This window comes from Tenrec ecaudatus, chromosome 3 (assembly GCF_050624435.1).
Source record: "Tenrec ecaudatus isolate mTenEca1 chromosome 3, mTenEca1.hap1, whole genome shotgun sequence".
Lineage (NCBI taxonomy): Eukaryota > Metazoa > Chordata > Mammalia > Afrosoricida > Tenrecidae > Tenrec > Tenrec ecaudatus.
This window is the reverse complement of record NC_134532.1, coordinates 82,177,418-82,249,506: the sequence shown is the minus strand read 5'-3', so window position 1 is coordinate 82,249,506 and position 72,089 is coordinate 82,177,418. Positions and strand designations below refer to the sequence as shown.

At 37.8% G+C, this 72,089-nt stretch overlaps 1 pseudogene; it reads left to right on the top strand.

The window, feature by feature from the left end:
- Positions 1 to 32,653: 32,653 nt before the first annotated feature.
- On the top strand, positions 32,654 to 53,674 carry LOC142442298 (etoposide-induced protein 2.4 homolog pseudogene; annotated as a pseudogene).
- The last annotated feature ends 18,415 nt before the right edge of the window (positions 53,675 to 72,089 follow it).

The window sequence follows — 72,089 nt, the reverse complement described above, 5'->3', positions numbered from 1 at the left end:
TCACAAAGCTACCTGCAGGTGAGGATGCTGATGTTTTCTTTCATCTACTTTGTACATAGCAAGAGCCCTTGTAGCAAGTGGTTGATACATAGGGCTACAACCACTGGGTCAACAGTTAGAAACCACAAGCTACTGAGCAGAAGAAAGGTGAGGTTTGCTACTCTAGGAAAAGGGTTACCACTTCAGAGCCTACAGGGTCGTTTTTATCTCAACTTGAGGGCTGTTATGAGTCATAACTGACTTTGTGGTAGTGAGGTTTTATTTGGACATATTCTCTACCGGATCCTATGCCTAGAAAAAAGCGCCATACTGGGTTAAGTGAAATGTCAAGAGGAAAGAACATATCCAATGAGATGTGGTGACACCGTTACTGCAGTAATGGGTACACACACATGAGGAGGTACCCCCTCCCCAAAATGGAATTTTTTCAAAGCAATGTATTTATTCTTTTTTCCAAAACAAACTTATTACCTTCAAAGTACCCTGTATTGCACTCAACAAATTTGTCAAACTTGCAGTTCCATTCTCGGAAACATTTTTTCAAACTCATCTGTTTAGATCACTGGCAGCACGGCCCTCATTTACTTCTTCACGTCTTCCATATCATCAAAATGCTGTTCCTTCTTTCCCTCAGCATTTGCAAAAACAAAAAGAAGTAGCACTGAGTGAGGCCAGGTGAGTAAGGTATTTGGGGCAAGAAGCCATGCTGGTTTTGCCCAAAACTGGTCCATTGAGATGGCTGCTGAGCAGGTGCATTGTTATGGGGATAAAACCAATCTCCCATCTGTCACAACTCAGGCCTTTCTGTCTCACACTCTTATGCAATTTTTTCAGAACCTCTAAATGGAAAGCTTGATTAATAGTCTGACCTGGTGGAACAAACCCCCTCACATCAAAAAACAAACGCAATACCCACTGCAAATTAAAAACAAGAAGAGCATCGTCTTCATCTTTCATTTCACCTGAGCTTTGGGGAGCAAGGTGACAATGGCATCTTCTACTGGATTTGATTGATGTTTGCTTTCAGGGTCATAAGAATAACACCATGTATATAGGGTGGTTCTGAATAAAAATGGACTTGACACTTACCACCAATTCCAGAACCACTACCTACAACATTAGTAGCAAAATAAAAGGAAGAAAAAAAGATAAACTCAGAAATATTAATATGTGTTTAGTAATACTGTGCACTTAGGATTTGGAGGGAAGTCGTTTAGTGGTTGACTTCTCCCCTTCAATTCAGACACAGCCATTAGTCTGTCACAGGAGCCTTGCCTGTGACTTTGAAGATGAGGGCTCATTAGAATTTTAAGGGAAAAAGTGACAAGGAAAAAACGATTTCACAATCACCTTCTAAAAACCCACCAAGTGAAATGCTAAGAATCACAACGGTTTGATTCACAACTACCATGAGAACAGTGCAAGATTAGGCCCTTCTCTTGTGCCTTGGTTCTCTCTTAGTAAAGGTGTGTATCTACAGCTATCCACAACTCAGGACTGTGATAAACTACGGGACTGGATGACAATGTAATGCCACTAGTCTTCTACTTATGGAAAGCTGACTCCAGTGGGGAAAGACCCTCATGGTTATGAGACATAAATAAATCTTAATACAAATTCTCTTGACTGAACACATCCCTCTGATAACCCCCATAAAGGAGCAGACATAAAGGAGCAACTATATAAGATGAATCACTCCTGTGTTTGGCTATTCACAATACCTGGAGGTTATTTGTAGATAAAAGCAATCAGACTCTATAGTTGAACCCACTGTAACATGTAGCAAACTCCTGGGGAGGGCTTAGGGGAGTTCAAAGTCAACTAGCCCTAGGTCAGGGTGATGAGTCACCCCATTGCTAGTTTATTATGCTACTCATTTATGATATTATCCAATGACTATGTAATATGTCTGATATATGATGCCTATGCCTTTTGAAAGGTTTCTAAGCCCCATTATATATACCCACTGAAAAATTCATTCATTCTCTCAGTTCTGATATAGGGACAAGGAGTCCCTATGCCCTACACGTCTGTCTGTTATTTTACACAATTGCAAACTGACTCCTGAGAACCTGTTTGAGAGCTTGGGACCCCTGTACCCCAACCCAGAACATTAAGGTTTTTAAACAGTACTAATAGCACCTCTAAATACATGCCACATATTTTTCTTGAGTAAATTGCAAGCATTTCATCAATTCTCAAGTTTTGTATCCTCAGGAGGTTCAGCACCACTTTGTGGAAAGATCAGTTCCCCCATTGGATGATAGTCCATATGAATAGTCTTTTGTTCCTAGGATAATTTGTTTTGTAGAGTCTGACAAATTTTGCTTTAGAAATGAAATAAAAGTACTTTGGCTAACAATTTCTTGTCAATACAACCACAAAGTATTATTCACCATGAAAATATCACATGCTTTGACCTATGTATCATGGAATAAAAGCGCAACTATTATTTTGAAATACATAAAACAAAGAGTATACTAAATGTTTACCAGCTAAAGATTTTGAGCTCTGTTTATTTTCTGTAATAATTTTATTTCATTCTAATTAACATTCACAATTCTTGATAAAAAATGGACAGGTTAGCACTAACACTAAAGTTAGACTGGCAATGGTGCTAGGCTGGGTTGACAAGGAAAACAAAATCAGTGACACTCATGCAATTGTAAGAGAGAGCCTTATATTAAAGGTAATTTTATATAAAACATCCAAGCCCAGATCAAGTCTACAATCCAATACTAATCCTTTAGTCAGATACTAGTTCTTAAGTCTAATACTAGTATTTAAATCCCACTTCACACTCACAAAGTCACATGCAATGATGCAGAATGCAGGAAGATCACAAGCCGGTGGGTCCAAGGTCCTGTGGATTCAGTGGTGCAGTTCATCACAGGCTCTGCCATGTCTCACAGTAGCTCTCCAGCAGGAAAGTGAAGGCAGAGAGAGAGGCGGAGGTTCCCAGGACCCTCCTTATAAGGAAGTCATGCTCACAAGGAGGCACCATCAGGCTGAGTAACAGACTAGACTACACCCCTACACTTCAAGTTGATAAAAAATTATGTAACTACCACACCAATATAACAAAGAGTTAAGATTTTTGAATTTTAGAAAAAGTTCTTCATGAAGAAAAACCTACATAGGTAGACAGTCTAATTCATAGATAACGGAAGAGATGCAAATAGGTAAATTAAGTAAAGAATAGGTAATTTATGTTTTGGTGAAATGTAATTTTTTTAATATTTTCAAAATATGTTTTACAAATAATGTAGCTGAAGCAGTTAAATAATATACTTAAATAAATAAAGTCCTCAGCTGATTTCACCAGAGGCCAAAAGGCACCATGACAAACCATGAAACCATGAAAAAGAATGTTGGGTCAAGAAATAATTAAGGTTTGTGGATAGCATTGTTTAGGTTATTAATATTTCAGATTGTATAACATTGGTTTGTATTTTCCACTTCACAAAACTAAATACAATATGTTTATATGAATGTTGTTTTTGAAAATGGGTTAATACTCTAAATTTTAATGTTTCACTAAAAAAATGTTAACGTCATGGTGCTCATACTCTGATGCTACAAAGGTTCATTGTTAAATAATCCTCTTCACTCTCCCTCAATGTCATAAAGTCAATTCTCACTGTAACTGACTGCTGACTCATGATGACCCCATAGGACAGAGTAGAATTGCAGTCAAACAAATCAGCTACTAATTATCCATAAACTTAAATGTTTTTCCCTGAATCCAAGACCTGGAGTTTTCTTCTTTTGTGAAGATTAAGTATGCTATTATTAAGCTTAACATTTGTTGGAGGTGCAAATAGTTTGCACCCAACTCTCAACCAGAAGTGGTCATGTTCACACCTATGCGGTGGGAGCATAGACAAGCTAGAGGTTTGCTTAAAAAAAAAAGTTAGCCCCAATCCTTAGGTATTGTATAGCTCTCACACGCATAGGATGATATTGAAAATGATGGTGCCTTGATATAACTGTAATAAAGGATTTAAAACAAAATATGTATAATGAATTGAATGTAAAATTGCATATGGATCAAGGAGCAGTGTGAGGATAGAACAACGGAATGTCGCTTATTTTGAAATCGTGAAAGATGTATGTCAAGGTTTTGTCTTCTCACCATACTTACTAAGTCTTTATATTGAACAAATAATCCAAGAAATTGGTTTATGTGAGGAAGAATGTGGAATCTGGGTCGACGGAAGACTGATTTACAATCCGAGGTATGCAAATGACACAATCTGCTTGCTAATATGAGGAGGGACTGAAGCACTTCAGGATGCAGATCAAAGCTTGCAGCCTTCCATGTGGATTACAACTCAATGTAAACAATAAAAAGTCCTTACAACTGGATCAAAACGCAACTGAGATGTCACTGTGCCTTGGCTCTGGGTAACGGACATCTCTCTTATTGAATCAGATGGTGCCATCCATTTATCTTCATTGTTATCATACAATGCACTGACTGAAATGAATGTAATTCTTATCTTTTGCTTTTAATACACCATACGATATTTCAGTGAGGTGACCCTCTTTTATTCAACATGATATAATAGAAATTAATATATTCAATATATATTTATTGGATTTTCTTGACTGCTGCTTCCATAAGCTTCATCCTTAGATCCAAGCAAGTCAAAATTGTTGACAAACTCAACCTTTACGCCACTTAGCATGATGTTATGTATTGGTTCAGTGTGGGGATTTTGGTCTTCTTAATAATGAGTTGTAATCTGTACTATACTGAAGCCATTATAGCCATGGCATTTTCAATTGCCTCGTGTGTATATGAAATTTGAAAATGAAATAAAGAAGAACAATTGGTGTATTTGGATTTTGGTGCTGGAGAAGAATATTGAAAGGACCATGGACTATTAGAAGGACAAACTGATGTCTTGGAACAAGTGTGACTGGAGTGAGAATAGTGCGGGACTGCGCAGTGTTTTCTTCTGTTGGGTATTGTGGGAGTTTTATAATTGTCAATTTGAGAAGATTATGAGTGAAGGGGTGGAGTCTAGTTTGTCAGTCAGATCATAACCACTGAGGCCTCTGTGTGGGCATGGCCTTCTCCTGAGAATTCTGGGAAATCTGGTACTTCCTCTTTGGAGGTGGGAGACGCTTCCCTCTCTGACACTCCCTGGGAGACATAGCAGCTGACAAGACACATGGACCCACTCTGATGCAGAGACCCCTGCCAGCACTGAGATGTTTGTTTCTAATGCCACTGGATCCAAACACTTTCTAACTACTGATCTGTGATCTTCTACATTCAGTGTCATTGCATGTATTTCATGAACCTGAAGAGGACTTTATAGATTGGTATCAGAAAGTGGACTAACATTGGACTTACGGACTTGACCTGGACTGGTCTGGGATGTTTTCTCAATGTTCAATTTCTCTTTTATATAAATCTCTTTCTTATATACATATGTGTGTCTGTGGATTTGTTTCTCTAGTCTACCCAGACTAACACAGGCATAAAGTCACTATGGGTTAGAACTGACTCTATGACACCTAACAACAACAACACGTATTAGATTTTAAATTAAAATGTAAATATTAACCATTTAAACTAATGTGGATTTTGTGTTTGAATACTTAATTTGTTTGGAAGCTAAGTATCAAGGTAGCAAACTAAACTGAAGCTATACATTTTCCACTGTCAAAGATGAGCATTGTACCAGTGAATAAAAAGACTAGCAACATGTTTTTATTGTCAGTGAGTATACATAAATTTATGTGGGCACAAAAGAATCAGCAGGGAAAAATCATAACTAAAACATATTATCTATATCTATTTTGTCTTCCATCTAAAAGAATTATAAAATAAAATTATAAGAATAACAAAATATAAAGTGAACTCAAATAAGTAAATAAGAAAAAAGAAGTTCTTTTGGTATTTTATGACTTGGCATATATAGTACCAAATTTTTTTTTTAAGAAACAGAATTTTTTTCAAAGATATATATTTAATTTTTTTTTAAAAAAACAACCTTAGTACTATCAACTTACTCTCCATTACACAACACATTTGTCAAATCTGTGATTCCATTCTTGGAAACATTTTTGAAGCTCACCTGTTTTTATAGGTGACAGCACCTCCCTTGTTTATTTCTTCACCTCTTCTAAGTCATCGAATGGCTGTCCTTAAATATCTCTCTACAGCAAAGGAAGTCACACCTCTAGAGTTCAGGTGAGTGGGGCAAAAGAAGCATGCTGTTCTTTTGCTGAAAACTGTGTGAGTAGGTACATTGCCCTGGTGGCAAAACCAATCCCCAGTCTGCTACAAATAAGATATTTATTGTCACACACTGGCATGTAATATTTTCAGAACCTCTGATTAGAAAGCTTGTTTAACAGTCTGACCTTGTAGAATGAACTCCAAATGCACTATGAGTGGACATTTTCAACTACACAGGAAGTTGACTGACATCCTGAATAAGGCTTATCATCAATCGGCATTTCACTTATTTGGAAAAGAGAAAACCACTTTTACATGTAAGTTTTTCCAAAGTGCTGTCCTTGTAAGCTGTGTTCAACATCACAACAGTTTCTGCGTCATTTTTTCTGATCAAGAAATTAAATTCCCCAGCTGTAAGCTGTTCTCTTAATTAGGCCATCACAAAAAACACTGTTCCAGTGAAACTGCTTTGACAAAAAAAATTCACTGTGATGAGAGATAACCTTCCCAGTTGACATCACTGGGTGCACAGAGCTAGTTGCTTAATGCTGGCCACGAGGGGAAAAATGCATATTGTGAAAATTCCAACCAGTGGGACTTTTCCCCATTTTTTGTGGGGGGTTGCGGGGTTCTCCCTCTTATATTCACACAGTCGTAGATGATTCAGGTGACCAGACGTCCCACTTTTAGCAGGACAGTACCGCTTTTTAACAATTTGTTCCGTGTCCCGTGGCGTTTTAAAAAAGTACCAATTTTTGGAAAGAATTCATGACAAGCTAGGGAATGGTGGGAGAATGGGAAGAGAAGATACATAATACATAACGCCATTCAAACAGGTGCTGATTTGTTGCCCGTAGATGTGGAAAAATTGTTATTGAAATATATTCTTATTTCTATATATACACTGTGTGCATTGAAATGCCTAAAGAATTTTGTGAAGCTGCGGAAGTCGAATATCAGAAAATATTTGGATACAGTAAAACACGCTGGTTAGCTCTTTTGCCAGCTGTCAAAAGAATTTTGAAAATATATGATCCTTTGAAATCCTACTTTCTATCACAGGATAAATGTCCTAGAATTTTAGAAGAGCTTTTTTGAAAAAGAATCTTCAAAAATGTGGCTAGAATTTGGACACAATCAAGCAGCTCTTTTCAAAATGCTGTAAAACTTATTGAAGGTAACAAAATTCTGGTAATCGAAGTAGCAAATGAAGTTAATAATTTAAAATTTCAGTGTCAAGAGCAGTTAGAAAATAATTTTCTTCCGTTAACTATGCATAATAATATAAGCCAGTTAGAAGGACAAGGTGCAATAAATCGTGCAGATATCATGAATCACATCACAAAGTTCTATAGTAACTGCATAGATTATTTAGAAGAGTGGACGGTACATTAAAATGATATTGAACATTTTCATTGGGTTACATTAAAACAAGAACTTAATTGAAATTATGTGCAAAAATCATTCAATGATATTACTCAAATTTTCCCATATATTAATATTTCTGAAAATGATCTTTTTAATGAGGTATCATTATGAAAAAATATATTGATAAGGAAAAGGTTAAATCTTGAGCATCAGCAAAAATCACAATAGAGAACAAATGGTTAGAAATATTTCATCATCTTGAAACAAACCATGTACCATAGAATAATGCACTAAAAATTGTAGAATATATGCTGTCCTTACCAGGAACTAATGCTGTGACTAAACATGTTTTTCCTACGGTAAAGAAAGTGTGGACATCAGAAAAATCACAATTAAGTGTTGAGACTTTGAAAACCATTTATGTGTGAAATATAGTTTGACAAATTTTTGTGAAAAATGTCATGACCTTTTATACAACGACAGCAATCTACTAAAAAATTCACTCGAATGAGAAATATGCCAAAGAATAAAATAATATACATAATTTTAATGTATTATATTTATAAATTGTACTTATGTTGAAATTAACATATATTACAATACTATTTTTGCCTTCTATGAAAATTTTTGTTGCTCCATATAGACCAAATTTTTAATCAAGAACAACCCCCCTTGTCAATGGTGTCCCACTTTACCAATGTTAAAATCTGGTCACCTTATAATTATCCCATGTTAAGCTAGAGTTTCTCCTAACTTTAGAAGATATGGGGCTGTTGAACCCTGGATTGCCAGGATAGCCATTGGGTAAGGGTTAAAGTTAATGGGGACCTGAATCTAAACTTAGCAGTCCGGTTTGTAAATGGATAAGTGAATGAACTAAATTTGGAAGTCAGATGGCAGGTCAAATATTGACTCTCAGAATCAGAAAGCAACTGCCAAACCAAGATAAACCCTGATCAGTGCAGTTGGCAGAATAATCCACTACTTCCCTTAAAAAAATAGAGGGATAAAATAGTAAGAGAAAAGTAATAGGGATAAAAAGAGAAAAAAAGAAAATACGTATGATATTTTTGATGGGCCGGTATAGTTGTTTTAGATGAAAACGTGAGCAATTCTGAGGTATGTGAACACATAAGAGAAGGCTTTAAAAAGTGAGTGGAAAAATGATATAAAAGTATATTGATTTTATTTTCAAGATCTTCTTGGATCCCTTTTGCATGGAGTGTCTGAATATTGACATATAACTTTAGTCATAAGGTTTTCAGCTGAGTCCTTCTGCCTTGTCTACTTTTAATCCAGAAGTTCCATCATAAGTATTGAAATGCCAGTGACATAGCTTCCAGCAACACACAAGCCACCACAGTAGGCCAAACTGCCTGACAAGCAGGGGTAGAGTGGAGGGGTAGCAAAAAAGTAGAAGGTCCTCAACAAGATGGATGGACAACGCGGCTGCGACAATGGGTTCAGGCATAGGAAGCACTGTGAGGATGGCACCGGACCGTGCAATGTTTTATTCTGTTGTGCATAGATTTGCTATGGGTCATGCTGATGTGGTGGCACCTAACAACAACAACAACAACAACAACTTTAGTTAGATGTCCTCTAAGGCATCACTCATCTGCTAGATAAAAATAACACTTAAACAAGTTCACTTCATTTTACTAATGTAAGATGCGAAGTGATAAGCTTTATAATTAAGAAAATATGTCATATTATTACCATACTTCCGACAATAAAAAATTGAGTTCACTTTTGCTTCTCTAGAAAAATGGGTGAAAATAAAATTTTGCATCTGACAAAGACTTTTAAAATTGTGTACAATACTCAAGTCCTATTCCATGGAGACTAATTTAGGACTGTTAGAGATGAGAGATTCCTAAGGAACCTTGACCAATTTTTACTCTCTCACCTCTAAACCCTAACTGGCTATTTCACCTTAGAATATCCTGCAGCTAATTATTTCCTGATTGATCTTTTCAAATGAGTTTTTTACTGTCTCATTTAATGGATATATACTCCTCCCTAAAACTTTTGTCGAATTTGCTTATGTAAAGAAATATTCCTAAGAGGTGAATTATCTTTCTGTGAACTAGGACAGCTCAAATTAGAATTCAAACCAAGAGCTCAACATTTTACAGAAATTTAATTCTATGCTACATTTACACTACTATGGTGTATTTTTCAGATAATGTGAATGCAATGGTACTTGCATACCAGCAATGCTAAATTACTCTGGGATTTGTTTTAATAAAGTAGGTTTTGTAAAGAAAAATATATTTTGAAAGTGAACATGCTTACACTGGGATCTCTGTACTAGCCATTAAATTAATGCAATGACCTTCAAAAACATCATCTACATTTTCCTTTCCTGAACTTCAACTCCTGAAATCCAATCAGTCATACAGCAAGGCTAAATTTTGTAAATTCATAAGAAGGTTATAAAATTCTACTTAATCTTAAATTCTCTTAAACTTTTGCATAGGTTTTTAAAATTTTTATACTATTTTAATCTTACAAATTTTATTACCAATGTATGTTTGTATGTCTGTAGAATATTTAAATTATTTCAGGGAAATATCACATGAATAATATATAAGATTCATTTCTCCTAACAGTTCTATAAGAAAGCATTTGTCTTAAGCCCGTACACATAATAAGTAGGATTAACTTTATGTGTGTGCAAGCCATGCACTCACTTAAGGTTCCATATTTAAACTCACTCTTTGGGTAGGAGTAGGTATCTCATTTTAGTTATCATATTAAAATTGCTTGATTTTATTTTGTACTCCTGATTTTTTTCAAGGAAGTCTGATGAAATAATTGTGGCATGAACATTTGAATCATACTTTGCCCAAACTTCTGATCCCTTTCCATTGCCTACTGAGGACATATTCTTAACAGTTTTTGTCTGACTGCTATTACAAGTCTAGATTACTCCTTCCCACTCTAGTTAGCAACTTGGTTGTTCAAGAGCAGGACTGTCTACATTCTACCTTTGCTTTCTGCCCATTGTGGAGGTCTGAACACACTTGTGAGAAGGTTCATATTGAACACATTGTTACATGATTTTCACCTTAAAGAAGAAGGTAACTATATATGTGCCATGTGCTGGTAATTTAGCAGGCAATTTTATGGTATATTTGGTGAATAAGTTGGTACTTGTTGCATACCATCAGTCTAGATATTGAACTTACACTGACAGAAGTTGAACTTCAATAGAGATCACCTTCCTTAGATGATTAACATGGTGGCCTGTACTCATTTGGGGAATAACTAAGTCCAGCTGCTGGTAGAAATGAGGGGTAGTTTTTGGCCAAGTGTTTGCATATGAAAACATTGAGTCACAGGTTAAAGTCTCAGAATTCAGTGAGCATTGTAACATTCTATGAGTATTCCTATTATTAGGGGAACGTGCAAACAAACAAACAAAAAAGGGAAGAAGTAAAAAACAAACAAACAAAAACCCAACATCATGAAAAATGTCTCCTAATACTCTATTTTAGTCATCAAGCAAGGTAGAAAAGTGACCTCCAAAAAAGACACATTTGACAAAATATAAATGTTGTTGTAAAGCAAAGCCTGGTCCAATATTTATATCCTGCCAAACGCCCCATTAATTGGACCACTGGGTAACATCATGATAAGTGAAGAAAAGATTGGATTTGTCAAGGATTTCATTTTGTTTGGAACCACAATCAATGCTCATGGAAGCAGCAGAGTCAAGAGGTTCAACAACCCATTACATCGGGTAAATCTGCTGCACAAGAACCCTTAAAAGTGATGAAAAACAAAGATGCTTCTTTGAGGCCTGACATAGTTAAGGTTTCTTGTGCCAAACTAGCCAATAAACACATGTGGGTTTAATGAAGGGCAGAGAGATAAATGGCCCGGGAGTCTTGCCTTTCTTGTTCTCTGGTCTCTTGCTTTCTGATGGTTGGACCAGGATGCAGGTGCTTAGCCAGCTGCCTGCTTCAGCTGGCAAGGCTCACTTCCTGTGAGACATCCCTAAGGAGAAGCCACATGGAACTACTCTGATGCAGCCCTTGGTGCTGGAGCAGCCATCTGGAGACCCCTGCCAGCGCTGAGATGCTTACATGCTCCCTGATTTGTCTTGCCTCCTGCAGTCAGTATCATTGTTTGTGTTTTGTGAGATGGAGAACTTTGTGGATTAGTGTTGGACATATGGGTTAATGTTGGATTTGTCGCTTGGGCAACACTAGGTTGGGCTGCTTTCTTAGTGTATACTTACTCTTTATATAAAACACTTATATCTATCTATATCTATCTATATCTCTATCTCTCTATATAGATATATCTACCTATATCTATATATAGATATATCTATATAGGTATATCTACCTATATCTATAAATATACCTATATAGAGAGATATAGATATATGAGGGTTTCTGTGAATTTGTTTTTCTAATTTACCCAGACAAACATAGGCCTAAAGTGAGCCAAGCCATAATATTTTCAATCACCTGGTATGCATTTGAAAATTGGATGTTCAATAAGGAAGATTGAAGAAGTATCAATGCATTTGAATCATGGTGGTGACTAAGAATATTGAAAATACCATGGACTGTCAAAAGAATCACTACTCTGTTTTAGAAGTACAGCCAGAGTGCTGCTTGGAGGCAAAATGGCAAGACGTCTCATGTACTGTGACCATGTTATAAGGAGAGGCCAGTCTCTGGAAAAGTTCATCTTGCTAAGTAAAGTCGAGGGTCAGAGAAAAAGAGCAAGGCCCTCGACACGATGGATGGACACCGTGGCTGCAACAATGAGTTCAAGCATAAGAACGACTGTGAGGATGGAGTAGGAGTAGACAGTGATCCTCCCTGTTTAACAGAGGGCCCTATGAGCACAAACCAACACAAGGATCCTTAATAATATCACCAGGAAAGTACAATCAACGTCATTTTCATCCTGGCTGGCTCACATACTTTTCAAAGTAGTCATCTATAGCAGGTATGGGTTCACCAGCAGAATGATTCTGAGTGTTCTGTAATGCAGGGATTATGTGGGGATTAAATTTGAGATACTTGTAGAAGTTGGTAAAGGCATCTATGAAAGTCAGTGCCTCTCCATCTTTCAATGAACAATTAGTGCTGGAAGAGACCAGTGTTAGTGAGCTGTGATGTGCAAGGCTGTCCGTAAGGAGGAAATCTGGATATGAAGCAGCCTAGGCTGAGAAGGAAAGAGAAACCAACGTGACAAATTGCCGCTACCTGCACAGCTTCTCCAACACCAGAGGGAGGAATGAAAAACAGAAGACGGGAGGCTGGAAGGTGAGGCCAGGTGGAGCCTTTTCCCTTTACAAGGGAGAGGACTGCCCCGGAACTGCAGCACATTTATTCAGACAAGAACAACTACCTATGGACTTCTTTTCACAAACTCAAAGGGAAGATGAAGCCAATAACAGGGAGTATAGCTGATCTTTGGGTGATACATTGTGCTTCAGCCATTTCCCAGGGAACTCAAGGGGGCGTGTCTATCTTAGGTGAAGGTCAGACCACGCAGTGCAGAGGCTCTGGGGGTTGAGCTGTTAGCAAATTCACATGAGGCTTTGCTTCAACCATGGGGGACCTATCAATGGGGCCTTCCCTCAAGGGTGGAAGATGATGGTCATTTCCTATCTGCCCAAGGAGTAAGCAGCTTCACCACCACAACACAGGATATTCTTTATCTTTCTCACTGCCTTAATCAGGTGGCTGGCTTATAGAAGAAAATGGCCTTCTCCATTACAGAGCTTCACAAGGGCTTAGCTCAGAACTCCAAATTCCTGAAGGAGAAGAACACATGGCTATAAATCTCCTTGCTGCCACTAGCAACCAGGTTAACCTGCACCACATCACCAAGGTCTACAAATTTAGTGACACTTGAAATTCTGTCACACATTTTATTGTGCATTGCCTGTTACTTCACTTCCCATTCTAAAAACATGCAAATTTCTCTTGTAATCAATCTTTACATGAACCCATAAAGAAAAATAAATGGATTTATTTTGTATAAATGATTGAATTATGTACAGTTGGCATCAGTTTAGTGAACTGTACACAATACAAAAGAGTCTTGCATTTCGGACTTTGCTCTATGCTAAATATCTATTTGTGATTGGCTGTTGAAAATCAAAATCATTTGAGAAGGACTATTCCTTTCAACACAATTATTTTGTGAAGCCTATTTCTCTAACCCTTAAGTGTAAAGTGTGATTGATACAAATGTACAGATTACAAAACTTGAGATAAGTGAGAGAGGCTTCAAATGGACAACTCATTGAACTTCATATGTATGTAATTGAGAGCGTATTTGTCTCCTGTCTGAGAAAGTGAAAGTGTGGGCAAGTGTCAGAGAATACCCTGCATTGACCTATATGACACGTTAAATATCATGGAATCTGGAAAGCAGTTGAGCAATTTCAGTAGAAATAAAAAGGGATTCATGTCACATAATATTGGCTTAATTCTCGTTACAAAGAAGCCAAACTTAAATGGAAATTCTTATTCATTAGATTTATTATGGAGTGCTTGTATGAAAAGAGAGTTTGTGTAAGTTTTATATTTCTATTTAACTAATCATCATAAAATTAATCACATAGGCAGTAGCCATTTATTATTTCACACTTTCTGTAGGTCAAAAATCTGTGCATCGTTTACTTGTGCTGTCTGTTCAAGGGCTCTTAGGACTGAAATCACACTCGCTGAGTTTGAATTCGCTCCATGGCAGTGAATATGTATTTGAGTTTGACGTCCTCATAAGGGTTTCTCTTTAAGACCAACGCTCAGCTATAGTATCAAGAGATCCCTCATATCACCCCAGAGGATGGCTCAATATATTTTGTGAAAAAATGGAATGAAAAGAAAATGAAATTTTCCCCCAAAAATATTTCTTTAAGGTCTCTTGTGTATCTAGCATCTTCTGGATGGTATACTATGTGCTAGACCACTTGCAACCCGTTTTTTTGACTCTGTAGCATGCTCTTTGCTATAGACTTGCCCTTTGAAAAAAAAGAGATACTGTGCAACATTGCATACAACAAAATTACTTTTGAGCACATTGATAGTGGTTTTAATTAGGTAATAGGGAAAATACATGCAAAAACATTCTCATTCCAATTACAAACTTCTGGGCTGACCAAGAAGATGCCCTTGGCAACTATTATTTTGATTAGACAAAAAGAACAAAAATAAACGTTTAATGTTAAGATAAATATATTTTGAGAAAAAATGTCTTCAATTATCCTCTGATAGACCAATTGCAGAGAAATATTTAAATATCTTGTTGTTTTTTTAAATAAATCTGTGTATATGAATTGGAAAAATCATAGCTAGCAGTTCTTTTTAATTTACCCTGGAACATGTGGACAAGTAGGAAAACATTTAAAACAAAGAGCAAAGAAGAAATCTGGGAAACCTGCAGACAGGAAATATATGGTGCTTTTAAAAGAGCAGAAAATTAAAGAGATTAGTTATGACCAACTAAAATAGGCACAATAAGTCATTGAAAAACCCACATCTACTATCATGGGATAAACTGTATTTTTAAAATATATCTCTAGCTGAAAAAAGATGATGACATTATGTGGTGGTCTCACTTGAGAGAACCTCTTCCCTATTCCTGCTTCAACTGATCAGATATCAGGAGTAGGAATAGAACGTGGGAAAAATAAGATGCGAATTTAATTTTATACTAGGTGGTTAAATTTCATTCTGTACCAGGAGGGTCCTATTCATTTTTGTCAATTACTTGGGATGTAGGAATTTTTATTCACTGGCAGGATTGATCTATGAATTATTGATTCACGAATCCAATTCAATTCAAATATCACTAAATATTTTTCAGTTCAAAGTGCTAAATACATAAATAGGGCACACAGATTAGAAATTAACAAGATTAAAAATAGAAAGAAAAAAAAAACACAGTGCCATCTAGTTGCCTGTGACTCATGCAACCCTTTAGCACTGAGTGGAACTGCTCCCTAGGATTTGGGAGACTGTGATCTTGACCAAAGTACAAAGTCTAATTTTTCTCCCATGGGAGATTTAAACTACACCAATTTTACTGCTAGGGCTTTGATAATGAAAAAAAGGGAAATGATAACATGAACGGGGTTTTTTAGACGAAACCTAAGCAACCACTAATCAAACACTAGGCAATGGAGTTCATCTGTAGTTGGTTAGGAGTCTATGAAACTAGCATTGCCTTGAGGACTGTGAACCCCAATTAGAGCAGCCAGTCCACAGAGAGGACCAAATGGTCAGACCCACTATGAGACATAACGCCCCTCACTGACCCATAGCCCTACAGAGGATAGTACTGGAGACACAGTGTGAGAACTGCACCCGAACTGATACCGCCACACCGAGGCAAAACACTAAAGGGGTGCAGCAGAACAACAAGGGAATGGAGCGGAGAGGTCACCACGGAATGCTGAAGTTGGACTTTGAGGCCAGGGCGTGGTGCCCCAACAGACTGGACTGGAAAACACTGCTAAAGGCCAACAAACGACCCTTGGACTAACTACAAGCATTTCTTTCTTGCTGTTTTGTTTTGGGTTTTTTTGTCATTGTTTTGTTGTTGTGGTTTTATTATATATTGTTTCTTGGTTTGCTGTCTTGTTTTTGTGCATGTTATTATCTCCACAGGTCTGTCTAAATAAGATAGGCTGGATGAACAATCTGGAGGAAAAACCATGGGACCGACAGTTCCAGGGGGACATGGAAGAGGAGGAGGTGGGGAAAAGGAAGTGTGTTAAACCCAGGGACAGGGAACAAGTGATCCAAATTGGTGGTGAGGAGGGTGTGGGAGGCCTGGCAGGGCATGATCAATAGTAATGAAACAAAGAGGAATTGCTGAAACCCTGGAGGGAACTGAGCATGATATTGGGACAGGAGGAAAGTCAAGGGAAATAGAGAAAAGAGCTGGGAGGCAAAGGACATATATAGAGGTCTAGATAAAGTCATGTATATATGCAAATATATTTATATATGAAGATGGAGAAATAGATTTATGTGCATACAACTATACATTTAGTATTAAGGTAGCAGAAGGACATTGGGCCTCTACTCAAGTACTCCCTCAATACAAGAATAATGTCTTCTATTAAGTTGGCATTCTATGATGCTCATCTTCCCAACACAACAGTTGACGACAAAGTGGGTGCATAAGCAAATGTGGTGAAAAAGCTGATGGTGCCCGACTAACAAAAGAGATAGCATCTGGGATCTTAAAGGCTTGAAGGTAAACAAATGGTCATCTAGCTCAGAAGCAGCAAAGCCTACATGGAAGAAGCATACCAGCCTGTGCGATAATGGGGTGTTGAAGTGATCAGGTATGAGGCATCATCAGAATAAAAAAATCTTACCATCGTGAATGAGGGGGGGAGTTGGATTGGAGACCCAAAGCCCATTTGTAGGCCACTGGAGATACCCTTGCAGAAGGGTTTCAGGGAGGAGATGAGCCAGACAGGGTGTGACGTAGCAACGATGAAAAATACAACTTTCCTCTAGTTCCTAAATGCTTCCTCCCCCACTATCATGATCCCAATTCTACCTTGAAAGTCTGGCTAGACCAGAGGATATACACTGGTACAGCTAGGAACCAGAAACACAGGGAATCCAGGGCTGATGATCCCTTCAGGACCAGTGGTGTGAGTTGTGAGACTGGGAATGTAGAGGGAGGGTGGGTTGGAAAGGGGGACCTGATTACAAGCATCTACATGTGATCTCCTCCCTGAGGGACAGACAACAGAAAAGTGGGTGAAGGGAGATGTCGGACAGGGCAAGATATGACAAAATAATAATTTATAAATTATCAAGGTTTCATGAGGGAGGGGGAGCAGGGAGGGATGTGAAAAATGAGGATCTGATGCCAGGGGCTTAAGTGGAGAGCAAATATTTTGAGAATGATGAGGGCAATGAATGCACAAATGTGCTTTGCATAATTGATGTATGTATGGATTGTGATAAGAGTTGTATGAGCCCCTAATAAAATGATTATAAAAAGAAATTAGCATCAATTTATTTATTGTTTTGCCTAATGGAATTTTTGTTTCTTGCTCATATTGAAGCAAATGATTGGTTCATAAGCCTCATTTTCCTTATAAGACATCTATTCTCATCCTGCCTAATAGATGTTTTACTTGGCACAAGGGAGTAATTTCTGAAACATAAGTGCATGTTTTCACAGCAGTTCAATGTAATTTGTCCAGTCTAGTTTGCCATGCACATTCTATTTAATTAATGGATTTCTTTCTTTTAAAATTATTTTAAAGGCACTGTATTTATGCACACACACATATATATTCATGCATTCATCTTTTGAACAATACTGTTCTTAAAACAATCTGTATTGAAAGCATTATGAAAATGCATACTGGTTGCTAATACCAATTTCATTAAGAAATGGTAAAATGAGTCTTTAGAATTTATGTTTTAAATTGTCTCAAATGTTACCTTTTTAAATGTCTTATATTAATGCTGTGTTTAGTTAGTAAAATATTTTGAAATATGTCTTTCTAGTAATATTTTCCATTTAGTCTCATAGGTTTCTAAAGCATTATTTTACACAAATTGTTTTGTGTAAGTCAGATATAACTACTCATGTAATTGGAAAATAGTGCCATGATAAAAAGAGCCTAAAAGCAGTGTATGAAATCATCTACTATAATTTTCTATTATTGGGTTTGTTGATGTTTATTATGGTTATGTCCTAAAGTTAGATTGACCTCAATACACTGAGGTCAGTCAAATGTATTATTATTATTAGGATTCCATTTCATACATGTTGGGGTTTATTCCTAAAAAAGGTTTAAATATTGCTCTGTGATCAAATTCTTTCAGTCATACAATCTTTCAGCTGTTTAGTATTATTCCCAAAGTAAAACTCAACTCATTCCATCAATTTTGATTCATGGAAGAGAACTAGGACAGACTAGAACTGCCCCTGTGGATTTCCAAAACTAACTCTTTACAGGACTAGAAAGCCTCATTTCTCCTGCAGAAGAGCTGGTGGTTTCCAATTGCAGACCATGAGTTTAGCAAACCAATACATATTCACTAGCCTTCAAGGCTCCCTTCAGTATCATTAGAGTCAATGTTTTAATTAAAGTCCAATCAAACAATTTCCTATGGTTTCTACCAAGTCAATTATATTCCCAAGAGAATATTTTGGGTAATGAGAATTTCTTTGGGAAAACTTACTCCAAACACCTTACATTCTTGATTACCCCTTCGTTCTTAGAGATAAAATTGATATGTTGAACTATACGAGGTGAGTTTTTTGTTGCATTTTTTACAACCATAAAGTTAAACAACAACAACAATACTAACATCTGTAATGTGTAGACTCTCCAAAAGATTAAATATAACAATTATTAAAAACAATTCTCTGTAAGTCAATCAGAAAATAAAACGAATCAGTACAAACATGTTAAAGTAATGAATAGGTATTTAGAAGAAAAGAAATATAAAATACCTAGTAAGTAGATGAAAACCTGAATGTACTAGAATTCTAAAAACACATACTGAAAGAAAATGTCAAAATATTTTCTCTTATCAGTGTTACTTATAGACAGGGCGGAAGTCCTGAGAACTCATATCTTGCTAGTGCAAAAGTAAATTGATACTGCCTTTTGGAGGATAACTGACAGTATCTAATTTTTGTTCCCCAAACTCAAAGAATATTTCCAAGAACATGATTTCAGTCCCTTGAGGATATCCCAAAGGACATTTTGTCATGCTATAAATAAAAGAGCACATAGTTCTCCACAAAGTGATGTGAAAGATGGAAACATCATCTTCAGAAATGCACAGACTTGGTGAATATGTTCAACAAACGTTGTCTTCATGTGCTATTTTATTTAATAAACAAATCTAACATTTTGTAATGACACTTTCTTACTTACTTTCATAGAATTCCCCTCCTTTACTCATGTAAGTGGTGTCAATCCTACTTTTTTTGGGGGGTGATATTTGCTTGATGTTCATGTGTTTTCTATTCTTTGATTTGTAGCTTATACTCATCTTTATGTTAAAAATATGTGGTGATTTTTTTATCAGTTCTGCCACTCTCTGTTTCTTGACTGGTACATTTTATGAATGATGGGGTAACCACCCCATGGGAAAAAGCTCTGCTGGGTGGAGCTTTCAGAGTACACATTTTCCCACTAGGAGAGCACCCAGAAACTTGTTCTGTGTTAGTGCACTCAGTGGCGTCACCTGGGAAGGTCCTCTCTGGTCATGGTGAATTTTTTTCATAAAAGCAGTTTTGCACAAACCTTGTTTATTGTGATGACAAACTTACGATAACAGTGTACAACTGTGAACTTTTGTTTCCTGATCTGGAAAAATACCACAGAAACTGTTGTGATGATGAACAGGACAGCACTAAGGGAAAAAAATTAATGTAGGAGTGATTTCCTTGTTTCATTAATGGAGAAATGTTGACTGATGACACACCTCATCCTGGATGCCCATCAACTTCCTAAACAAACAAAAATATCAACACAATTCATGCATTTGAGCTCAAAGGCCAATGAGGGACCATTGATGAGATTAGGAAGTCATCTGGATTATCTTGGATCTCATTTTAGCGAATTTTAACAGAAAAATTGGGAAGGAGGAGGGTCTCTGCGAGATTTGTGTCTCGGCTTCTGAGTGACCAGCAAAAGGAACGTTGAGTGGAAACATGCTGTGCTTTGAAAAAACAGCTCAGAATATTCCATTTCATTTATGATGTCTTCCAATGTTCTTAGATCTATAATTCATACATTCCAAGTTCTGATTTTTAATTGATGTTTGCAGCTGTTTCTTCCTAGGAGTCTGGGTAATATGAAGAATAGAGTAATATCAGGATTATAGGGAGGCTATTAACCTGAAATTTGCAAATGAAACTATCTTGCCTGCTAAATGTTAGGAGGACTTGAAGCATTTGCTTATAAATATCAAGGAGCACAGTCTTCAATATGGATTTGAAACTTGATGACAAGAAATAAAAGATTCTAACAAATGGACCAATAGATAACATCATGAATAATGGCGAAAAAAATTTGTTGTCAGGGATTTTATCTTGCTTGGATCCACAATTAATGCTCATGGAAGCAGCGGTCAAGAGAGTAAATGACACATTGCATTGGATAAATCTGTTGCACAGGGCTTCTTTAAAGTGTTGAAAAACAAAAATATTACTTTGAGGTTAAAGTTGTGCCTGACCAAAGCCAGGGCATTTTATTCAACTGCATTATGTGCAATATTGGGCATTGATAAGGAGGACTGAGTACTAATCATTGCATTTGAATTATGGTGCTGGCTAAGAATATTTAAAGTGCCATGCACTGCCCAAACAAGCAAATCTTTCTTGGAAGAAGTACAAGTAGAATGCTCCTTAGAGGCGAGGATGGTGAGCTGATCTCATTCTTTGTACATGCCAGGAGAAACCGGTCTGGGGAGAAAGACTCCGTGCACAGTAACATAGAGGAGACATGAAAGGAGGAAGAGCTTTGACAAGAGAGATTTGCATAGGGCCTGCAATATGGGCTCAAATTATGAGATGGCTCAGGGCCCTAAGTCGAACCTAACAATGGCAATACTGCTGTCTTATCTCTATGGTTTCTTTGTCTTTTTCATTCATGTATCGAAAAAGTTTATATTTAGCAATAATTCAGTTGGAGTCAGTTGAGCTGATTCTGATTTTGTGGGCTACTTCTAAAATTTCATAGTCAGGAGACAGGTTAGCATATGCCTTCTCTCCATCAGGCATGATCTTGGCTACATCAAGATCATAGAGCTTTCTTCACAGCCTGTTGCATCTGTTGCTTGATGACCTTGACATCCACAATGGACACACATGTGATATCTTGGATCTTCCTCAGGGTGCCTCCGTGGTCAAGGGGAACTTGATGATGGCACAGTGGTCCTGCTTGTTTCTCCTGAGGGCATTCTTCCTAGGTATTTGGGCTGCTTTCTGAGTCTCATGGTCTTGGGCCACTGGAAGGTGGATGGTGCTCAGAGATTTTTTGTGGCTATAGAAGCCTTTCTGCAAACCCTTCTTGATCTTTAACGCCTTTGCTTTGGTATCCATTTGGGGAGGGGCAAAGACTTCCTTCTTTGCCCTCAGCACCATCTTTGTAAAAGGATGCTGCATGGTTTTTACCAAGAAAGGAGGCATTTGTCTTATTGGATTCATTTGAAAATACATTTTGTTTTCTTGAAGTTACCCTCAGGATACTTTCTTTGTCTTTGCTTTGGAAAAATATGACCATGACATAGCTCAGTCACTCTCCTCTGAAGCCTACCATTTGTGAGATTCATTGCACTTCTTGGGTGAATACAGTGTAATACCTTCTGATATTGGGTGAGTGTTTTCCCTACTCTTTCTCTGAAATACTAATCACACCTAAATGTTTACTCTTGATAGTGTCCCACACACTTCTTACCTTTCTTTTGTTTTTCATTGCTTCCCCGCCCCCTGATTTTACCTCTAACATATGTTTGCCCGAAGACTTATTCTTTAATTCACCAATCCAGTCTTCCATGAATTCAGTACTCTTCTTTGGGCTTCCATTATATTATATATTTCTGAAATTGTTTTGTTAATCTTTTGGATTTCTAGTTGCTGTTTTTATAAAGTTTCTAATGCTCTAGTTAGTCCATTTCTTAACTTGTTTGTAAGAATTCTTCTGAACTACTGTCTATGTTTTCCATCATATGTTTAGTGCTTTTCAGAGTTTCTTGGAAGGTCCTCTATATGTTTTCGGAGTTCTTTCTCAGAAATATCTATTAACATTTCTTGCAAAGGAGGTGTTGTGACTCTTTACTTTACCATTTATTTAAGACATCTATTTTCTCTGACTCGTGGAGATCTTACACAGAGAGTAGAGCTCCCCCATGGGTTTCTGAGACTGTACATTTTTATGTGAGTACAAACCTTATTCTTTCTCTTCCAGATTGGCTGGTGGTTTAGAACTGCTGTCTTGTGGTTACTAGTCCTACATAAACCACTACACCACCCGGGCTGATTAAGAATGGACTCAGTGGCAGTGAGGTTGTTTTGTTGCTTTTTTGGTTTGTTTGTATGCTGGATCTTGAAGTACTGTAGTAGACTATTCATTTGTTAATTGTATGTTGGTTACACACTGATTTTTTGGTTTTGTTTCATTTTTATACATCTGAATAAGCAGGAGGGGTGTGCTACACTAAAAACTAGGTTGGCAACACAAGGAAGTTCACCACGTTTCCAGGAGTGGCTACTGAATGAGAGTGTAGTCTCTGTTTACTGGTCATGTAGAGCAACTGCTAGTGTGCTGAGCAGGTGCTGGTGCCTCACAGGGGGACCAGAGGTGAGGGAGTGAGATATGCACTCTCCCGTTAGGTGGGGCTGGAAGTAGGTGGCTGGTGTGACTGACTAGTGGAAGTACAATATGGGCCTCCCATGGGATAAAGCAGAAAGACAAGAATGAAATCAATGTGAAGCAAATAAAATAAGCAAAAATGAAGGAGAAAAAAGAAAGAAGGTGGATTATAAAGGTAGTGCACCTAGAGTGCATGTGTTTCTAACTGCAAAGCCTGTGAGAAACTAATGCCTTATTTATGTGAGGCCAATTGTGGTATCTGACATGTGACAAATGACCTACTATGCCTGCCAGAGTGCTGGATGGCTCCAGAGAAGGAGGAAGGGTGGTGCAGGTGAAACAGGCAGGGGAGTGATATCAGGGGATTGTCACTGACTGTAGGGTAAGTGTAGGGATGGAGGTGGAGAAGGGGATTTAATCCCAGGTCACTTCAAAGAGAGGGGAGAAAAGAAGAAGGGTAAACCAATCTAATTGCCTTTCACTAGCAGGAGCACCCACACCCTGGGTAAGTGCAACCAGCCCTCAGTTTCCTCCCCTAACTCAAGCAAGCAAGCAGGGAGACCTCCAGCAATTGGAAAAGTCACCTCACAGGGTTTCCTCTGACATAGGCCCTCAACCCAGATGACCATGGACCACTACTAATTGGTGGATCTCTCCTTGTTTCCACCTTAATTTTTGGTCACCTGTGTCCCTGAAGTTCTTGTCCATTTAAAAAAAATATTCCTTTAATCTAGTTAATATTCTGTTTATCTTACTTCATTCGATTAATTTACACTGTGCACTTTTTGAGTATTTAAAAAAATCATTTTATTGGGGGCTCATACAACTCTTATCACAATCCATACATACATCAATTATGCAAAGCACATTTGTGCATTTGTTGCCCTCATCATTCTCAAAACATTTGCTCTTCACTTAAGCCCTTGGCATCAGCTCCTCGTATTTTGTAAAATTGCTCTCTATTCCCCAAAATACATCTTCTGATATGTCCAACAATAGAGAATAACCACATGTGGTTAGGCTGACTGGAGGACTCCCTCCATGATAGAGGTATTTTTCCTCCTTTTCTGCTTTTGATCAGTTTCTTTTCTCATCAGCATTTAATCTAATTCCTTATCCTTCCATCTGGTGTTCGGAGTTCCAGGATTAATTACTACCTTTATCTATTTAACTTGGTGACTTGAGTCTTCATATAGAAGATGTAGTTTATCACTAGAATGCCATCTGGTCTGTAGCTTATATGTTTTTTTTCATTTCTTATTTAAAATGTGAATATGATTAATACCATTGATTTAATTTGGTCGTGCATTAAAATTAAAACATAATTCTTGTCATTAATTCAGTGTTATAAAAACCTGACATAAACTTTTTCTCTAAAGAGCAAAAAATCAAACCACAACTTTTCTGTAAAACATTAAAAATAGAAATACAAAAAAGAAAGTATGTAAATATTTAACTGTAGGTATTGCCAGGGAAAAAGACTGTCTCTCAGTCCATCTCCTTTATTACAGCCCACCTTATATATTAAACTACTAAACAAAGTTATATCTACATTTGCTTTTGCTGTGATGGTGAAATGAGACAAAATTTTCCATTTGATAAAATATTTTTACAACTGCTTGGCAGTACATTATTAGAATATGCATAAATGAGTACCAATGAGTAGAATTTTATATAAAGATGTTTGTATATTTAGCACTGATATAACTATTTTATAATTTAATATGTCTTTTCCAGAACTGATATTCAAAAGTTTTAAAACTTTTGAAAAGATGCTTCTTTGCAATTGTTTGCCTAACCAAAAATAAGCCATTAAAAATTTTAACACTAATAGGTACATCTGTGAATTAATTCTTAAATATGTTTTACACCAGCTTTTTTGCTAAAAAAAATAAAAACATGAACATAGCTGCAAAATTGCCTAATTTTGAGTCAAGTGTTAGAGGTAAAAGTATCATAATATAAAGATGTGTTTGTATTACCATGGAACTATCATATTCTTAAGAAATTCAGTGAGTAATAGTGTGAGTTGATAAGTATAACTCTACCCATAAGAATCCATAAAGATTAAGTATTCAGATAGAAAAGGCAAGATGAGCAAAGAAAGCATCAACTGATTAAGATTTGACTTGAGAATGATAAGAATTTATAAAAAGCTCAACTTCACTGATGATTGAAGTAATTTTCAACAAGAAAAGGAAGACTCAACAGTCAATTAGAACAGACATAGGAATTGAATGGAAGGTGTAAGAGTTTGAATTCAGAAGAAACTGAATTCGTCGTTGTTGTTGGTTGTCCTCAATTAGGCCCCTCTGCTTCTGTTATTACAGCAGAATTTAACATGGCCGGATAGCATGACATCCTCCTCATATCTTCATGTCTGAATCCATTATTGTAACTATTTAATCAACTCATCTCTTTGTGAGTTTCCCTTGTTTCACCAACCTCTATTTACTGAACATGATGTTGTTTTTCTAGTGACTGGTCTTGCCTGATGATAGTCCTAAAGTAAACAAGACAAAGTCTTTGTTCCCTTGAAAGACACATTCATTTTTCTGGAAGTCCATGGTACATTTAATATTTTTCTCCAAGACTATATAAAAACATACCAATTCTTCTCTTTTCTTATGCATTGCCAGAAGAATATGTATGAGCAAGTTTTTAAAAGTCTGTGAAATGCTTGGCCAGTTGACTACTTATAGATGCAACCTGAATTTATTCTGGGTGCAAGTATTTCTAACTGGTTCCATGACGGAAATTTCTTCCCTGGCTTTTGGAATGTTGTTGGGGTATTTTCCTTCTTTCTCATTATTTGTAAATTTGTCTTTATACTAATATGTTTTTTTCTTACCATCGTATTGTGATTTTGTTGTTTATTGTTTTCTGCTGGGTTTTTGAACTCTGAAGCACAGGGGTGGGTGACATCAGAGTGATAGTAATTGAAACAAGGGTATGATGAGTACGGAAAACAAGATCATGATGAGTATTTCAAAACTAAATAATGATGACAGAGAGGGGAGGTGACTATGGGGGACAGTGTTCTTGAAAGACTGAACTAATGGATTATATGATATGTAAATTGCATGCCAATGAAACATTGGGGATGGGGAAAACATTTTTTTCTCCTACAGATATATAATCTGATATGTTTATTACTATGGGGAAAGTTTTTTGGATAAATGAAAAGAAAATATAATGATTTTTTAATTATTTTATTGGAGGCTCATACAACTCTTATTACAATCCATACACACCTCAAATGTGTAAAGCACATTTGAACATTTGTTGCATCATTCTCAAAACATTTGCTGTCCATGTAAGCCCCTGGCATCAGCTCCTCATTTTTCCTCTCCCTCCCCGCTCCACCCTCCATCATGAACCCTTGATAATCTATGAATTTTTATTTTGTCATATCTTGCACTGTCCAATGTCTGCTTTCACCCACTTTCCTATTGTCCATCCCACAGGGAGGAGGTTATATGTAGATCCCTGTCATCAGTTTCCCCCTTTCCACCAAACCCACCCTCCACCCTCCCGGTATCGCCACTCTCACCACTGGTCCTGAAGGGATCATCTGCCCTGAATTCCCTGTGTTTCCAGTTCCTATCTGTGCCAGTGTATATCCTCTTGTCTAGTCATATTTGTAAGGTAGAATTTGTAAGCCATGATAATGGAGGGGGGCACGGAAGCATTTAGGAACTACAGCAAGGTTGTATGTTTCATCGTTCCTACACTGAACCCTGATTGACTCGTCCCTTCCCCGTGACCTTTCCATAGGGGATGTCCAGGTTACCTACATAAGGGCTTTGGATCCCCACTCCAAATTCCCTCTCATTCACAATGACATCATTTTTTTTGTTTTTTGATACCTGATCCCTTCGGTACCTTGTGATCACACAGGCTGTGTGCTTCTTTCATGTGGGCTTTGTTACTTTTGAGTTAGATGGTCACTTCTTTAACTTAAAGCTTTTAAGACCCATCTGCTTTCTTCACCATATTTTCTTATACCCCTGCTTTGTCTTCAGATTGATACCTTTGCTTGGTCAAACTTTCAATGAATCTTTTGAAGCAGATTTGCTCAGTTAAAAACTTATTTTTACTACTGTTTTTATGGATATTAATTGTTGATTTTAGTAGAATGAGGCCCTTGGAATGCTTTATTCTCTTTTTCCTTTTTTCTTTTTTTTAAAAATCATTTTATTGGGGGCTTGTACAACTCTTACCACCATCCATACATCTATCCATCGTGTTGAGCACATTAGTAAATTTATTGCCATCATCATTCTAAAAACACTTGTTTCTTCTTGAGCCCTTGGCATCACCTCCTCATTTTCCCCCTCCCTCCATAGTCCATCCCCCCTCATGAATCCTTGATAATTTATAAATTATTATTATTTTGTAATATCTTACACTGTCTAACATCTTTCTTTTTCATGATACTGTTTATAAGCTTGTTGTTAGGTTTACAGTGGTTTATTCTTCCGAATTCACAGCCTATGCCTTCTTCATAGTATGCTCTTAGCCTGCAATCTCTGCTGAAACCAGTTCACTTTGGTGACCCTCCTGGTATTTGAAATACCAGTATCATAGCTTTCAGCATCCCATCACATACAAGCCACAGCAAAGTGTTTGTTATAAGTTTGGTTATAAGAATTTTAGTTTTCTCCATTATCACTCAAAGACTATACTAAAGGCTATAGTCTTTCATCTTCAGTTCATAACTGCTTCAAGTCCCCTTCTTTTTCATCAAGTAAGCTCATGTCATCTGTATATAGCAGTGTTATAATTACATAATATCTTGTCAACTTGATAACTAAGTCTAGAGGTGGCATCTAGCTTGGCAATCAAGTCACAGCCCAATGATGCCTCCTTGTGGATATGGTCTTCTCATGAGGATTCTGGGAACTTCCTATCTTCCTGTTTGTAAGCCATGTGAAAAGTGAGGGCCACATGGAGATCCATGCCAATGCCAGTGCTGAGATGCTTCCATCACCACTGGATCCACAAGACCTTTTTGCCTGTGATCTTCCTGAACTTGGTATCATTATGAATGACTATGCAAGTGTGAAGAAGAATTTGTGGACTACTATTGAATATATGGGATAAAAAGACTTAGGGACTTGGTCCAGATTGGACTGGAATGTTTCTCAATATACAACTGCTCTATGCTATAAAGCTCTCTCATAGCACACACATATGTGTGTCTCAGGATTGTTTCCTCTAGTCAACCTGGTCTAAAACAAGCAGATTATTAAGGAGTGTAGTTAGACTTCTCTAATTATTTGTTGAGCCAACAGATTTAATCTTACAATTCTTGTAGTTTATAGGTGTCAGAGAGTCATTTCTGTCACAGAGATATGGTATGTCCAATAGAGTGGAAGACTACCTGGCCCTGCACCATCTTCACAGTTGTTATGTTGGAGCACATTAGTACAATCACTGTATCAGCCCATCTCTTCAAGTGTTTTCCTGTTTTTCTCTGTTCTTCTATTTTACCAAGCACAATATTATGTTCTAAATCCTGATCTCTCCTGTGAAGAAGTCCAAAGTACTCGAGACAGTCTCATGTTCCTCACTTCTCAGGAGAACCCTGGTTGATTTAATGGGTAGGGTAAAATTATACAGCCATATGAAAAGTATTTTCAGTTTTTAACTATGTAATATACCTTTGTTCTATTTGAATAACATTGTGAGCCATGCATAACTTTCACATGACCAAAAGAACAAAATTAAGTATTTTTGTGTATGTGCTGGTATGAGTGATAGGAATATGAAAGCCATATTCAGAGAAAAAGAAAGGAAAAGAAATCATGTAGACAAGTGTGTACACTATAGAAATAGTTCCACATTAGACACTTGTGGTACAAGTCAAGGAGAAAAATGTCACAATACAAAGAAGCATATCAATCTTTCAAAAATTATGAAGATAAGTAGGTAATTAATATGAGATAGCAGAGTAATAATACAAACCAAAGCTGACTCTTAGGGATCCCCCCAACCCTCACCCCGGTGATTTTCTGAGACAACAACTCTTTATAGAAGTAGCAAGCCCAGTCTTTCTTCTTTTGAAATAGAAACAAAACATGACAATATTTTTTGAGTAGGGTCATATTTTCTTTATATAACAGATACAATTTTGTGTCCATGTACGAGTATATATATACTCGTAAAAAAACCCAACAGCAACAGAAAAAAAGCTATGCTGGGTGAGGTTTTGTAGAGAGGTTTTGTATTTTTCATGGTAGACAAGCAACTAGAAACTCACATTGAGTTAGTGTACACAGTGGCAGCCTCTGGGAAGGTTCTCTGGTCATAATGAGTGTTTTTTGAACATGTATTTTGCTCAAACTTCATTTTTGTGATGGCAAATTTAAGAGAATAGCTTGTAACTGTAGATTTCTTTCTCTTGCTCAGGAAAAATGCCACAGAAACTCTTGTGATGTTGAGCACAGTACCTAAAAGGTAACACAATGGTAAAAACTCAAGTGTATGAATAGTTTTCTCATTGTAAAAAAGGTGAAATGTTGATCGATGATAAACCTTGTTCTAGATGTCTGCCAACTTTCCAAATGGATTAAACTATCAACAAAATCCATGGCCTTATACTCAAAGACTGACAATGGACCATTGAAAAGATGGGGAAGTTATCTGGACCAGCCTGGAGCTCGGTTCATTGAACTTTAATGTAGATTTGGGAAATAGAAGGACTGCTGTGAAATTCATGCCTTGGGTTCTGACTAATGAGAAAAAAAAAAGAGTATTGAGTTGAAGCATGCCATGTTTTGAAATAACAGGTGGGAATTGACCCAGACTTTTCCCCAAGGTCATTACTGGTGATGAGACATTGTGTTAGTTTTAAACCCCCAAAGCAAACATCAATCAAGCCAATGGCACACTCTGGCACATAAAAACTTGTCAAGTGAAATCAAAGATCAAGATGATGCTCTTTTTTTTCCCTTTTTATGTGAAGGGGATAATGCATTTGGTCATATTGTTAATCAAGGTTCCTTTTAGAGATCTGAAAAGATTGAGTAATGGTATGTAACTAAAAGGCCCGAGTTGTGTCAGACGGGGGACTGGTTTTGCAACACCATAACAGTGAACCTGCTCATGCTGCCAGCTCATTGTACCACTTTTGGAATTAAAAACAACATGCCTCTCTTGCCCCATGCACCTTACTCACCTGACCTCGCTCCTTATGACTTCCTTTTGTTTCTGAGAATGAAGAAGGGCATACAACTACAGCAATTTGATGAGATAGAAGAGGTGAAGAAAAGAGAGGTACTGTCACCCATCCAAACATGAGTTTAAAAAAATGTTTCTAAGAACGGAATCACAGATTTGACAGAGGTATAAAGTGCCATGGAGAGTACTTTGAAGATGATAAGGCTGTTCTGTAAGAAAAATTTAATGACTTCAGGGAAGATGGCAATGGAGTAACACATACCAGAGGGACTCCACAGAATTCAGCCCAGGAGAGTTGCTTAGAGGGAAATTCAACGCTGCTGGAATGCAGGAGGAGCATCATAAAGATACGTAGGCACAGACCCACGGGGTTTTGAGGGGCTAGAGGCTTTTGGCTTACCTCAGTGGAGGCCAGCTGGGACTTGACCTTGGCCACACCACTGTCTCTGCCAAAGCCAGGACTGTTTGGAGTCCATAGGGGGCTTGGTACCAACACAGCTGCAGTTTGCCCTCACCGGCCTCAGGGCAGGGACAGGACCCTTGCAGCTCCATAGGCAGGGATCAGGGTTCAGCTACATTGTTGTTTTTATTTCCATCTCTGCTCTCTCCCATACCCCACCCCTGCTACCCCCTAGTACTGCGCAGGGGCTTTTTCTCAGCACAGCCACAACCTGCCAACACCGCCTTGAGGTGGGGACTAAACCCTTGCAGCTCCATGGGCAGGGATCAGGTTCAGCTAAATTGTTACTTTTGTTTCCATCTCTCCTTTCTATCCTCCCCATAGTCTTGGAGGCTACACATAGGACTGTTTCACAGTTCAGCCATGGCTTGCTGCCACCACCACAAGGCAGAGACTAAACCCTTGCAGCTCCACGGGTGGGGATCAGTACTCAGCTACATTGTGGCTTTTGTTTGCCACTCTTTTCTATAAACTTGCAGTTTAAGATGTCTTACTTTTTAATTTTTTCTCCTCTTTATCTCTTTACAGTTATCTCACACTCCACTGCTGACCTGCAGACCCCTTAGCCTAGGGTATTTATGCCTCCACCACACCAAGGTAAGTGAGCTGCACCTTGTGTAGCTACCTTGTGTAGCTGCACCTTGTGTAGCCCTGTTTTCCCTCCAGGAGATACTCTACCAAATTTCTAAGTGGGGGAATTCCAGTCTGTGTACCTGGGGGCATAAGGCAGCTTAGCCAAAACTCTTTTCCAAGCTGTTGCAGGACCTCTGCCCAACCTAACCAATACCAAAGCAGCAAACCCACCAGCCTTCTGGGGTACTCCCCTGAGAGAGAAGCCATGGGAGGATAAAGTGGTACATTAATTTCATAGTGAAATTAGCTCTAGGCAGTTCGAAGAAGCATTCCTACAAATCTCCAAGAGAGAGCCAGTGTTCTTTGACTCCCTGGAAAATGGCGCCTGGCTCCTTTAAAACAACGCAACTCAAAAAGCCAGCAGCCCCAAAGACCTCAACGAAAAGAAAAAAAGGAGAAAAAAAGGCAATGGCAGATATCCCAAACATAACAGCATGCATAGAAGAAGCAGATATTGAACTGCCACACAAAGAAATTCGCAGAAAACTGCTTGGAGTCAAACAGGATATGAAGGAAACATGACAGAAAAAGGATGAAATGACAGAGAAGATAAAGGCCATACACCAAAGGGAAATACAGGAGCTTAGGGAGGAGATAACAAAAACCAGTAGCAGAAACACAGACCTCAAGTATCGACTGGCGGAAGCAGAGAACCTCATGAGTGACTTGGAGGACAGCCAAGCAGACTTTAACATACACGAACAAAAATCTAATAAGATCATCAGAGAAGCTGAAGACAACCTATGTTTCATGTTATGAAGCAGAACAACATTAGAATTATTGGCTTACCAGAGGAAGACACAACAAAGAAGTCATCTGCAACAATATTGAGAGAATTCTTGGAGAAAAACTTCCCCAGCTTAATGAATAAAAACCAGGCAACCATTCAGGAGGTTGAAAGAACACCAGCTAGACTGAACTCCAAGAAGAAGTCACCAAGGCACATAATAGTTAAACTACCAACTTTGAGGAAAAGGAGAAAATCATGAGGGCAACTGGGGAAAAACAAGCAATCACATATAAAGATTCCCAAATAAGAATATGCTCAGACCTATCAGCAGAAACTATGAAGAAGAGAGAGTGGAGTAACATATTCCAAAAATTGAAGGAAAACCACGCAAACCCAAGAATACTCTACCCAGCTAAATTATCAATCAAGACAGATCGAGAAGTAAGAGTCCTCCCAGACAAGAAAAACCTCAAAGAATATGTTAGAAGAAACCCAGCTTTACAAAAGATCCTTGCCGATCCAGTATGAGCAGAAGAACAACACTCACCAAGCATAAATAAGAGATCACCACATAGAACAACGTCACCCAGAGGGCAACAAAGAGAAAACAGACCCCAAGTTAGCATTGGCTTAGGATGGAAAGATCTCAAGAATGATAAACACACACATGCACAACAGGCTAATGAGAAAGGAAAGTAGGAAAACACCCAACACAAAAGGTATAAGATGGCATCACAGAGCCCGCAGATGAAGATAGTAACCCTGAATATCAATGATCTGAAATCAGGTAATTAAAAGACTTAAACTAGTAGACTGGCTTAGAAACAAAACCCATCAATCTGCTGCCCATAGGAGACACATCTCAATGGTACAGACAAAATAGACTGAGAATCAAAGACTAGAGAAAGGCATAGCAAGCAAACAACAATTCAAAAAAAGCAGTTTTTGCAAACCTAATGTCGGATAAAATTGACCTCAAAGAGCAAACCCTAAAAAGAGATAAGGGGGGACAGTATAAAGTGCTCAAGGGAACGGTATACAAAGAACCACTAAGTATTTTAAACATATATTTTCCAAATGAGAGATCTGCTGAATATGTCAACAAAACACTCCAAAAGATTAAAAAAGAAATTAAAGACTCTACAATTATAGTGGGTGACTTCAGCACACCACTCTCTGAGAAAGATAGATCACAGGGAAAGAAGTTCAACAAGGAGGCTAGAGAGCTAAACACCACAATTAGACAATATGACCTGATGGATATTTACAGAGCTTTTCATCCAAATACAATTAATTCGAATTCTTCTCAAGCTCACATGGCACCTATTTGAAGATGGACTACATGCTGGGGCATAAGGTGAATCTACATAAATGTAAGCACACTGATATCATACAGCCCTCTCTCTCTGACCACTGCACCATAAGGCTGGAATTCAACAAAAGGAAGACAAAGAAAACAAGGGAAAACAATTGGAGGATGGATAACTCTCTACGGCAAAAGGCGTGCATACAGGCACAGATCAGAGATAAAATTAGGAAATTTCTAGAAACCAACAAGAATGAGCACATGACATATCAAAACTTATGGGTCACAGCAAAGGCAGTTATCAGAGGAAGTTTGATAGCAATGCAGGCACCCCTGAGAAAGGAAGAGAGACTCATGATTGATATACTGGCAAAAATTTCAACAACTAGAGCAGTCAGCAGGACAATCCTACTAATAGCAAAAAAAGAAATTATAAAAATCAGGACTGAGATTTAGGAGAGGGAAAATAAGAAAACTATGGGGGAAAATAATGCGGCTAACAGTTGGTTCTTTGAAAGGATAAACAGAATCGACAGACCTCTGGAAAACCTAACCAAAGAAAAGAGGGAAAATATTCAATAGCAAGAATAAGGGATGAAAAGGGGACATTACAACAGATCCTAATGAAATCAAAAGGATAATTCCACAGTACTATGAAGGATTGTACCCTAATGAGTTCAACGATTTGTAAGACATGGACAAATTCTTGGAAAAACAATCCCTCCCTAGACTATCCTCGAGGGACATCAAGAATCTCAACAGACTCATAACATAGAAGAAATATACAAGGTTATCAAGCGATTACCAACAACAAAAAATCCCCTGGACCAGATGGCTTCATTGGAGAATTCTACAAAGCATTTAAGAAAGAACTAACACCAACCCTACACAAACTCTTCCAGAACGTAGAAAAAGATGGTAAACTCCCGAACACCTTTTATGAAGCTAGTATAACTCTGCTACCAAAACGGGGGAAGGATCCCATAAGAATGAAGACTTATAGACCAATATCCCTAATGAACTTCGATGCATAAATCCTTTACAGAATACAAGAGAATATTAAACAAACAATTCGCCATGACAGAGTGGGATTCATACCAGGGATGCAGGGATGGTTCAGCATATGAAAGACCATTAGTATTATTCATCACATTGACATGAAAAACTATAAGAACCACATGATAATATCCATAGATGCAAAAAAAGCTTTTGACAACATCCAAAAATTCCCAATTAACACACTTGAAAAGATAGGAATGTAAGGAAAATTCCTCAAAACAATACATGCTATATATGAAAAAACAAACAGGCAACGTGGTAGTCAAGAGAGAAAAGACTAACACAATCTCACTGAAAAAAGAGGACCAGACAAGGATGCCCCTTGTTCCCATCCTTATATAATATTGTGCTGGAGGTTTTAGCTAACAGCATAAGGCAAAGAAGAGACATCAAAAGTATTCATCTGGAGAAGGAAGAGGTGAAACTATCGTTATTGGCAGATGATATGATTTTATATATGGACAATCCCAAATGTTCCAGAAGGGGTGTACTGGAAGCAATAGAGGAGTTTGGCAGAGTGGCAGGATACAAGATTAACAAACAGAAGTCTGTCAAATTTTTATATACATCACATAAGACCACAGAAGAAGAGATCCAAAAGGTGGTACCCTTCACAATAGCCAAACACAAATTGAAATATCTAGGGATATGCCTGACTAACAGAACAAAAGATTGATACAGGGAAAACTACAGAACACTATTACAAGAAACCAAGAGCTACCTCTATAAATGGAAGAATACCCCATGCTCGTGGATTGGAAGACACAATATAGTCAAGATGTCAGTTCTGCCAAAGGAACTATATAAGTTTAATGTAATCCCTATACAATTACCCTCTTCTTTCTTCAAAGAAATGGAAAAATTATTATCAACTTCATACGGAGAGGGAAGAAGCCAGGAATTAGCAGAAAACTCAAGAAGAAGGACACAGTGGGAGGGCTTGCTTTACCTGACTTTAGCAAATACTATACAGCTACAGTTGTCAAAGCCGCATGGTATTGATACAATGACAGCTACTCAGGTCAATGGAAAACAAGTGAAAACCCAGAAAGAAAATCACCAGCGTACAGACAACTGATATTTGGTAAGGCCCCAAAAAATATCAAATGGGAAGCAGATGCCCTCTTTAACAAGTGGTGCTGGAAAAAAATGGCTATTTACCTGAAGAAAAATGAAGCAAGACCTTTATCTCACTCCATGCATAAGATTAAACTCAAGGTGGATCAGAGGCCTTGAAGTTAAACCCCAAAATATTAGGGCCATCAATGAGGGAATTGGGACTAACTTGATAACTTTGGCACAGGGAATTCATAGGCTATCAGAAATAGGGAAGGACACAAACACAGAGGAGTCACAAGTTGACAAGTGGGATATACTGAAGATAAAACACCTGTGTATATCGCAAGAATTCACAGAGAGTAATGAGATTCCACAGACTTGGAAAACATCTTTAGCAATGACAAGTCAGACAAAGGCCTTATTACTAAAATCCACAATACTCTGATAACTTCCAAAAAGAAAAATACTATTTGCCCACTTAAGGGTGGGAAAAGGACCTGAACAGAAGTTTAACAGGGGCAGATATCTGAATGGCCAACAAACATATGAGAAAATGTTCCCAATCTTTAGCCATAAGTGAAATGCAAATTAAAACAACAATGAGGTATCACCTAACACCCTCAAAGGTAGCCCAATTAAAAAAAATGCATAAAGCAACAATTGCTGTAGATGCTGTGGGAAGTCAGGAACTCTCATCCATTGCTGGTGGACTTGTAAGTGTGTACGGCCACTATGGAAATCAATTTGGCGATTTCTAAAACAGGTGGAAATCGAGTTACCATACAACCCAGACCCCCCCCCCCACACCGAGGAATACGCCCAGAAGAGACAAGAAACTAACCAAGGCCAGATATCTTTGCTCCTATGTTCATTGTGGCACAGTTCACAATTGCAAGGAGTTGGAAGCAACCCAAATTCCTACCAGCTGATGATTGGATTAAAAAACTGTGGTACATACATACAATGGAGTATACGCATGGCTAAAAAGCTGTGATAAATGTATGAAGCACATCGCTGCATGGGAAGAACTGGAGGAAATCATGTTAAGCAAAGTAAGTCAGGCACAAAATGACAAGTACAACATGAGTCAGCTGAGGTAAGCTTATAAAAAAATTCAAAAGGGGCATAGGGTAAAGATACTATATACATACATTCCTGGGGTGAGGACCAGGTAATATGGCAGGGATGAGAACAAATACAGGGATACACCTGGTAGACAATTAAATAGGAATTGGGAAAAGGAAAAAAAATGTAAATGTGTAGCTGGGGTACAGGGCACTAACCCAACCAAGGGGAGGGTATTGTCTACATCGCCACAGGGAAAGAGGGATCAGAGTTCACCCCAGTGCTCCAAAATGTGAATGCAACATGCTAGCAACCAGTGGCGAGGTCTTGGGGACTGGCCCCAATCCCAAATACTAAGAGGACACCTGTCTCTCCCCCCACTGAAGAAATTTATTTCAAAAGAAGGCATTGAGTCTGCACCTCTGGGAGAGTGACATATCTGATCAGAGCACACGGGAGCGGATGAAGGGGGAGGAGGACAGAGTGAGCCCATCCTGGCCCACTAGGCCTTGAGGACATTGATCCAAATTAGAGCACCCATTCCACACATAGGACCACATGGCCAGCCCTTCTATGAGACATGGCGCCCCTCACTGACCCATAGGCCTACAGCGTACAACACTGGAGAAACAGTGTGGGAATTGCACCCTATCAGATCCCGCCACACTGAGGCAAAACACTAAGGGGGTGCAACAGAACAGCAAGGGAATGGAGCACCGATTTCCCCAGGGAATCCTGAAGGTGGTTTCGGGGGCCTAGCCCTGTTGACCCAACACTCCTGAAGGCCAACATTTATCCTTGAACTATCTAATAGCTTTTCTTTCTTGTTGTGTTGTGTTTTGTTTTTGTAATTTGTTTGTTGTTGCTGTAGTTTTGTTGTATATTGTTGCTTGGTTTTGCTCTATCTTGGTTTTTTTTGCATGTTTTTAACTCCGCAGGTCTGTCTAAATAAGATGGGCTGGATGAACAATCTGGAGGAGAAATTAATGGATCTGACAGTTCCGGGGGGACATGGGAGGAGGGGAAGTGGGGAGAAAGGAAGTGGTGTTAACAAACCCAGGGACAAGGGAACAACAAGTGATCCAAATTGGTGGTGGGGTGGGTATGGGAGGCCTGGTAGGGCATGCTCAATGGTAATGTAACAAAGAGGAATAGCTAAAACCCTGGTGGGGACTGAACATGATAGTGGGATAGGAGGAAAGTCAAGGGAAATAGAGGAAAAAGCTGGGAGGCAAGGGGCATTTATAGAGGTCTGCATAAAGACATGTACATAAGCAAATATATTTATATATGAGGATGGGGAAATAGATCTATGTTCATATATTTATATGTTTAGTATTAAGGTAGCAGGTAGACATTGGGCCTCAACTCAAGTACTTCCTTAATGCAACAATATTTTCTTTTATTAAATTGTCATTCTATGCTGATCACCTTCCTGATACAACTGCTGTAGACAAAGTGGGTGAACAAGCAAATGTGGTGAAGAAAGCTGATAGTGCCTGGCTATCAAAAGGTATAGCATCTGGGGTCTTAAAAGTTGAAGGTAAACAAGCGGCCATCTAGGTGCTGAAGCGATCAGTTATCAGGCATCAAAGAACAAAAAAATCATATCCTTGTGTGCTCACCTCCATGACATGATCACTGAAGACAAATGGGTGTATAAGCAAATGTGGTGAAGGAAGCTGATGGTGCCCGGCTATCAAAAGATATAGTGTCTGGGGTTTGAAAGACTTGACAGCAAATAAGTGACCATTTATCTCAGAAGCAACAAAGCCCACAAGGAAGAAGCCCACCAGCCTGTGTGATCATGAGGTGTCAAAGGAATCAGGTATTAGTCATCATCAGAACAAAAAATCTTACCATAGTAAATGAGGGGGGGAATGTGAAGAGAAGATCCAAAGCCTATTTTTAGGCAACTGAATATCCCCTTGCAGAGGGGTCTCGGGGAGGAGACGAGCCAATGTGGGTGTGATATAGCAACGATAAAAACTGCAATTTTCCTCTAGTTCCTAAATGCTTCCTTCCCCACTCTTATGATCCCAATTCTACCTTGCAAGTGTGACTAGACCAGAGGATCTACACTGGTACAGATAGGAATTGGAAACACAGGAAATCCAGGATGGATGATCCCTTCAGGACCAGTAGTGTGGGTGGTAATACAGGGAGAGCAGAGCGAGAGTTGGTTGGAAAGGGGGAACCGATTACAAGAATCTACATGGGACCTCCTCCCTGGAGGATGCACAACAGAAAAGTGGGTGAAGGAGGATGTCAGCCAGGCAAGATATGACAAAATAATAATTTATAAATTATCAAGGGTTCATGAGGGAGTGGGGAGCAGTGAGGGAGGGTAAAAATGAGGAGCTGATGCCAGGGGCTTAAGTGGAGAGCAAACGTTTTGAGAATGTTGAGGCAATGAATTTCCAAATGTGCTTTACACAATTAATGTATGTATGGATTGTTGTGATAAGAGTTGCATGAGCCCCTAATAAAATGATAAAAAAGAGAAAAATTTAAATACACAGCTGTGGGGAAAAAAGTCTGTTATTTTGGTGGTACCTCCTCCATTGTGTGTGTGTGTGTGTGTTTATATATGAATTTATATGAGTGCTTAAATATAGGTGTCTGTGGTTCTATCTAAATCTATATTGTCCAGGATAAACTGTAGAGCGATATCATTTAAAGCATTCAAAGAGTGAATGCATAGTCAAATTTAATAAAAGATAAGAGAAATATGGTTGCATATATGTATATTCAATTTCTGTCATACAAATTTCTTTGTTCTCACTCCTCCTCTGATTTGATCATTTCATAAATTGGTTACATTTTATGTATTCATATTATTAAAATTGTATTTTCAAGTTCATATCCTTTAAAAGAATGGCATAATATATTCTCCTTTTGTTGTTATTTGTTTGATTTTGCAGTAGTTCCTGAGCTTTCTCTGACAAATGGAATATGGAAGAAAGTGATGGGTAGGGAATTCTTTTATTCTCTCACTAACGTTCTCCTTCAATCAAACAAAATTTTATTTTACATATTATACATAATAATGTTCTGTAAGTTTTCTTTTAATTTTTGTAACTTAAACAAGAAAAATAAGTGAAATAGTTAATGTTTATTGTGCCAACCTAGCACAAACATGTGGGGTTAACTGAAGGGTGGAGAGATAAATGCCTGTCAGCATCGCCTTATGCGTTTTCGGGTCTCTTGCTCTCTGATGCTTGGACCAGGGTGCAGATGCCTTAGTCAGAACTCTGTTTCAGCTTGCAAGGATCACTTCTTGTGAGATACCCCTGAGGAGAAGTCACATGGACATACCCTGGTGTAGCACTAGGTGCTGGAGCAGTCTTGTGGAGACCCCTGCCTGTGCTGAGATGCTTACACACTCACTGATTCGGCTTTTCTCCTGCAGTCAGCATCGCTGCATATTTTTTTGTGAGACTGGGGAGGACTTTGTAGATTGGTGTCAGACATATGGGCTAATGTTGGACTTATGGGCTTGGACAGCACTGGGTTGGGATGCTTTCTTAATGTACACTTACCCTTTATATAAAACTATCTCTTATACATGAGTTTCTGTAGATTTGTTTCCCTAATTTACCCAGACTAACAGAATAAGTAAGCAGTCAGAAATCTTGAGAACTAACTGAAAATTGCCTTTTACACTAGAATATCAAGTGCCTAAAATTAAGAGGCAATAATTTCCTAACAATAAGAGGTGTGTAATTATATACAGTATTCTACATAACAATGTTCAGTAAAAGTCATCCATATGAAAGAGAGATGGTCAGAAAAAATACAATACATTGGATCAAAACACCACCTGAATAATTGAAAATTACTGTTATGATAAGAAATGTTTGCAGAGTTAAGCCAGAGTTGGCTTTCATCGTGTGCAAAAGTACTCATGTGACCTTCTTAAAAGGGTTATTGTAAGGCTGAGGTCTGTTATGAACCTCCTTGCATGTCAATTTATTATATAAAGATCAGCAAGGGTGACCATCTTTGTGTGTTTCAAGCTGGCCTTCCCCCAAAGATGTTATTATATTTCCCAAACATCAGATCATACGACCCACCTGCTTTGTGTGCACATCACTGCAAATGGCCCACTTGCTCTTACTTACTGCAGGGCACATGGGTGTACATGACAGGGCAGAATCGAATTCAGGCATTTTTAAAAAATGACTAAACTTATCCTACTGGGGCCTAATTAAACACTATTGACTATAAAAGGCTATGCCACACTAAGAAATGAAGTTAACTAGTGCTGTGCACTGAAATGGTAAACAAACTAAGCTGGGAATATTTGTAAACAGCAAAGCCAAGAGACTCTTATTAAAAACTTATAAGGAACACTGCTTTTCAAAACTCCTAAGAAAATCTCTTTAATATTATGTCCTCATTCTAGCTTTTGTTTAGTGTTAAGTTCTTCCCAAACTCTGATCACGTTCTCTTTCTCTTTACAATCTATTCATACGATTTGTTTTTAATCTTTTATTTTAATCATGTTATTGGGGGCTTGTATAACTTCTTTCAAAATCTATACATATATACATTGTGTCAAACACTTTTGTACATTTGTTTCCCTTATCACTCTCAAAACATTTGCTTTCTACTTGAGCCCTTGGTATCAGCTCCTCATTTTTCCCTCTCCCACCCTGCTCCCTCCTCCCTCATGAACCCTTGATAATTTATAATGTATTATTATTTTGTCATATCTTACATGGTCTGATGTCTCCCTTCACCCACTTCCCTACTGTCTGTCCCCCAGGGTGGAGGTTATATGTGGATCCTTGTACTCTGTTCCCCCTTTCTCCCACACCTTCCCTCCACTCTCCCAGTATCACCACTCTCACCACTGGTCTTGAGGGGTTCATCTGTCCTGGATTCCCTGTGTTTCCATTTCCTATCTGTACTAGTGTACATCCTCCTGTCCAACCAGGTAGAATTGGGATCATGATAGTGGGGGGAGGAAGCATTCAAGAACTATATGAAAATTGTATGCTTCTTCATTGCTATACTGCACTGTGACTGGCTTATCTTCTCCCCATGGCCCTTTTGCAAGGGGATGTCCAATTTCCCACAGATGGGCCCTGGGTCCCCATTGTGCACCCCCCTCATTCGCAATGCTATGACATTTTATGTTGTTGATGTCCGATACCTGATCCCTATGATATCTTGTGATCTCACAAGCTGCTGTACTTCTTCCACGTGGGCTTTGTTGCTTCTCAGATAGATGTCCACCTGTTTATCTCCAAGCCATTAAGACCCTAGACTCTATATCTTTTCATAGCCAGGCACCATCAACTTTCTTCCCCACATTTGCTTATGTACCCACTTTGTCTTCAGCGATTTAGTCAGGACAGGCTGATGTGCTTCTTCCATGTGGGCTTTGTTGTCTCTCAGGTGGATGGCCACTTTTTTATCTTCAGGCCTTTAAGAGCTCAGATTCTATATCTTTTGATAGCCAGGCACCATCAGCTCTCTTCACATTTGCTTGTGCACCCATTGTCTTCAGTGATAGTGCCAGGAAAGTGAGCATCTCAGGCTGCCGAATTATTAGAAAAAAGTGTTCTTGTGTTGAGGGAGTACTTGAGTAGGGTCCTACTGTCCATCTGTTTCCTTAAACCTAAACCTATAAATATATGTACACAGATCTATTTCACCCTAATCATATATAAATACATTTACATCTGTGTATGACTGTATTTAAATCTCTATAACTACCCCTAGCCTCGAAGTTCTTTCCTATATTTCTTCATACTCTCCTTTTGTCCAACTATCATGTTCAGTCTTCATTTGGGTTTCAGGAATTCCTCTCAGTTACATTGTCCTTGATCCAGCCCTGCCAGACCTCCTACACCCTCCTTGCCACTCATTTTAGATCACTTGTTGTTCCCTTGTCCTGGGGTTTGTTAACACCCACTTCCTTTCCCTTGACACTCCCTCTTCCATGTCCCCAGGAATTGTCATCCCATTGTTCTCTCTTCTGGCTTGTTTATCCTGCCTATCCCTTCCAGGTAGACATACCGTGACAACAATATGCACCATCCCAAGATCGAGTACAACGAAGCAATAGAAAATAAAACAATTGCCACAATAACACCAATAACAACAAAACCCCCTATAATATTTCAGGGTCTATTTGTAGTCCTTTACCAGTGCTTACCAGTTGAGTCTGATGGGGTGCCATGCCCTGGCTCCACATCTATCCCTGGGGACTTCATTGCTCTGCTTCCCCCGCTGCTCTTCTGCATGGCCCTGGTGGCTGGCTTCGGCATTGTGAGCTCAGAGTAGGCACAATTTCCGCTGTGTGTCTCTAGTGTTGTCTCTCAGGTTGCTATGGGTCAGCGAGGAATGCTGTGTCCCGGTGGTGGGGCCGGGATTTTTAATATTTCCTTTGATGTAATATTGACTTGCAGCATGGACTGATATTAAGATTTGTTAAAAATCAGGGAAAACTACAGACACAAGCAAAATTAAAGAGAAAGTATTTGCATTGAATTATCTAGAGAATAAGAAACTATCATATACATTTTAACAATGACAACAAGACATACAGTTGGCATATGTTTTTAGTTTGCATTGACTACAAGTATAACATTGAAAGGATATTTAGATCATATAAGTGCTTGGATCAACAGTGATAAATACATGCATATATTAAAAATCAGTGCCAAGCAGGTTGATATATGATTTTACATATTTCTTGGTTTATTTCAATGAAAACCAATTTATACTCACACATGCACACACACAGCCACAAACACACTCAACCTCATTTATTAAACTTTGAATTTTAAATTGCACATCCAATATTTTTAAATTTTCCCATTTCTCTTAATTCATTTAATACTTAAAATTAAGAGTTTTTAATATATATATATATATAATTTTAACTATATTGTATATTTTAAAAGTATATATTTATTTTATATATATTATAAATATATACTTTTAAAATATACAATTTGACATTCTGAAAATACCTGTCTTTAAATGAAATGTATATTTTACTGAATGAATGTTCTCTTATGAACATCTGTACTACCATCTACTGGAAAGGTAAGTATATATCACCAATCATATTCTTATCAAATATTCAATACAATGTTTTAATATGTAAAATGTCTTTAGATTTAATAATTCAACGCTATGCATTTTTAAATGAAAACAATTTAAAATTTATTGCAAATGTAATAATAAAAAATCATAAAATCGCGTCTTATAAAATCACATTTTCACTAAGGATAAACATCCTAAATCAAAATGTAAAATTATTTAATAACACTAAAAGTTTCTGAAGCGCTATTTATCCCATGCTCTAATGATCAATTTTGAAGTACTTTCTGAATCTAGAGATCAAATAAGGTTAAGAATGTGTATTAATATTTCACCTACAAATGTCCTTACACTTTGTTTCCTTAATCATAGGTTCTTAAAAATACAACATACACACCAAAACAAACAAAAAACAAGCAAATTGTCAGGGAGTGCAGATTCTAAGATGCAAATAGATCACTGTATTTATACATCAGAATAGGCAGATAACACAACAGGCTGATTTTTAGGAGAGGCGGAACTAGATGCGTTTATATACTACAATCTAATGTACACGTGCTGTGTGGTAGGAAATCTGGGCACCATATCAGTAGGGGAAACATGATTTATTTAACAGTCAGACTCTCAGAGTCATAGAATTTTTAAGAATACAATATAATTAGCAACATTCTAGAGAGCAGGTAACAAAATATTCGTAAGTATCTAAATAGATTTTGCATTGCATATATCATGCCTTGACAGTTGTGATGGCTAATAATTGTGATTGAAGTCAATACGAATTTTATTTGGCAATAAATTAATCCATTGAAAAACCCAATAAAATAAAAGTTGAATTAATTATTGTTTTTAATATATAGTTTTGGAAGGAAGATATATGTACTTTATTTATACCTCCTTTGGTTTAAAACACAATATACTTAAATAACACAATAAAAGAAAATGCAAAAAGTAACAAGATAAAGTTTATGAAATTACCAGACACGATGTCCCATAGAGCTATGGGGGACAGCATTGGAGGCAGAGTGTGAGAACTGTGCCTGGTCTGACACCCACCACTCCTTCCCCATCTCCCCTTCCCCCCATGGGAAACAGGAAGGGAGCACAACAGAACAGCAAAAGGAGAGAAGCAATAAAGTCCCCAGGGAATACCCAAAATAGACAAGGCATGGCACCTCATCAGACTCAAACCAAAAAACACTCATAAGGTTCAATAAACAGACCTGGATCTACCCTTTTAAAAATGTCTACTGTATATGATAGATAGGATAAATAACACTAAGGAGAAAACAACAGGACTGAAGGTTTGTGGGGGCAATGGGAGAGGGAAAGTTTGGGGAAAGGAAGTGGGGAACTAACGAACTCAGGGACAAGGAAACAAGTGATTTAAAATTGATGGCAAAGAGGGCAAAGAATGCCCGGTAGGAGTTGATAAGTGCAATGTAGCTGAGAGGAATTACTGGGAGACCAATGAAGGTCGAACATGATAATGGGACAGGAGGAAAATAAAAGAAATTTGAGGAAAGAAATAGGAGGCAAAAAGACATTTATAGAGGTATATATACAGACACATACATATATCAATATGTTTATATATAAAGATAGGGATATAGGTCTATGTACATATATTTAGATGTTAAGTATTAAGGTAACAGGTGGACATTGGGACTATATGCAAATACTCCTCCAATGCAAGAAGACTTTGGTTTAATGACCGGGCATTTCATGATGCTCAGCTTCCTGACACAATGACAAGAATCCTGAAGACAATATGGGTGCATAAGTGAATGTGGTGAAGAAAGCTGATGGTGTCCAGCTATTAAAAGATATAGTGTGTGGCTTCTTAAAGGCTTGGAAGATAAACAAGCAGCCATCTGGCAACAAACCCCACATGGAAGAAGCCACTAGCCTGCATGATCACGAGGCATTGACAGGATCAGGTATTGGGCATCAGAAGACCCAAAACAAACAATCATATTGATGTGAATGAGGGTGCCTGGAATGGAGACCCAAAGTCCATCTGTAGACAACTGGACATCCCCTCACAGAATGGTCACAAGGAAGGGTTGAGCCAGCCAGGGTGCAGTATAGCACCATTGAAATATACAACATTCATCTAGTTTTTTTAATACTTCCTCCCTCCACTATTATGACCCCATTTCTACCTTACAAATCTGGCTAGCCCAGAGCATGAACACTAGTACAGATAAGATGTCTTAATACATGGAACCCAGGACAGACAAACTCCCCAGGAACAGTAATAGGAATACTGATAACTGTGAGTGTAGGGGGGATGTGGGGGGACAAAGGGGGAGAAGAGGGAACTTATTACAATGATCGACACATTCCCCCACCCACAGGGTGACGAACACCAGTAACATGGGGGGAAGGGAGACAGAGGATGGGGTACGATATGAAAATAATAATAATTTATAATGTATCAAGGGTTCATGAGGGTGGGTGGTGGGGTGGGGGAGAAAAAAGAGGAGCTGATACAAGGGCTCAAGTAGAAAGAAAATGTATTAAAAAGGATGATGGCAACATATGTACAAGTGTGCTTGATACAATGCATGTATGGATTGTTATAAGAGGTGTAAGAGGCCCCAATAAAATTATTTATTAACAATATATAATTGGGTACTGCTATAATAGTTAAAATATATTCAAATACATATTATGGAGTAATTATATTCATTTCATTTATGATAGCATTGATTCTTATTCTTATGCAGGATTTAAAATAATGTCACCATACATTTAAATTTATGTTTAGTGTGCAAACTAAACTCATTTAGCTGTAAACACACATTGTTTCTACTTAGTAAGTAGAAATGGTATTTATTGGTGGAACTGTAGAATTAGTGAAAAGTAAAAGTAGCTATTTAAAGTAAGACATTTTAAGGAGATCATTATTTCGCTACAAGTACCCACTAAGGATAGGTTGAAATCAACATGTAATGATTTTGATTAAACATCAGAGTGAAAAGGTAGACTCTCAAAATTTACAATCTACTTTTGGGTTTATTATCAGTTAAAATTAGGGTAATAGAAAAGAAAGTTGCTTTACTCTATAGTGTAGCAATGGAGATTAGCAAGTAGAAAAATAAATGTTGATTTAGAATTATTTACTAGAACAATGCTTTCCATATGTCTCCAGTTACTATGATTTTATGAGCTTTTCTGACTGATATTGAGTACTTTTAAATGTGTTTCAATAAACCATCACTTTTATATGTTATTCACAAAGTTCTTTTATTCCATTTGGTGATAAATAAATCTTGAGAATACTAATTTTAAAATCAATTTACAGGAGATTCCAAGAATCAATGAAGTGTTTAATTCTTGTATGAAATTAAAGTAATATGAAATACATAACAAAAGATCACATACGGCAAAAATTATAACATCATTATCTCAATAAAAATGTTATTATAGACAAATTAAAGTACTCATAAATAATTCTAAAGCTTATCTCTCAAGCAATCATTATTCAAATAAACGAAAGTAAGGATTTGTGTCTCCAAGCAAAAATTCACCTTCCATCTTGGTGTCTATGTGCTCACAATCAGCTATTAAAAGTGATCAATACGGTTTTGTGAGCTTTGCTCTGTCCAATTTGATATGACAACTAATTTAAATGCTATTTTATGGACCCATATGCTTTATAAAGATTTTTTTTCCTTTTAAGGAAGGACCTCAATGAGATATATTGACATAGTTTCCACAACAATGGTTGGGGAGCAGACAGGATTTGTCTGTAGTATATATGGTTGCTATGAGCCAAAGCCAACGCAAAAGTGCTTAACAACAAAGTGCTCTATACATCCTTTTATCAAATCCTCATAAAGTACATGCATCTTGTAGATCATACATATATGCTCAAGGGTTTTTTTTCATAATAATCTATCTTCACCATCATAATTTTTCCTGATCATCAGGAGAGTATACCTAAAGAAAAATAAAGAAAAGAAATAATCGAGTGTGGAGGTTTAACCTACTTCTAAACATCTTTGATAGTTAAATATGAAGTTATACTTGAATAAGATAGAGCATATTTCATAGTAGTTATTTTATGTATGCTAATTTTGTCCATTCATTTTGAGCAGAAAGGACCTGGAAACATTATTAAAAGCTACAAGAAGCTATTCCATTCTGCTTTATTTGCCCCTCAAAGAAAAAGACATATAGTCTCAGTACTTAAAGATTTTCTGCCTCATAAAATTAGGAACACAATATTACATGAATAAATAGGTTGTGATTAGACAGAAAATGTTAACATGCCAAGTGTTAAAATTATTCTATCAATTACAATGTTTCTTCACTTGAAATGGCAAAATAACACTAAGGTTAAAGCTAGTAGATCTTTGGATTTATTTATGCATCCACATTGTCAACCCAAAATTTCAGATGATCGCCAATTTTGTTCATAAATCTTATGTTGTTTTTTACATCCCCAAAGCAATACTCTACACAAACAATTTAATATTGCCTGATGAACTCTTCTAATAATAAGTACAGATAAAAATAAAATAAATGAATCAGAAAAATATAAACTAAAATTTTAACCACATCTATTTCATATATTATGTGTAGGGTTTCTATTTATATTTCAGCGTTTGCTTTGTTTTCATAAGCACATAAGTAGTAATTTTGATCAAACATCCTTAAATAAAAAGAAATCAAGACAAAAGTGTCACAATGATCATCTAGTCCCACTGTGAGCAAATTAGTTTCTGGGACTTACCCAGGAGAGTAAAACTATTCCAGAGCAATGAAGCTCTATTTGCGTTCTCATTTTGGTACACTGAATGACAGCTGAGCACCCTGATAGAATCCATTTACCTCTTAGGAATGCCATACTTATGGAAGCATTACATAATAATAATTTGAATTGTGCATTCAATGATCCAAGACACACCATCCTGTCTCTAGGGTATGCTGTAGAGCACTATTTTCAGTATGAATATTGTCCAAAGACCAACATGAAGGTATATATTGAAATACGTTTTCGTAATCAATTGTATATATAGGATTCATAATTCTCTCACTTTTGTAGAACTATAATTAGAAACCAGTAGATTATCTTTGTTTACTTTCTTTTCTCTTTGTTCAATTTTTGTAGGGTCTAAAAATATTTTTTAGTGCTATTCTCATAATCTCATCACTTTTCCTCCCAAACAAACTTCACTTTTCTTCTTAATCACAAGATATGAGTGTCCTAAAAGCTGAACAAGCAGCTATCTAGCAGGAGAGCAACAATGTCCACAAAGAAGAAGCACACCAGCTTTTTGATCATAAAGTGTCGACAGCAACAGGCGTTCAAAGTTCAAAAACAAGTAATCAAATTAACATGGAGTAGAGTAGACAAGGTGATGACCCCTGAACCACCTGCAAGATAATTGGACAGTCCCTCACAGAAAGGACAAACATAAGGGATCTTTGTACATCCAGATGTAGTATATTATTGATGTAACATGTAACTATCCTCTAGTTCTTTAATATTTCTTCCCATCACTATTATGGCTTTAGTTTTACCTGACTAATCTTGTTAGACTTGTGTATATTCATTTGTATAATTAAGATCGCTTGATGCACAGAACCCAAGATAATTAAACCTCTCAGAAATGGTAACAGGGGACCCTGAGAGTACAGGAAGAGGGGGAGGAGAGGAGAAACTGATAACAGTGATGACCATATAACCCCACTGGAGGGAAATGAATAACAGAATTGTAGGGGAATGGAGACATTGAAAGGTGTAAGACAAAGCAAAAATAATATCAGTATATAAAATATTAAGGGTTCATGGGGCTGGTAGGGTAGGGAGGGGATAAAGGGAGCTGATACCAAAGAGTTTGAGTAGAGAGAAAATATTTGAAAAATGATGATGGCAGCAATTTTACAACTATTCTTGATCTAATTGAATTATGGATTGTTATAATATATGTAAAATCACCTAATAAAATGATAATAAATAAATCAATAAATTAAAGATAGGAAATCTGATTTGAAACATTTGATCCTAAACATTTGCTATTTAAAAAAATAAAGAGGACAGTACTGAAGCTACAGCTCAGGGAGAGGGACATGTATAATCAGAGCACATAGGAGCAAAGGAAGAGGGAAGGAGTGAGTGGAATACAGTCTGGTCAACCAAGCCCCAGAGATGATATTCCACATCACAGCACCAGTGCACAGAGAGGTCCAGAGGTCTAGCCCCACCATGAGATATGACGTCCCTCACTGACCCATAGTGGTATGGGGGACAGCATTGGAGACACAATGTAGGGATTGTGTCTGACCCTACCACACCGGGGTGAAACTGTAAGAGAGTTCAACAGAGCACCAAAGGGGGCAAAGCAATAAAGTCCCTGGGTAATACCAAAAATAGGACTTGCACCCCATAAAACTCAATGGGAAAGCATTCATTAAGTTCAAACAAACAGACCTGAAACTATTTATAGGTTTTTCTTTTTTTGTCTTTGGTTTTATTTTATTGTTGTTATTGCTGTTTGTTTTGTTTTGTTGCTTTGTTTGTCTCTGTATTATTTTTGTGTTTATTATTGTCTCTCCATGTCCATGTAGAAAGATAGGTGGGATAAACAATTCAGAGGACAAAACATTGGAAATGAAGGTTCCAAGGGGACATGGGAGAGGAGAAGGAAGAGAAAAGGAAGGGGGGTGGTGTCAACCAACCCAGAGACAAGGGAATAACGAGTGATCTAAAATCAATGGTGAGGAGGGTATGGATGCCTGGTGGGGCTTGATCAAGGGTTAGGTAACTGAGAGGAATTAATGAAATGCTAATGTAGACTGAACATGATAGTAGGACAAGAGGAAAGTAAAAGGAAATGGAGGAAAGAACTAGGAGACAAAGAACATTTATAGAGGTCTAAATGCAGGCATGTACATATGTAAATATATTTATATATAACAATAGGGAAATAGATCTATGTACATATATTTATATGTTAAGTATTAAGGTAGCAAATGGACATTGCACCTCTACTCAAATACTTCCTCAATGAAATAACACTTTATTCTAATAACCTGGCATTCCGTGATGCTCACTTTACCAATATGATCGCTGAAGACAAAATGGGTTCATAAGAAAATGTGGTGAAGAAAGCTGATGATTTCCAGCTATCAAAAGATATAGCATCTGGGGTCTTAAAGGATTGAAGATAAGCAAGCAGCCATCTATCTGAGAAGCAGCAAAGTCAACATGGAAGAAGTACACCAGCCTGTTTGCTCATAAGATGCCGAAGGGATCAGGTATCAGGCATCAAAGACCCAGAACAAAAAATCATATTAGTGTGAATGAGGGGTAGTGCAGAGTGGAGACCCAAAGCCCATCTGTAGACACTTGGACAACCCCTTACAGAAGGGTCACAAAGAAGAGGAGAGCAAGCCAGAGTGCAGTATAGGACCAAGGAAACATACAACTTTCCCTTTGCTCTTCAATGCTTCATCCTCCCACCTGCCCCCCACTATAATGACCCCAATTCTACCTTACAAATCCTGCTGGACCAGAGCAGTACACTGGTACAGATAAGAGCTGGAAACACAGGGAATGCAGGACAGCCAAACTGCTCAGACACTGCAATGGTATTAGCAATACCAGGAGGGAAAGGGGAAGGTGAGAGGAGAAAGGGAAAACCGAGCACAATGATCTACATATAACCCGCTCCCAGGGGATGGACAGAGAAAAGTAGGTGAAAGGATACATCAGTCAATGTAAGATATGAAAACTAAAAATAAATGATAAATTATCAAGGGTTCATGAGGGAGGAAAGGGAGGGGAGGGAGACAAAAAATGAGAAGCTGATACCAAGGATTCAGTAGAAAGAAAATGTTTTGAATATAATGATGGCAGCATATGTACAAATGTGCTCGTCACAGTGGATGTATGTATGGATTGTGATAAGAGATGTAGGAGCCCCCAATATAATAATAATAAAAAACTGAAAAGAGAGAACTGGAGAGAAGATCAATACTAAGTACAAACTATGTTAACTTGTCAAAAGCTGATCACTATGTCTGTGATGATTAAGCAAAATAAACGTGATTCTCTTAGTTCAAAAAAAAGTTGAAATAAAAAGTTGCCTTCTCTGGGAAAAGAAAATAGATTGTCATGCCACAGTCCTTCTTCAAATGTCTTTTTCTTGTTTTATTTAGCTAAACAAAACACAGAAAAATAGCTTAGTATGTTTTATTTATGCTTTCCAACAAAATGACCTATTATCAGATAGTGCAAGTCAAATTTTAACCGTGTACCTTTAGCTGCAGAAAGTATTTTAAGAAACAAAAGAGGAATAAAAATGCAATAATAAATAATATACATATTTAAGTATTATATCTCTTAGTTTGGGTCTTCTAGGAACATAAAACCAGTAAAACACACACCAACCCACACAATCACACAAAAGCAAGCATGTGTGTGGGTGTGTGCACAGAATGAAAATTGTATTTCAAGGAAATGATTCAAGTCATCATAGAGATTACTAAGTGTCAAGTCTATAAGTTGGTTGCCAGGCTGGATGCTTCCTTCTTCTGGCTCACAAACCTGCAGAGGCTGTGAAACCACGGTCAGCTAAATGAAGAGCAGGTTGTGGTCTCACAAATTTCAGGAGTTAAGGAATTCCAAGTTTGACAGGAATTATGTTACAGTGCAGGCTCCAATCTAAAGACTTAGGGATCAGGTGATGATGAGCCAGTGGCAAGATTCAGATCAAGCACAGAGAGAACACATTTTGCCTGAATATTCATATATGATAATAAAAAAGAATATATATTGCTACAAACCAAATAAACTCTCATTAATCAAAAACGTCAAGATGCCATGCTCAGTGTGGCCCCCGTGGTGAGTTCAGTGGTCAGCCTCTGAGGAACAGGTCCGTGGCAAAGGCCAGGCATAGGCAGGAGTCAGGACAGCTGTCAACAGAGCTGAGACATGATGAGAGATGTTGAGACGCTTCTCTCTGTGAGTTGAGAGTTTGTATGGGGAAGAGTTGGCCAGCAGTGTCAAAATCCTCCTTCAGGATCATACCAGGGGAAACAAGGGCTCCATCCTGGGTATCTGTACAATCTCAAAGCTGGATGCACAAATACAGACAGAAGGAGAGGAAATGCATTGAAGAACAAGGACTTGGTCCAGAAGAGAGGGCTCAGAGAACAGGGCAGAAGTCAGAGGGGGAGCCATCTATTGTTAATAGAATTTTCTCCTGCTGCACTTGACATGGTTGCATATTCTGGCTTAGTCTCTTCTTATCTTACCAGGGATTTATGCCTGCACTTCAGTAGGTATATATAAATTATTAGTGATTTACCACTACATGGAGATGTTTGGTCATGGCTGGAATTTTTCCTCATATCATTTCTCAGTATTCTCTGTGCACTCCCCCTGTTTGTTCTTAGCCCAGTTGTCACTGCCATTTAGTTTCAGGACAGAGCTGACATGGAATTTCAATTGTCAGGCAGGAACATGCAGCCATTCCCTAGTCCCAGCACCCTAATTGTTGATATGCTCATCACCAATTTGTTAAAGGCTCTTTTCCCTCTCCTGAGGCTCTTCTCCATCTACCGTGCTGGACAGCTGGTTAGTCTCCTTTATTTGTCCCTTCTGTAGTCACTATAACCAGAAGGTAAATTCACTGTCATCAGGTCAATGCCAGCTCACGGGAAGAGCTGCCCTGGTGAGTTTCTGGGATTGTAACTATTTATAATTCTCTTCCACAGAGCTGCTGGTGATTTTGAACTATTTAACTTTTGGATCACAGTCTAGCACATAACCACTATGCCACTAGGTTTGTTGAATTCGCTATACTGCTTTGAATATCACTGTTTGATTAAAGGAATTGAAATGCACCAGTGGTTGTCAAACACAGAGAAGAATTGGCCTTACTACATTCGTTTGAGGTTAGCCCTTCACTCTCTTCATAACAATGCTGTCCTCATACATGAGCAGTGACTGCGCTTCTCCATCCTCTTTCCTATATTTGCGACCAGCTTCAGTGAATCAAAGACCCCTAGCAAAGCATGCGTTTTTCAGTTGCACTTCCCTCTGGTGGTTTTTGAAAACAGCAAACTCTTCCAGAATAGTTTTCTTGCTGTCTTTTATGAGTAGCTTAGTCTCTGCAGAAAAGGTTTCTTCACCACATTTACTGAGCTTGCTGCAGGACTCAGATTTCACTTGGGTGTAGAGTGTAGGTAGGATTCTTAGGTGGATGTTGTATCTCTTTTCCCAGTTGCTTCCATTACCCAGAAAAGGCAGGAGGCACCCTGCCAATGGCACTTTGCGTATTCCCTTCTCTAAGGAATTGGGATTTTGGCACACTCACGAAGAATCTTCCTCATACCAGCATATGGATTTTCAAGACCTTGAGTCTGAAAATGTTGTTGTTAGGTGCCATCAAGTTGATTCCAACCCATAACGACCTTACGCACAACAGAAGGAAAGACTGTCCTCTGTTCTGCACCATCCTCGCAATGATGCCTATATCTGAGCCCATCATTGAAGCCATTGTGTCAACCTGTTCCCTTGAGGCCATTTCTACTTATTGCTGCCCCCAGACTTGACCAAAGATGTTCTACTCAAGGAAGTGGTCTCTACTGACAAATGTCCAAAGTATGTCAAAACAAAGTCTGTCTGTCCACCCTTTGTATGGAGTACACTGGCCATACTTCTTCCAGGACAGATTAGTTTGCCCTTTTAGCAGTCCATGGTTCTTTCAATATTCTTCTCCATCACAGGTCAACCGCATCCATTCTTATTTCTATTTTATTCACTGTCCAACTTTCGCATATATGGCAATTGTGTGGGTCAGGCCTAGCTCAGTTCTCAAGGTAACACCCTTGCCTTTCAATACTCTATGGAAGTCTCGTGTAGCAGCTTGCCCTACTGCAGCTGCTCTTTTGATCTCTTGACTGCTGCTAAATGAGCATTGATTGTGGATCCAGCAAGATGATATCCTTGATAGGTTGTCAACTTCAAACTTTTCTCTATTTGTCATATTAACTCTTGGTTAAGTTGTAAAGATTTTGGTCTTCTGGACAATGAGTTATAATTCAGACTAAAGGCTGGAATCCTTGATCTTCATCAGCAAATGCCTCAAATTCTAAGGTTGTGTCATTTTCATATTGCATGATGTTAATAAACCTTTCTCCAATCCTGATGCCACATTCTTCTTCATATAAGTCAACTTCTCTGATTATTTGTTCAACATAAGTAGGATGAATAAGTATGAATACGTATGTTAAGAGAACGCAACCCTGTTACACACCTTTCTTAATTTTAAATGATCTAGTAATCCTTTGTTCCATTTACACTATTGCATCTTGATCCATTTAAAAGTTCTCCATGAGCACAATGAAATGTTCTGGAATTCCAGATTTTCTCAAGGTTATCCATAGTGTGTCACAATCCACACAGTTAAATGCCTTGATGCAGTCAATAAAACACAAGTAAACATCATTCTTGTATTCTCTGCTTTCAGCCAGAATACACCTGTTCAAGTGGAGAGAGATGTCTATACACAAAAGACAGAAAGGAAGAGACGGTGGTTAATGCTTGACTTTATATTATGTAAGATCAACTTCAGTATGAAATTTTATGTGATGTAAAGGATGGACCCTGTAGTTCAGAGGAATTCTCTACTAAAGGTGTGAACCTCAAGCTAATAAAGCAGGAACTTTTTATTGGAGTTGACAGATCCCCCCTTTCCCCCTCCACAAAAGGAATAGAAAGTAAGCAAGTCCTTTGATTGGGAAGAAAAATTCCACTGGGCTCTCAAAATCCCCTGGGATGTAAAAAATGACGTTGAGTTTAATTTAAAATGGAATTTATTTTATTAAAGGATTTCTGGTGTGGAAGAGTTTAATTGCTTAACTCGTAACCAGCAGGTCAGTGCCTGGAACTCATCAGTGATTTCCTGTGAGGAAGAAGCAGAAGTCTGCCTCTGTGAAGACTGCAGCCTTGGGATCCCCATAGAGCACTTCAACTATGTCCCATACGGTAACCATAAGTTGGAATTGAGTTTTTGCCACATAGTTTCTTTGTTTCCACTGTTTATTTATTTTGGTTTGATATTTATGTTATTATTTGTTAAATTGTAAACTTGTGTTTCTTGTCTCTTCTTAGAAATGAGGAGCAAATTGACAGAGGCCAAGATTTATCATCTTTAATATCATGTCATGTCTTCAGAAAGCCCTGCCTAGACAGAAAAATAAAAGTTGATGCTTTTCTTTCTTTCTGGAGGAAACTGACTCCACAGTATCTCATTTCATCCTTTACAGGTATGATCAAAGGGGCGGTTTTAGTTAAGTTTTGAATATTATGTAAAGTGGATCTTTCCATGAGGAGAGCAGGGAAAAATTCAGTAAAATCAGGTAAAACCATGATATAATAGCTAAAAATTTGTAGTAACAACAAAGAAAGCATTTTGTGGAAGAGAATACTTAGGTATTGACTGATTTTGATACCACCTGTTGAGCCACTTTATGGTGCTTAGATAATTTTATTGGAATGAAGTAATTTTAACATTAATCATCCTGGTTAGAATATTCCTAGCAAAGTTACACTAATAAATTCAATAGAATAATGCTTATGTTAATGTGACCTGTAAGCTCTACGTGTTTCTCAGTACATTAAATTTGTCTTTGATAAAAATTAATCAAGTGCTCCCCACATCTATTTCACACCTGAGGAACAAATTTTTATTCTTCTAGAAACTAGATTTATGAGTTTATGATGATGACCTACACAGGCCTTTGCCTCAAATGTGACCTTTTAATTAAATCTTAGCTTTAAATATAATAATCTACTGAAAGTCATCTTTAAGTCAAGCGATAGTCTTACTAACAAATAAAGATGGTTTTGATTGGACACTGCTACTTTTGAATAATTCAGCAAGCTTTGGATAACAAACATACCAGATCAGACTAGAAGTGGGTTTTTGAATGACAAAACCATTTAAATATTCCTGAAATCCTCATCTCTGGTTTGCAGGGAATTGAGAGTTACCCACACAGATCATTTCCATTAAGTGTCCTTTGAACCCTGCTCCTTAAATAAACCCATTTCTAGTAGTCATGTCCAAGTCAAAGAAGGCTTTAGATAAACCTGGAAGGTTAGATTGCTTCTCACATTGCGTTCTTTTGAAGCATTTAATCAATTCCTCGCAAGCTCAGACTGGGGACTATGTGAAGGCTGGCCAAAGCAGTAATTATTTTTATTGTTTTCCAAGAGAATATAGCTTAAATCATGCCTTACTATAAATTTGTTTATCTGGCCCTCTCCAAACCTTTTTAACCCCCATGACATTGCCTATGAGGCTGATCAAAATGGCACCATCTTTGGGACACTTCTAGTACTCTAGCACCTGTGTTACATCAATTTGAAAATTGTATATTCAATAACCCTCCAACCAATTTTTATTATGAAAATAATAGGTCTTATTCGGGGTAAGTTATTAGTCTACACACTGTTCTTGCTAGTTTCATGGCAGTGTCCCTCGTGTGGATCCTGAGGACTGAGCGACGTTCCCTCATCCCTGACACTCGGAATCAAGTGAGGCGGATAGCCTAATTTGAAAATTTTACATTAAAATACACTTTACATCTATTTTTATTATTTGCTTAGTATGATTGTTATTTTAACACACTACATCATGATCCATCTGTTTACTTAAGTGGATCCCTTTAGCTAGTAGAGCATTAGAGATCTAAAATGTGAAACCTGAGACAAAAACTATTTTAAGCCGCTTCTTTAATAGGCAAATGACCGATGAGAGAGTTAGGTAATTTTATGTCAACTTGAAGATATAAAAAAAAGTGTAGGGGTGGTATCTAACTTGTTAATTAGGTCACAGCCTTGGAGGCCTCCTTGGGGGTGTGGCCTTCTCAGAAGGAGGGCCCTGAGAACCTCCCCATTTCTCTGCCACTGCCACTGGAGCTGCCATAGCCCTGCCCTGCTTCCACTGGCTTTGCAGCAACATGCCTTTGCACCCACTGGCCTGTGGTCGTCCTGCATTCTACATCATTGCGTGAGGCTGTGTGCGCCTGAGGAGGGACTTATGGAATAGTATGGGATTTAGAGACTTGAGTTGAACTGGATTGGGATACTTTCTTGATATATGCTTACTTCTTGATATAAAGCTCTTTCTCCTACACAAATGAATGTTACTGAATTTGTTTCTCTAGTCCACCAAGCTTAACACAACTGGATTTCTATACAATTGAGAAAAGTAAGTGGCTGGAATAGGGGCAGTGGTGATGTGAAGTAACTGCAACCTGATGTGGCCCACCAATTTACATAGTAACTATTGACCTGTCCTCACCTTACATTTTAAAATTACAGGATTGAAGACACAAGCCCACCTATGTGCTACATGGACAAAACACTACATTATCCCCTTTCCTAACTGAGCAGGAGAAGACTAGCCTGATGCCCAGTCACTGTGGAACAAACATCCATCAGGTGCCAACTGCCATTCCTGTCCCAAGACTCAGGGAACCCCCTTGATGATGTCCCACTGTGCCATTTTGCTTCACCAAACAAATGAAGCTTTTTCTTTCCCTTTGTTCATTTTGTTCCACTATAACCATGCCAAGTGAGACCTGGGAAGCCATAGTAACAAACGAATAAGGGATTTAGATAAAGAGGCTAGAAAAGTTTCTTTTTTAAAAAAATAATAATAATAATTTGAAAAGATGATGTGGACCTGAGTGATTCCAAGTCATGACCATCTAGGGACCACTTCCAAATAGTAAGGGTTGATCCTGTACGAAATATCGAGGAGGTTATACAGTGCTCCATTAAAACTCACTGCCATTTAGTCAACCCATGGCAACCCTGTAGGGCAGAGACAAACTGCCCAGATGCGTTTCTGAGGATTTAACTCTTTATGAGACTAGAAAGCCTCAATTTGCTCCTGGCCATCTTACATTAGGTAGTAGAATTTAGAGCTATCTTAATATGGGCATCACTGTTAAATTAAATATAGGCTGTTAAGAATTGGCACATGCGAGGTTCATCAGTGGATTCAGAAAAGGTTTTCCTGTGGTGAGCAATTAAGAATTTTTATCTACATAAAATATGTTTAATTAATGTTTCATGCGGGTTGTAAAACTGTCTTTCCTATAATGTCAGTTTAGTTTTGGGGAAGGGATGTCTGACTCATGTTTTCTGTATTTCCAAAAATGTGGATAAAAAGATCACATGCCACTGAGCACTGAGCGCATCTGACCTCCTCCAGTTTCAATGGGGAGAAAGAAAATCCAATTCCACACCGGCCCGATGACAATCCCTGAGTCCGAGTCAGCTAGGCCTCCATCTGCTCATCTGCTTCCTAATTCTAACACTAACTGTCTTTTAAATAGCATTCTCTATTCTGCTGGGCTCAATAATTCATCGCAATAACCACACAACACTTACAGAAAATATTCACGATTATGGAATTTATTAGATAAAGTGACCTGTTACAATTTAGGTGAGCAATGCTCAGTCAAGGCAGCCTTCATTTTGCCATGTTGCAGAAAGGCCTTTCTCTGGCTCTCAGCTTCCAAGTTGGCTTCTGCGCTGCTTGGGTTATATTACCTTTAGGGCTGCCATGAATGTCTAAAAGGAACCCCATATTTCCAAAAAGCCTCAACTTGAGTGCACTCAACTCTAGTGCTCTGGTCATTAAAGCTAGCTCGCACAATTAAGTGACTAGAGGATCGCCTCTCCACAGTCAATCTTCTGTCTGAAGTTACTCAGCTTTATTTCTTTGGTGGGTTTGGAAGTTCACTGCTGTCTCATGTGCTGTTGCCTCTTCTCCTTCTCCTTTTCCTCTTCCTCCTCCTCCTCCTCCTCCTCCTCTTCCTCCTCCTCCTCCTCCTCCTCCTCTTCCTCCTCCTCCTCCTCCTCCTCCTCTTCCTCCTCCTCCTCCTCCTCCTCCTCCTCCTCCTCCTCCTCCTCCTCCTCCTTCTCCTCCTCCTCCTCCTCCTCCTCCTCCTCCTCCTCCTCCTCCTCCTCCTCCTCCTTCTTCTTCTTCTTCTTCTTCTTCTTCTTCTTCTTCTTCTTCTTCTTCTTCTTCTTCTTCTTCTTCTTCTGATGCTGCTATTATGATGCTACTCTGCCACTCACTCCTCTGAGTTGCAGCTGTCTCCTGGGTTAAGGAGGCTCAATGTGCAGGGATCTCATGATCCAATGGTGTGCTCCATGCCTGACTGTCATTTTTAGCTGTTGGTTAAAATGTGAATTAAATGTGAATGATATCTCCCCCTCATACTTCTGTGATGCTCATTTTTACATAGCAGAATGGCCATCACAGTGAACTTTGTAAACAATCACTCATAACAGAATATGTAATGCTATCAGTTTCTTCCCCTATTTTCTCATACTTGTATCATCGGGGGAAATATGATTTAAAAATTATATATCTCAAAGAGTCATGTCAAATAATTTAGTGTACTGTACCCACAAAACATATAAAAATCTATTTTTGTATTATGCAAATTATATTTTTAAATACAACACTGATGCATGGAAAATACTCTCAGGAGAATTTAAGGAAAAGAAAATTACTGTTATTTGACATGTGTTTTCAAGAATAAAAAATGTGTGTATGTGTGTGTGAATGAGTGTGTATAAGAGTTCATGTCAATCTATAAGCACAATTAATGTGTTATTTGTAGCAGTTATTTGAACCTGTAAATAGTCTAAGGTTATCATATCTGAATCAGATTATGAATGGAACAAATGAGCTGTTAAATTCACATTTTAACCAACATTTTAAATTCTTTAAAAAGCATCAGAAATGATTTGAACATAGCTCAACACCTGTTTCAGTGTAGGCAAATGAGTTTTACAAGTCACTAATCCAGTTATGTACTCCATGAAAAATGGAGTTTGGAAGAAAGTAACTAGGAAAGCATTAGCTGTGAAACATTCTGCAGTAAGGAAGCCTCTTTAATAGTTTAACTCACTGTTTCCCCAAATGAATTAGCCACTAGATTATTTATATTCTTCAACACAGAACCACTAATACACATGCATACATACATGGTTTATTGAACTAATCTTTTCTGTGATACAGTTCTATATCATATATATTTGAATAGTGAAGTCTTGCTATGCAAAACACAGACAAGAAAGATTGAAATTAAAGAAAATTATGTTTGCAATACAAGTTTCAATATTTTTATTCCAGAAAAATTGAGTAGGAATCTGCATATTTTAAGATATCCAAGTGTTTATAAGTACATTAAAGTGTGAAAAATAATTGTAGAGAACACCGACTTTCAATGAGAGTTGAATGTTAGAATAACTTACAGTTAAAAAAATATCTATCTATGAGACTCACACAATTAAACTTCTAATAAAAGTAATTATAGGTGGAATTTGAGTGTTGTTGAGAAAATGAATTCAATAATTCTACATTGCAGCCAATTTGGTTAACTGTGGTTATAGAGTAATGCCAGTTTGTATGAAGCCTCATTAAAGAGGCTTTCCTCAGTCATTGAATAGCAACTTTGTGTATGTATGTGTGTGTGTGTGTGTATACATTAGTTGAAAGCATAACTTCATTATTCATAAATTTTCAAATTTTAATACTCTCAGTACATCAGAAATACTATAAGCAATGGATATTTTTGTTCAGTCAAAATGAAGCACTAGAAATCATATTTAACCTCCACCTATAAAAGACAAAATGAATACAATAAGCTCAAAATATAAATTATACACAGTATTGTTTTGTTAGGATCCATGAAGTTGGTTCTGACACATAGTGCCCTTATGCATAACAGAAGGAAATTCTGTCTTGTCCTGTACAATCCTATGCCTGTGTCTTTTGTTATAGCCACAGTGTCAATCTATCTCCATACGGTCCTTCCTGTTACCCTACTTGACAAACATAATGATGTCTTTTCCCACAAATTAGTCTCTCCTGACAGCATGTGCCAAGGAGATAAGACAAAGTTTCACCATCCTTGCCTCTATAGAGCACTTTTGCCTTAAGTCATCCAAGACAGATCAGTTTGTCCTTTAGCAGTCCATGGTATGTCCAATATTCTTCACCAGCACCACCATTCAAGTGCATCAATTCTTCCTCAGTTTTCTTTACTTGATGTTCAAATTTCACAAGCATATGAGGCAATTGAAAATAACATGGCTTGGGTCAGGTCCACATTAGTTCTCAAAGTAACATATTTTCTTTCCAATATTCTAAAGAGGTCTTGTGTAGCAGATTGACCTAAGGCAACTCTTCTTTTGGTCTCTTGACTGTTAGGTTCATAAGTATTGACTGTGGATCCAAGCAAGATGAAATCCTTGAAAAATCCAACCTTTCCCACATTTATCATGATGTAACATGTTTTCCAGTTCTGAGGATTTTGGTCTTCTGGACAATGAGTTGTAATCCATGCTGAAGGCTGAAATCCTTGATCTTTATCTTCTCACTTTCAGCAAACAAGATTGTGTCATCTGCACACTGCAGATTGTTAATTAGCCTTCCTCCAATCCTGTTGCCACACTCTTCTTCATATGGGTCAGCTTCTCTGATTATTTGCTCAGATTGTAGATTAATGAATTTGGAGAGAGGCTATAAACCTATTGCACACCTTTCCTGATTTTTATGCTTGTAATATTCCCTTGTTTGTTTGCGCACCGTCATGTACACGCTCTGAATGAGGACAATGAACAGTTCTGAAATTTTCATTCTTCCCAAGTTTTTCCATAGTTTGTTATGATACACGGTGTTAGGAAAGGTTGACCAGAGAAACAAGTCATGTGTCACTCATATATGTGTAAGAGAATGTTATATCAAGAAGTAATTATACATGAAGAAAACAAACCAGTCAAATTCAATTCTGTAAGTCCAGTACTAGTCCCTCTCTAGACTCAGCAGCCACGTGCAGTAATACAAAATGCAGGAATATCATGGGCTGATGGGTGCAAAGTCCCATGCATAGCCAGGGCTCTGGTAGCAACCAGGATCAGCCAGTAGAAAGATGAAGTCAGAGGGAGGGGTGGGGGTGGGGGTGGGGTTCTCAGGATCCTCCTTATGAGAAGACCACACTCCAAAAGGGTCACCATCAGCTTGTGACCTGATTGAAAAGCTAGAATCCACCCCTATACTTTTATATATCTTCAAGTTGACATGAAATTATGTAACTTCTACATACACACAAATTCCTTCACATAGTCAATAAAATGCAAGTTAACATTTTTCTGGTATTCTCTCTTTTCAGCCAAGATCCATCTGGCAACAGCAATGATATCTCTTATTCCATGTCCTTTCTGAATCTAGCCTGGGTCTTTGGCACCTCCTTGTTATGTACTGTTGTTGGATAATCATCCGCAAATTTTGCTTGCATGTGACATCCATAATGATGTTTGGTAATTTGAACAATCTGATAGGTCACCTTTCTTTGTAATGGCTACAAATAGGATCTCTTCTAGTAAGTTGGCCAATTAGCTGTCTTCCAAATGTCCTGGCAATGAAAAGTGATTGCTTCCAGTTCTTAATTATTAGCTTGCTGAAACATTTTCATTGGTATTCCATCAATTCGTAGAGCCTTGTCTTTGTCTTATGCTTCAGTGCAGACTGAAGTTCTTCCTTCAGCAGCATTAGTTCCCGCTCACATGCCAACCTTGAAATGGTGGACTGTAGTTCTTTTTGCCACGGCTACTCTGTGTATTCTTTCTCTCTTCTTTTGATGCTTTCTGCATCATCCAATATTTTCCCCATAGAATTATTCAATATTGCAACTCAAGGCTTGATTTTTTTTGAATTCTTTCAGTTTCGGGGATGTTGAACATGCTCTTCCCCTTTGGTTTTCAAATTCAATGCACATTTAAATATAGTATTTGGGTTTGGAGTGTCAAGCTGCCCTTTCAAAATTTCTATTCAGTTCTTTGTCCACATCATTTCTATCATTTGCTTTAGCTACTATACAATTAACAAGTTTCAGCACGTCTACTGGCAGCCACTTTAGTCTTTTCTTTCTCTTCTGTCTTTTAAATAACCTTTTGTCTTCTTCAAAAATGATGTTCTTGATATCTCCCCAGAACTCATCAGCTCTTCTGTCATTAGTATTCAAGGCAAAAAAAAAAAATCTGTGCTTGAGTGGTTCTCAAAATTCAAATGTGACAGGCTCAGGTCGTATTATGGCTCCTGTGGACATGTTTTCTTTTCTTCATCTTTATGCAAGATTTACATGTAATTGATGGTGTGTTCCACTGTCAGTCTTTGGTTTGGTTTTAGTTTTTTAGTTGCTGGTATTAAGGATTCTCCAGTATCTCTTCTCCAAGATTTAATTAATTTGACTTCTGTGTATTTCATCTGAAGAAATTCATTTTTATACTCACCTTTTGTGTTGTTTAGAATGGTATTTGCTATGAACATCATATTATGTTGTTTCCACCATCATATCCATCACTAAGTTCATAATTTCCAACTACTATTTTTTCCTCTTAGCTTCCAACTTTGCGTTATAATTTCAATAATTGCCAGTGCATCTTGGTCATGTGTTTGATCAATTTTTAACTGAAGTTGTTGGTAGAATTCAATTTCTGGATCACTAGCTTTTGTAGGTGTATAAATTTGAATAACAATTGTATTGACTGAATTTCTTAGGTGGGTAGATATAATCCTATCATAGATGGCATTGTACTTCAAGACTAATTTTCAAATGTCCTTTTTAACAATGAAAGACACTCTATTCCTCTTCATTGTGTCAGAGTAAGTCATATGATTTTTTGGTGCAAAATGACCAATGCAAGTCCAATTCAGTTCATCAATGCCAAGGATATCTACATTTAAGTACTCCATTTCATGTTTGACCACTTCCACTTTTCCTAGATTCACATATTAAACATTCTAAGTTCTGATCATTAGAAGATTCTTGAAACTATCTCTTCCTACCTTGAGTTGTGCTCCATCATCAAATGGAAATCCCAATTTCTTCATTCCCACAAACTTCACCCAACTTACTTTGCCATGGTCAACCCTACCCAAGAAATCAGCTATTCCTCAGTTCTTTAAACATCCTCAGGTCTGATGGACCCATCCTGTGGCACTATCTCAGAACATTTTTCTGCCTCAATTCATTAGTCATTCGTTATTTGAAAATATTTGAAGCTATGCATAAGATTTTCCAACCGTTCCTTCCTCCAAAGTGAGGAATTGAACCCTCAGTTTCTAGTCTTAGTCTGGAAGCTCCATTGAAAACTGTTCTCTTTTGGTGACCCTATTGGCATTTGAAATTTTAGTGACATGTCTTCCAATATTGCAGCAACACACAAGCTGACAGAAAATTGGTGGATAAAGGAAAGAAAAAAGACAACACACAAATCAACCAAACAAACTTACCATCACCATGCTGATTCAAAGTGACCCGGTAGCAACATCAAAGAACAAAAAATCATATCATTTTGTGCTCACCTTCCTGATATAATCACTGAAGACAAATGGATGCATAAGCAAATGTGGTGAAGAAGAAAGCTGACGGTGGCCAGCTACCAAATGATACAGTGTCTGGGGTCTTAAAAACTTGAAAGTAAACAAGCAGCCATCTAGCTCAGAAGCAACACAACCCACATGGAAGAAGCACACCAGCCTGTGTGATCATGAGGTGTTGAAAGGATCAGGGATCAGGCATCAAAGAACAAAAAAATCAAATCATTGTAAATGAGGGGTAGTGCAGTTGGGGACCCAAGACTCATCTGTAGGTAACTGGACATCCCCTTATAGAAGGTAACGGGAAGGAGACGAGCCAGTAAGGGTACAGTGTAGCAATAATGAAACATACAACTTTCCTCTACCTCTTAAATGCTTCTTCCCCACCCACTATCATGACAGCCACCATATAACCACTACCCCATTAGGGCTCCTTATAAGTGGTAGATATAGCTGTTTTTGTTCCTTTGTTTGCTTGTTTTTCTTAGTAACATTTCTCAATCTAAGTTGTGATAATGGCAGGATTCTTAGCTTTTGTGTACCATTTCTTAAGGATTATTATCAGTGGTTTCTTGATATATTCAACAATATATGAGACATTGACTTAGTATGGAAACCCCATTGAAATGTCCCCCAAGGGTGTCCCTGATGGTATTTAAAAAACAGATGGAATAGTGTCCAGTATCAGAGTAATATACATGCCACTACAGTACAATGTACAAACTGACAGATGAGTGGGATCGTTGTCATGGATAGTTGTGCATAATTAATTTTTCCCATTGGAAAAGCATATTACTTTCCATTTTGTAGTATAGTGCAATGGTCTTTTACAATATACTCTGATAAAATATAATTATTTATTTAGACCAGGTACTCAGAATTTAAGGTGAACCTTATGAAACACACACAAACATGAGGGAAAATAGGTGTCATATGAGGTTCATCAATAAACCAGGAAACTATACAATCCACATGACCATGACCCTGATATAGACCTGGTGCATCTGCAACTTTGAAAACATAAATTTCACTTCATTAAAGATACCTAATTGTGCTTTTTGTGTTACGGCAATATTAGGTAATTACAACAAGACAAAAGAATGTGTTCCAAGGATGTCTAATATATCAATGCTACGATAGAGCATCATAAAGTTAACATTTTGAGGAATAGACAGGGACACACCTAATATAATGCCTATTATTCTCAAGATTATAAATTAAAATATATAAGTTTTATATGGAATAAAATCTATTAATCAGAATAGTGATCTTAAATTATGTGCTGGGAAATTAATAAATTTATGATATATATTACAATAAGACAGAAAATATAATGACAGCAATGATCTCAGAATAACAGGGGGTAATGTTCTACTAGAAGTAAAAAAAAATGATGAGAGGGGTAGAATTAAGGAATAGAATGGAAAGCTTAGAAGACCCTGATAGATACATGAATGGTTAATACAATTTGGCTTAGACTGAAAAAAAACTGCATTGCTGTAGCTAGTTGCTCTGTTATGTTCTTATGGTATTTATTCACTGGTCTTGAAATGAAGAGGTATCCAGTAGTACATAAAAGATTTGTCCAGATGAAAAAGATTCTGAAGAAGTTACAGTAACCTTGCAACTGATAAGATATTTGACTATCAGCTAAAGAATACAAGGTCTTTTGAGATGAAGGAATAGGAGACATATTTCGTCCTATCTCCATGAAACTACTGAATAGAAATGCAAAGTGTTATTTATTGTCAATTTTCTAATTCAAAATTTTGACCCTAACTAGTCTCAGATTAAATTCCACTCTACTAGTCATTTTTAGAGCTCAAGCTCAATTTGGCATTACACACAAGAAAGGGTTAAACTAGGATTACTTTTTCACTACAAACGTTTAAGAATACTCTCTGAACTTTCCACAGAATTATACACATTCTGTTTTATGTCAGTGCTAAGTATTACCATATTTGAAATTAAGATGATTAACAAGACTCCAAATTCCAAAACTAAACTCACTGCCACTGAGTCAATCTCAATCCATAGTGACCCTGTAGGTCAGGGTAGAACTGCCCTTGTGGGTTTCTGGGACTGTGTTTCTTTGCAGTAGTAGAAAGCTTAGTCTTTCTCGTATGGAGCATCTGGTGGTTTGGAACTGCTGACTTTGTGATGAGTAGCTCACCAGTAATCCACTATGCCAGCAGGCACTATAAAATGAAAGCTTCCATCATCCCAGTAACCTGACCTAGGAATTGCTAACCCCTTGCAAGGAAGGATCCTGCCATCGATGCCCATGGCAATGAAGACCCAAGGCACCCCCACAATCCAGAAAGAAAGGTGCCAGTCATTCCTAGCACCCAACAAGTTAGGCTCTGATTACACCTGCAATTGGAAAGGAAATGCCCAGACTGTACTCACTCCCAAACAAAGAAGACCCTGGATGTCATTGACAGTGAGCAAAGAAGGCCTCAGTCATTCCCGCATTGTAACAGAGCTAGTCTGGCTATCCCTGAGACATGACCATATCTGAGACCCAACAAGGAAGAACCTGGGCATCCCAGTAACCCATGAAGAAGGCATCAGCCATCAAAACCCTTAAAAATGGAAAATTCTGTCCACCTCAGCAACCAAACTTTTCAGCCGCCTCCATACCCAAGAGCCCACGAAAAAATAAATAGCTGCATTATGATGCTTTGGAAACAGCAATCAATTGCATTACACACTGAAAATCAAGAAAAACAGCCACAACCAATTTAATAGTACACACACCTAAAGGATTAACCTTAAAAAGAGGTTATTGGAATGGTCAGAAACATAAGTCAGGAGATAATTATATCAGGTGTAAGAAAGAATGTAAAACAGGAAATTCTATACCAAGTTAAAACTACAGAATAATAAAAATAAGATGACATAAATAGAACATGTGGTAAAAGAACAGGGTAAAAGGTCTTAAGAAAAGGAAGACTGAATTAGTGAACTTGAAGACAATTATTTTCAACACAGCTGACAAGAAACCATCAGCACGCAAAAAGGAAAGAATCTGAGGACAGCTTCCAAATGCTGTGGGCACCAGTAAAACACTGCCTGGGAAAGAAGAAATGAACTCTGACCATTTTCAGATGATAGAAAACATATGTAGAAACCCTCCAGAACTCTATACACCTTATGTGGTACCCTATGCAGCACACCCTACGTACCATACCAAAGGCAAGATGGATCAGCACCCTCAATATCAATCCCAGAGCCATAAAGATCACCCGTGAGGAAAGAGGAACAAACTTAAGGGCCCTATTGCAAGTCTTACAAATACTATCAAGATTAATAAAAAGTTACAAGGAACAAAAGAGATATCTGAGATCTACTAAAAATAAAAGACACTTACATACATTAAAAGAGTAAAAATTAGCCCACGAACAGGAAAGAATTATTTAGCAATGAAACAAAGCACAAGGGACTACTCAATCTAATAGTGCAAGACATTAAGAAGAAAATAATTAAAAATAGGGAACGGCATGGATAGTTTACCTCAAATGGCATTAAAATGGCCAACAAATTCGTGAAAACATACTCATCATCAGTACCTATCTGAGAGAGGTCTAAATCAAAACAGCCGTGATATTGTCCTACACAGACAATGACAGCCCGATTCAAATAAGCAGACAACAACACACGCTGGGGTAGGTGCAGAGACTGAAACTCTCATCTACTGCTGGTGGAATGTAAACAGGTAAAAATATTGTGTAAAACAATATGGTACTCCCCAAACAACTGGGAGTACCTTGGCTGAATATAAAGGAGGGACAGATAAGAACCAACATATCATGGCAGCACCTTTCCCAATAGCAAGGATGTGGAAAAAGCACCAAAGCTCACTGGTACAAGAATGGTTAAAGAAACGTTGTAGGCACATACAATGGAATACTATGCTCCCATGAAAAAACAGAGATGACAGAAGCATCTCACAACATAGATGGACCCGGAGAACATTATGCTATACAAATTAATCAATCACAAAAGTACAAATATTATATGAGGCCTTCACTATAAGGATAGTCAAGACAGACAGACAGGTGTTCTCAGGTTTCAATCATTTAATCAGAACTCCCAACAATGTAGCACTGTGTCTGTCTAAGGCTTATGATCTATTTATCACTCCCTTATTTGTACATCTTAAAAATCACTTCTTCAGAGGAAGCTTAACCTCAGTTAAAATCACTTTATTATTTCTGGGGGAAAGACAGGACCGAATAGATCCTGTCGTACATCATTATCCAAAATCACCCCAAATGGAAGAGAGATTAAAGGTTGTCCAAGGTCCACAGTTTTAAACCACCAGCAAATCTGCTAGAGGAAGACAGGGCTCTTCACTCCTGTAAACACAATCTTGAAAGCTCACAAATGCAGTTTTATCCTGTCCAGAAGGCAGGCTGTAAGGTAGCACTGACCTGATGGCAGTGAGGTCTTTGTTTTTCTGTTTTTGGATAATGGTTCTTAATGAATTTCAAGACCAGAGGGGACTGGTATTCATTTCTGTTGGTGGGTAAGCCTAGAGTGGTAGCCTGATCTTGGGGACAATGCTTAAAATTACTTACTGTATATGCTCGAGTATAAGCTGACCCGAATATCAGGCGAAGAACCTAATGTTATCACAAAAACTGCATTAAAAATGTGCTGAAAAACTCGGCTTATACATGAGTATATACATTATAGAGACTCCCAATAGGAGAATCTCCCCAGTACTATCTACCTCTTCATTCATTTTGGACAAAGTCTCTTTCCATCCCTCAGTGACCCTGCGGTGTGCTATTGGCTATGTTGATTTTAGATTTTGTCTTCTTGAGATGTACAGCATTCCTCGTTGACCACATCCGAATGACGTGATTTTGAAACTCAGCGAAGGGACCAGACTTTACCTTAAACGCATCCTACACCCACAATGCAGATTAAAGCACTGGGCTACCCCTTTAGATTTTGTTTTTCACTCCTTTAGATTTAAAGCTGAAATACTCTCAGGTGAAAAGAAGCAGAGGGCTATTATCTCAAGGGCATGGATTTGGATCCCGGTGAACGTTGATGTAGATCTGAAGTTTCCCCAAAATGGCAAATTAACACTGCCATATACTTGCTATTTTCATGCTTCTTTGCTTTCTATTACAGGTCTCAGTCATGCAGGTACAGTTTCTGCCTTAGTGAAGGAGTATAATTGGGACATTTGCCTTATGTTTTACCCTCATTGCTTTATTTTTTTTTTTTGTTTTGAAAATGTTTTCAATTTTCAACCATGAAAATGCCTATTAAAAATAATGATACAGCAAATTTTCAGTTGAACATTGAAACTTTTTAATTAATTAGTGTTAGTATTTTATGTTCTTTTTCAAAAATTTCCCCAAATGAGAATTTATATACGTTACATGGAATGTTGAGAGTGCTATTTGTACAGTGTAGTTGATTCATACAAGTATCCAAATTAGAATATTTGGATTTTTTTTCAATAGAAGATTACTTATTCTGAGTTCTTTTTGAAAATTTCCTGCAGACACAATATGTGAAATCAATGGTACTTCTTGCTGACAGTATATGAGTGAAATAACTGAAGCCAGTTATTTCAGTTACCATATTAAATTAAAAACTGGTGCTGTGTAGTTGATAATCATTTATTTTTTTAACAGTTTTATTGGCAAGTAACTTACACATCATGTAATTCAATAGTTCAATCATTCAGTCATATCATGGAAACAGTACAATCACCCTCACATCCCTTCCCCCATAGTTAATTACCTTTAAAATGATTTATCCAATCACAATCCATCAAGTGTTCCCTCCCCCTCCTGCCTTCATTAGTTACTCCTTCCACCCCCCCCACCTCATTCCCTATATCCCCTGTATCCGTTTTCACATTATACATCCACTCCTGGGCTTCACAGCTGGGAGACAAAAGAAAACAATCGCCTTAAGGTGGTAAGGGTAGAAACATAACAGTATACAGTCATAAATACTAATCATGCATAAGAAGGCAAGGATCACCACTATAATCAAAAAGCCAGGGAAGAAGTTCATGTCATGGAACCAGAAAGAGATACTTACATCCAGAACAAATGCAGGTGGCATCTCTAGGGTGGTCAACTGACCAAGCGTCCAGTTCAATCCAGCATCATCAGGATTACAATGGTCTCTGCCGGCTGATTGGGACTCTTCTCTGTGGCTGAAGTGGATCTGCCAGTGTCTCAGTCTGACCAGATTCTCTGCAGATGGGTTTTGGGGTTCCACTGTCCACCATTGCCCTCCAAAACTTGGTGTTCATAATGTTTTCTCTGATGCTTTCTCCTCACCATTTTCACGTTTTGTAGCTGCTTTCTTAAACAGTGTTTAGTTACTTAAGTTTTTAACCTGTGTAAATGAACTTACCATGTATTTTATTATAAAAGCCTTTTATATCTATCTATCTATCTATCTATCTATCTATCTATCATCTATCTATGTATCCTCTCAATAGTACTTTAAAATCTATACAATTGGCAAGATTAATTATATTATAGCATTTTATATGATTTTATTAGAATATAATTATATTATTACTAGAATTATCAAATTTCCAAATATCTGCTGAGGTTTACCTAATTTTTTTCTCTGATAATGTTGATACTGTTGCCTCTAAAGTGGACAAGAACATGTATAAACTTTAGATACACCAATGGATTTTGAGCTCACATTTAATTGTAAGCCTTAATCTAAAAAAATGTGACCCTGCTCAGAACTTCTCCTCCTTAAGTGATCATTGAAGGTGTGTGTGCTCTAGCAAAGTGCGCTGAAGAAATCAGATGGTGCCCAGCTGTCAGAAAGAATAGCACCTGCAGTCTTCAAGACTTGCCTTAAAACAAGCGGCCATCTAAGTGAGCTGTCATCATCTCACATGAGCACACCGTCCCAGGTGATCCAAGGACCGTAAATGAAAAAACAACACAGAGGAGAAAATCATATTAGACATTAATTTCTGAGCCCCAGTTTAAGCTCAAAATTCATTTGCAGAAAACTCATAGAGATTAAACCTCCATTGGATTCTTTCAGGCCATTGTGCAGGCATGTGATTTCACACAGAGCACAATGGAAAGTGGATTATTGAAGATATAATTAGTCTAAAATACAAACAATATATTATCCATTGTTTTCCATTTTTACCCATTTA